Source organism: Colias eurytheme, chromosome 7 (genome assembly GCF_061535395.1).
Source record: "Colias eurytheme isolate Ceu_HAF_F1 chromosome 7, ilColEury1 Martin Lab GWU primary, whole genome shotgun sequence".
Taxonomy (NCBI): domain Eukaryota; kingdom Metazoa; phylum Arthropoda; class Insecta; order Lepidoptera; family Pieridae; genus Colias; species Colias eurytheme.
In genome coordinates this window covers 2,880,811-2,952,899 of record NC_142986.1, presented here as the reverse complement: position 1 = coordinate 2,952,899, position 72,089 = coordinate 2,880,811, and the positions used below count along the sequence as shown (strand labels likewise).

Sequence of the window (72,089 nt, the reverse complement as noted above, 5' to 3'; positions counted from 1 at the left end):
CAGCACAAAATTTTTAAACATGAATTCATTTGGCTTGTTGAATATTTTCTTATTGTAGTAGGTATTTCTTAGAATTTTGACCTTCACCAACACAATATACAGAAATCTTTTTGTTAACATTTTTTATTCACGTTTCAAAACTTGTATTCTTGATCTAGACTCTAGATTCTTGAGTGTTAAAATAATATATTCATGCTCTGAACTGTACATTCTTCTCGGAATATTCATATTCTATAATATAGATAGTGCAATTATTTTTTGGAGTGACGCTTCTTAAAGCGCGTTGAGAGTATAATTTCAAGGTCATGGCAATACCGTCACGACATGGAGTAAGGCGACAATATTGGTCTCGTCCGACGATGTTTGACGAGTTTGAATCTTTGAATCTCGCCAAAGAAGTTTCATTTCTGTGCTGGTCACACACGCTCTAGAATGTAGTTATAAATGATAGATGTTTTAATTGCAATATTATGTGGCTAATACATTCTACCCATCGATTGGGTGTGCAAATATTAAAAAAAGAAAGAAATAAGAGGAAGAATATGCACTAATCCCTCAAACGTGTAAATCCCTAATTCCGTATTCCATAGCTGCGTAATACATATCCAAATACAGTAACTAGTCGTGCAATGTATAGCGTAGTCTATGGCCCATAAAGAGAGTAACATAGTGTTACTGTAGGTGGCAATTCGATGACCACACCGCTATAAGGTCTATATAATAAATGTTCATGGCTGCACGCGGCACTTGCACCAATATTGTCAGCTTTGAAGGATACTTAAGCGTGAAATATTATTTAATTCAACGGTATTTGGCAGTTTTGTAATGAACTGTGACTCGATACTGTTTTACTGGATATAAGATGCAATTTGAAAAGCTTTTTAGTCGTCCCTAGGCGATAATGCAGTATATGTATTGGGATAATAGCTATTTATTATGTAAACTGAGTAAGATTCCTTAGGAATTTAAAGTTATATGTAATGCACTTCTTATATAAACATATATGAAACCTATGGTGTCATGCATGAATGATCGTTTAGATCAAGGATTGAAATGAATGACATGCAAACTACTTGCTGGCAGCTGATTCATGAAGCTTTCTATTTTTCCATCCTGCAAGTATGACTGAAATACATCATCATCGTTTGGATTGGTGTATGTCATGCAAAAGCTTAGAGATTTACTGCAGAAAGACACAAAGTCTATAAAATGCATGATAAACCTCTAAAGAAGACCCTAGACGGTAATATTAAATCAGATCGCATTATTGGTCTACCTTCTCGGTATTAATTAGCTCGGTATCATTAGCGCTCAAATATTACAACCAATAGATACTAAATTCATTTCGCAGAAAAAACTGAAGAACCAACTGAGCATGTTAACATTATAATACATTATAGGGTAAATGACTTTTATGTGATAATGAGAAAAAATATTTTTTTCTATTAGAGATCGGATAAGTAAAAGTACAAAGTTATTAGCAAACATTGGCTTTGTAAATTAGGCTGTAGGAATAAATGTATGTAATTAATAGGTAATTGTAATTTGTAATACTAACACTAGGATAAGATTTTACTAATACTATATGGGCTATGTGGCCTGAAATAAATGAATTTTATTATTATTTTTATTATTTATTTTATTTATTATAAACACACAAATTTTACGTAATATGTAATTATTATGTATACCCTAGATTCTAGAAGATACATGACTTTCGTACCTTAGAGCCCTTAGCTTCTAATGTAGATCTATAGTAAACCTTTGTATAAATTCTACCAACCATATAACCGAGTCCGAGTAATTCATACACTAATACTTACTGTTAATTTAATACACGTTAATTGCTCAATTATAATAAATCTAGACTTAAATTAATTCTTACACATTTCAATAATTCTTTATATGAGATACTTGATATCGCTGAAACTCAACTTTTATTGAGTAAACTACACCGCAAATTTCACTTGAAACATTATACACTACATATCAGAATCTGAATTAACACACAAGATACTTCAAATAGTATGGATATCTAGTAATATTTCATAATATTCGCTAGATTTAGAGCACGTAGCTAGCGTGTTGGATATTGGTATGGATTATTAATAGAGTCAAAATGGAAAGCCACGCATACCTCATATTACCTCATATTCCTGTTATGCTACATGCATTATTAAGTTCGACTAATCCGCTTATTTCATTTAATTTTATAAGTATCATAGTATTTTAGAATAATTATATAAACCTTAGCTATATTTCAATAATGTACCAATGTATGTTTCATTAAGCTTCATTTAAATCGTACAATATATACAAAAAGTTAACAAGATTCATCCCTTCGCGGAACTACAATTTAACCCTACACTCCCACTGCACCAATTTCGTATTAGCTTACAAATTGTCCACAATGCAATACCTTATTGGTGGCATAAAATTTTATACTGATTACCAAATCGCGTAAATATTTTCCTAGCTCGGATATTTTACATGTATCCGCCTATACGTCATAAACCGAAGTATTTTACGTAGTCGTATATCAAGTATTTTGAATATATTTCCCTCCATTTGCTTAAACCCCAACATTGGATGGTTTTCAATTTCCGTTACGGCATAAAGTCCGGAGACTGAAGTAGTAACATCATTTATACAACAGTAACTATGTAGGCTAACTATTGGGCCACGCTGGAAGTAGGACGCTTAGAATCTATTTATTATTTATTTAGCAGAACAGCTATATAAAACCTAAGATAAATACAAGTGCAAGGCGAATAACTTACCTATCCTTTAGTGGTTATAATTTTCCCCAATATACTCAATTCGTACAATAAAATTCAATCAAACATTATTATTATCCATTAAATCTGCTCCTCCTTTAAACACTTTTTTAGTTGTCACATTAAAATGTCACATTTCATTATTGCAATAGAGCTACGAAGATTACATACAAGTATAATTAAATCAATGGTTTCTTGCAAAATATTATTCCTCGAATATCGAGCTCTCTAAGAGCTCTAAACAAAGCATGAATTAAAAAATACTCTGTTAACGGGACGTTAAAGAAATATTATGTCCCAAAGCATTTTCTATAAAATTAAAAGCCAGCTTACCGTTGAGCTTAGTCAAGGCGGACAACGGTAGAAGAAAACGGCTAATAAGACCGTCTTTGAGAATATTAATACCATAACTTTACCTTAGGATGCAGGCACTTCAAACTAGAGCAATATCCCACTTTAATAAACACAGAATGCTTTAAACCTATATAAGTTTTAATTAAATTTGATAGCTGTATTAATTAACAGTTCATTCGATTTTGTATCATTCTCTCATACAGACTTCACGATATATGATGACTTTTAGACATGGTAAAATTATTAGTTAATTAGGTACCATTAGGAAGTATTAAGAGAAGAAATTTTGAAGAACATTATATTAATAAAATACAAATCAAGTATAGAAATAAATTTATTAAAGTACGTGAACTTACGTTTTAAATATACAGTTTACTGCAAAAATAGCTGCCATTTTAAATACAAAAAAAATAAATTAGTTTTAAAGTCATCATAGTGTTTCGTACTTTTATTATAAGTTACTACTAACTTTTATTATGCCTAAGTAAATTAAAACCATTTCATAACAAATGGCCCAGAAAACTTCTATTTCAGGAAAACTTTTTAAATGTCTAATCAAATATAACCAGTGTATAACTTTAATTATGGGTTAAGAAATGAATGTGAACAACATTAATTGGACTTTTATTTGTTCGAGTTATGACATGACTTTCAATATAAGCTTCATATTAATCCAGTAGCGGCTTCAGAATAAAAATGGAACAAAAACATCGTTGTTCTTCAACAACGCTCACAACAAAGAAAGCGAATTTTTCTATGCAAATATGTTATTTTACTGTTTCCACAATACATAGAAAAAAATACTTGAAGCGAAATTTTTCCGGTCGTTGTGTATCCATAAAGATATTTGGCAAGGAAGATACACGTAAGTATAACAATAAATAGAAACCTTCATGCATCGCTAAGAATTTTATTGAGCGCAACTCCCAGGAGCCATTTTCAGTCAGAATACCTTCTCTGGAAAATCGATTGATAACCTTGCGTTTCAAGTTCTATTGCTTACGATACTATTTCTTAAACTTTTGTAAGTTTAGTCAGTATTTATAAAATTATCCCAAGTTTGTGATAAACATTTCTTTTTTTTCCAAAAAAATTGACTTTTGATTTTGAAAATTTGATTTCGTTTGACTTTCGCTATTTTTCCGACGAGTTCGACTAACGCCCACGCAACTAAGCCGCCGGTACCAGCGTTCACACCATCGTTTTTCTTTTTGTCATTGCGTACTAAGAACCCTGTAGAACCGCCATCCTGTTACTAATGACTCGAAATTTTGTGTCAGTATCTCCCGGTCTATATCGAACTCTCTTTTTTATTTATACATAGGTGTAAGATAATAAAAGTAAGTTATAGAAACAAAACTAACTAGATTTTCATGTCCATCTATATCTAACACGTTATGCATATAATTGGATAATTGGCTGCCATTTCAACCATGATCGGTTTGGAACGAAAGATGATCTGCGTCAGTCATTTGGCGAGTATTGCCCGTTATGGTCACCGTGGCTCCACGCACTGTCTCCATTTAGGATTATATAGCTCTAGTTGCCAATTACTGATGGGTGTATTAGTTACTCATTATTGGGTATGGTTACGTCTATGGATTACTTATAAACAATAGTAACTGCGCTGCGTGGATTCACGTAAAACGTGCGGGTAAATCATGTATTTCAATTGTCTATATCTTATGTAATGTACATCATTGCATAGTGATAGTTAGGATATAGTAGGGATATTGTACTTTGTACATTGTAACTTTTATTATCATATTGTTAGTTAAACGACCTATATGCTATATTGTAAAATCTAATACAATATAGCATATAGGTCGTTTAATGGTAACAACAGCGTCTTTCTCTTGCTTAAAACATATTGATCAAAACCTATAAAATACAAAGATCAAAACCCAATACTCAAATTAACGTCACCATAAATACAAAAAATAAGCAGCTATGACGTGATTTAAACTACAATAAATGAAAACGACAAAATAACGTCCACATGAATGAAGAACACGCAAACATAAGAAAATGCCGCCTCAGTGTTACTTCACCCCCAACATATTATAACACTAATGACTAAGTACATGTTCAACAACTGCAAAGCCACAATGCACGCTCCAATCTAAGCCCGCACAAATCCACGTCACTATAAACATTTTCTCATTTAATTAAAGGGATTCCGTAAGCGACGGACGAACTTATTTGGAATCGCGCTAAGAATCTGCTGCCGTGTGCTTAAGGTTCTGGCCACAAAATACGATGTGATTATAACCTCAGTGTGGTTAGCAATTTTGGTTAGCGTTATAAAATACAAGCGTTTATTGTGGTTTTATTATTGAGATATTTGTGTTAAAATATTAGATTTTCTAGAAAATAATAGTCCTTTTCATCAGGTCACAAAATTGTCGTCTGTCATGGACTATGCGATTTTGTGCATTATCTGGTTCTTTAATATGAAGTACAGGTAACTGGTAACAGGTACGCTAATTAAAAAAATATGAAACTATATATATATTTTTTTAATTGAGGCTATAATATCATCTTCACAAACTTCACTTAACTAATTTACATTCTAGACCAATCTTGCGACTTAATAAAGAACACGTTAAATATACTTAAACTTACTTATCCTTACTTTAAAAATAACATCTTAATTTAAAAATTGTTACCGAAAATAAACTTGCACAACCTATCAAAATACCTGATTAAACCTAATATAGATACAGTTAAAATTAAATATCAGAATTATTATCAAGAGCCGGGTACGTTATAGCCGCCATTTCCCTGGCTTCTATTTAAAGAGAACTAATAGTAACCGCAAGCACATTGTTCTGAATTCCTGCGCTAAGCTCGGAACACGTAACAAGCTTCGTAACAAGAATTAAGACTATGTAAAGCCTATGATATTTCACAATTAATAAAACTTGGTTGGGTTTTGATTATTCGGTGTTACTGGAGATTCATCGATTACACAATAAATCTATATATATACTAGCGGTCCGCCCCGGCTTCGCCCGTGGTACATATTTACGTTTTCTATACATAAAAACCATCCTCGTACTTCAAGGAATATAATAAAAAAAGAATTATCGAAATCGGTTCAGCCGTTCTCGAGTTATGTGCTTACCAACATATTTTGCGATTCATTTTTATATATAAGAAAGAAGAAGATAAAACTCAAAGGTGACTGATATAGTGATCTATCAACGCACAGCCCAAACCACTGGACGTATCGGGCTGAAATTTGGCATGCAGGTAGACGTCATAACGTAGGCGTCCCCTAAGAAAGGATTTCAGAAAATTCATCCCCCAAGGGGATCAAATAGGGGATGAAAGTTTGTACCATGAAAATTTATCTTTTCCACGCAGGCGAAGCTGCGGGCAACAGCTAGTATCAATATAAATATTTTTCAGTATTCTATGTAGATTTTAAAAATGAAAATTTAATAAACTTTAAAAATTGAATTAAATGGAAATGAGTATTATTTTAAATACGTAAAAATCTGTATTTTTTTTAAACAGAAAACCTTTTTCCTGTTTTTAAATGCGCAAAAAATTCCCATTATTTTTAAGAACTCCCCGCAACTAACCAGCTACATTTGATAAACCTTAAAACCCACATCACAGCGTAATTTAATTAACCTGTCGTATCTCGAAATAAATTAAAAATAACAAAGACCAAACTGAAAACCCATTAAATTTGCCGAGGTTATATTTGACGTGTCCAAATTGAGGCACGGAATTTGTCTTCCTCAACGTTTTTTATTCGACAAATTAAATCTGTCGTATTCATCTTTTAATCTATTGTTAGACCCATGAATGTATTTCCATTAGGGACAATCTCTTTTATATAAATTTTTATCACAAATTGACTCCGTGACGGCTTTACATTCATGGACTTTGTACTGTCTATTGTTGTACTTGCTTTAATGTATTCAGATAATGTAATGATGTGAAAATAGTTAGAATATTAGATATAATGTGTGGTCTTTCAATCCTAGGAGTAGTGACAGGTCCAATAGGTCAGCTTGTGGTTATTTTTTGAGGTTGATTTTTTTTTATGTGGAGACGTGCTAGCTTACTCAAGAAACTATTTTAATGTTTTTTTTTTTAATATTAAACTCTTGTAATATTTATCATTTTTACAGCTTTACTGCAACGCTAGTAAATATCGTTTATTCAAATAGTAATAAACATAATGTTTAAAAGAAATTCTGTTCATCCTCGTTGCATTTTATAACAAGAAAGAAAGAATTAGGAAAAAAGTCAAATCTCCCTCACATTTAACAAGTGTCACTCGTGATCGTTTGCCATGGCTAAACAGGTCTGTAATACTATTATTATCTTGATTATTATCATAGCAGAATTGAAAGGAAAATATACCGGATAACACATAAAATATTCCTATCCGCTAGAAATAGGTACGAACATTCTAGACCGACATCGGATTCTAATTAGCACAAGTCTAGAGTGACGTGCTATAAACGATATCACTATTAAACAAGTTACCTCATTACTGTGCGGAAACTTCAAAAGTTGTATATTAAAAGTTCAGAGTGTTGAAATTGTGCATAGTTTTCACCACGAAACCGTTTAACTCAAACTATGAACTTTCATCCCACTTCTGCGTGCATTCCGTTAAAATTAAAACCCAGAACATAATGCAAGAATTATGATATTAATAAAGTTGTTCGATTGAATCGTAGCTGACTTTTAAATGTATGGGAAATACTGCGATGGTAATACAATTTCAGTATTGCCGCGAATTTTAATCAGTGACTGTCGGTACTGTACGAACATTTATCAATTTATTTTATAATTGTATCATCATATAATATTATATTTTGCTTTAATTTGTTTATAATAATTTATTAATAATATGAAATATCACTTTGATTTCATATTGGATTTAATTTTTGAAATGTAAGGTTTTGATGAACAAATCGATTACAAAATTTGATTAGTAGGTAATAGGACCTTGCTGCTTCTGCTGGTAATCAGATGTCGTGGTCATATCGTAGATTTGATCATTTCATGATATGAGTGGCCATTTCACGAAATGGTCGCATATCGTGAAATGGCCAACATAGTTTGATCAGATCGTTAAATCGTCAACGTTTCACGATTTGGTCATCCACATTTGGCCAGATCGTATAAAATATAAAGAGTCCATAAAATATTAAAAAAATTCAGAATAACTATATTCTAAAAACTTGTTTAATGTCATTAAAGTTAGTGCCGCGGCAGCGGCCGGCGAATCCCAGAAGCGAATCATTTTTGCAATAGAAAACAGTTAGGTTAGGTTAGGTTAGACTTTGATAAACAACGCACGAGCCGAGTGAGCAAAGCGAGCGTGCCGCGGCAGCGGCCGGCGAGTGCCAGAAGCGGATCGCTTTTTAAAAAACAAACAATTATAATAATATAGTAGTAGTTTTTTAAATTACATATTTTATTTAAGTCGCATTTTTTCTTAAATACATATAAGATATCCACATTTTCCATAGTACTCGTACCTCTTCGTCTTAAATTCTTTGCTATGACTTTCTTCATAATATTGTTATTAAACGAATTATGAAGTTTTTAACTGCGAATAATTTAATTTTCGCCAGCGGCCGCCATCTTATCACATAATCACAGAGCTTGCAGCGCCTCTACCAACGATTAATGTAACTATTTTACGATATGATCAAATAATTTTGATAATTTCATGAAAAAACCGTGCGTTAATTGGCCATATCGTGAAGCGATTTCTTATCATTGATCTGCCCAAACCACATCATGATGTGGCCAAACTAAATTGGCCATTTCACGATATGCGACCATTTCGTGAAATGGCCACTCATATCATGAAATGACCAAATCTACGATATGACCACGACACAGATACTATCAAGGTACACCTATAGATGATATGAGAGAAAATGATACACAAAGAAACAAACCACAATAATGGTTATAATCCTAAAGTCATAGGGCATAGTTATTAGTTATTACTTATTACACTATAAGCAGCATCCACCATCTCAGCCCATAGTCGTCCCATTTGACCGTTCCCGCGAGTGATGTTTTTAATAAAATGGTGAAGCACCCCTGAGCCGGGTGTTTCATACCCACGCTGCATATTTATGGCTTAATCAGGCTACAGCTGTTCGCATTGTTTACACTTACACCGCGACCTTTGTGAATCAAATGATTGCTTCGAATGCAGCGCTGTTGTCGGAATATGATTGCAGTTTATTGCTCAGTTCGTTTGGTTTATAGGTTACTGTTTATAAACATTATATGGTTTCCTGGGTTATATGTGTTTACTTCATGCAAGTGTATTTCTGTGGATGATTATTTCGTGCTGTTATGGTTGGCAAACTAAATCTATACTTATTAAAGTAATAGTATAAAGCTGAAGAGCTTGATTGTTTGAACGCGCTAATCTCAGGAACTACTGGTCCGATTTGAAAAATTCTTTCGGTGTTAGATAGCCCATTTATCGAGGAAGGCTATATATCATCACTAACAGGAGCGGAGCCACGCGGGTGAAACCACGCAGCTAGTATTAAATAATAGCGTTATTATGAATACGTATGACTGATTACTACAAGGTTAGAAAGAGTACAGAATCCATTATTAATTCGAGAAAGCTTCTCATCATCATTAGTGTATTGAATATTCAATTATCATCTGAGTCTTACCCGCATTTTAATTGCTCGTAACAAATGAAGGTATTTGTGGAAATAAAAAACAATTTATATTTTCTTATCATACTTTTATTATATTAATTTTTCCATGAAATTCATCTAATCTAATACAATATTATAAGTATCCTATATATTTTCGCAATTATCCTAGCAGAGCACGAAACAATTACTCTACATTTGAAAGCAGTTTAAAAAGAAAAAACTTTTATATCAAAATGAGTGTCCCAGAAACTATTAGTCACACTTGCAATCGAGAACAGAGGCTGTCTCGACTATTGCACAAGATTTATGATCAGAGACTTAGTCTCTAATAATTTATGTGAGTAAACTCTTAGCCATGATAACTTGAGCTCTCAACGACTTGTTAATACTTGGAAAAGCCGGCCTCTTGTAGTTCTTCCTTGTGTATAGGTAGATCACTTTGCTTTTGTTTGTATTAATTTCTTTGTTAAATATTCAGCAACATTTCTGTATAATAAGTATGCTTTCAAAAGACAAAAAAACATCTGCATTCATTGACCTTCCATATAAAATCATTTTGAACGATATATAAATGCTTTGAAAATCGTTTTATTATTTTTTGTTCATATTTCTTGAATATAATTATGTAATATTTCTTGAGTTCATATTTTGTGAAGAAACACAATACTTCCGATAAATTAGAATTAAGATAAATAAATTTGAGGCAAAGGAATACTTGTTGTGACGAGTGTGAGAGTTGAACTTGCTACCATATGCTACGAATCAAGCTTACGCTACGATGTGCTACGAACAATTCTATTCCGTTCATCCACGCCACAGTCATAAATTATAATTTCCAACCCATATGAGATTTGCTACGCACAGCTTTGTAGAGGCTTAGCACTTACTAATGCATTGTATATTGTTTCTCCTTCTATATACGAAATCTAAATAAATAAACCTCGAAATTTATGTACCCATATAGATCCGAAATCCTAAAAATTGGTCATTTTTTGTTTTGTTTGATATTTTCAGGACAAAGTTTTTTTAAGGGCAAACAACTAACAGTTGCATGAGGCAGTAAAAATATAATGGCACTTCTTAAAAACTAAAAGACATATTTCCAAGTTGTTACAAATCACAATAAAAAATCCACAATTGGTAATAGATTGTAAATGATCCCTACTGTAAATGGTCCAACAATTCACAACATGGTTTAAAAATACCCTATTCATTCTATTTTGTAGCGACGCAAAAAGAGTTCACATTTATTGTAAACGCATAGTTACTATTGTTAAGGTTCTGTTAAAATAGACAAATAAAAATATCATTCATTTAGTTTTTGAATCTCCATTACTTTTCATTCTTATTCTTTGAGTGAACCTCCATTAGTTAATTGTTGCTAATAATATAATGATAATACAATGCAATTTTTAATTCATAAGACTAATCCTATCCAAACGTTGCCTGGCAGAGATCGCTTAGAAGCGAAAAGCTCGTCTATTTAACATTTTATAATGTTTTTCTCTCTTTGAATTTTCTTTTTTTTTCTCGTCTCTATGTGTGTGTTAAATAAAGGATTTTGTATTGTATAAATATAATGTTTCTTGTCAGGAACATCACAATTACAACTTATGTTATATTTAATAAACAGGAATAGCCAGGAATATAATATACATATAACTTGGTCTGGATAATTCATAATTAAGTTCTATTTTAAAAAATAGGTCAGCGTATTGATAATTTAATATCGAACATTTCATCGATAAGAAATTAATTTAATATTTTGTTTTAACCAGGTTAATTAATATTTTATACCTCCTTTTACGTATTTATAATGAGAAATATTAACGGAAGGATTTATTCACGTTCTGAGCTTTCGTGTTTGGTAGTTTAAATCTCCGAAATCTAAAATAACTTAATTATGCAAATATGGAAGTAAAATAGTAGTCGAATAAACGAATATACATATCCTTATAAATGTGTCATTTTTTGGGTTAATACGTTAGTCTAAATAGTTTGTACTAGGTAGGTACAAGAGCACAATACCGTACTGAATCATATGCAAATTAGATACGATATTCATATTTGTATGTAAATGATATGATTACATTTAGCCCATTAAGTGGAAACCTCAAGCCTGTTAGAACGTTATTACCATCGAAATAAATTAAAATAGTGTGTTAATAGAGCTATATGCGGTGTGGAACTATTTGTAATACATCTACATAACAGCGTAGTAATTAGTAGTGAAAACAATAGAACACTTTAATTTTAAAATTCTTCACTAAAATCTACGCAAACCACAAAGTTTATTTTAACGAATTATTTGTGAAAATTACAACCTCTAAACGATTATATCGATATATTTTCTTTATAATCGAATTAAGAAAAAATGATTCACATTAGTGTCACGGCTTTTGTAGAGACTATTTTCATCTACAACATCTGTTTCCCTAATCGATCTTGAAATAGTCGAATAAGTATTCTGTAAGAATACTATAACTTTCTTTGACCTTCTAGAATTCTCGTTACCCTTACTATCTCCCCCAGGATTCGAACTAAGCACTCAGGATACCTCAGAACTGAAGTCAAAGAAAAGATTGAAGACAAACGAATAATACTTCCATTCATGTTTAACCGGTTGATAGTTTCCAAACATGAAACAATGGGCATCTTAACGCAAGATCTCTTTATGAAATCTCAGATTTCCGTATCAATGCACTGTATGTAACTCAAGTGAGCAGAGATACGCTTGTTAATCCTTTGAGAACGATTCTGATTTAACAATTTGCTTCGTTGAGTATAAACAACGGTGCACAAAGGCTCTGCCTAGATCGAGTGTTTGATTGCATCAATAGCTCCTTGTCTTTTACTTAGCATATTGGTTGTATGTTGTTTTAAACTAACTGTTAGATAAAGGTATGTAGCATGGTCTGTGCTTTAAATAAGATTCATTATAACGTTCTTCATTAGCTTTATTTTTTATAGACAATGGTTTTGTAAATGCTCAAACATTCAAATTTGCATGATTACGGAAATTTTGGAAAACGTTAAGCCTACCACATTCTTGTACAAATTTTCTCATGCGTAATACAGAGTTTCTTTGAAGAGTTTAAGATGTTTAACCGAATACCTACCTACCCTTAAGCTGTTTAATTCATGGAAAAATGAAAACAGCGTTGTCTAATGTTTCTTGTATTTCCACCCAACTGTATGATTACAATAGATAATATAATTTCAACCTTCCCTTCGAAGATGAATGTAGAATTTAGAATATTTGCATCAAAATATGTAGTTATCTTTGATCAAAGTGCTCTGTAATCTTTTGACTATTATATTATATTATTTAAGACTCTCTCTAATACCATTAATAGACATATAATAATTATGACACTTTTGATCTTTACATGAGAAATGAATTAATATGTTTTTGGGAAAAACAAATTTCACAGGGGCCGGGCGTTAACAAAACTCAATATTAAAAGTTTAACACTTGGGTTACAGTACGTTACAGGTTAATGCATCGTCCATATAATTTCATATTGGAGTGAAGCGGCTTTTGTGGTATTATAATTAATTTATATTTTTATTCAATTATTTTGCATTTCAGTTTATTTCAACGAATTCTAGATGACTAATTATGGACTGGATTAATTTTGTTATTAAGTGGGATTGAGTTATATTGATAAACGACAAACACTATTTTTACATGATTTTTTTACTGATGTTTATTACATTTCAAATATTACGCAAAATTACAGATTTTAAATTAAAAACACGAATTATTGTTTAAAGTACCTATATTCATGATCATTAATTATTCTTATGCACAAGTCTACGTCCTTAAATTATAAGCACATATCCATATACCAGATTGACACATTGTAATTTAGATATGTTATAGGAAGGGTTGGGAGGCCTATTCTGTTTGTATTGCCCCCCTAAGCGGTGAACCACCGATCCTACCTTTCTGAAATGCTTGCTCGTAATACATAATAACATAACTCTGTTTACATGCTACTCAAAAGAATATTAGGACTTCAAAGCTTTTTAGCTTTTCGAGAATTAGGATTGGAATTGAAAATTGATTTGTTTTAATAATATAGGTAAATAAAATCTTTAAAAAACATGTCACGAATGATGATTGATAACAAGTATGTTGAATGAAAGTTAGGAAAGAGGTAACTAAGTAGATATAGGTATTATATTTTCTTTAATGTTAGCTAAGAATACAAAAGTTGTTTTTGTTGTACCACAGTCTACAGGCTAGATAGGTACATAATCTTATATTATTAAGACATTTAGTTAATTATCGGTAATGATTGCGGTCATCAATGTATTAATTAGCTCCGGTTAGGCTAATTGGCAGCTGTCAGCAAATATCATGCCATCTGTGGACGATGGATTCGCGAACAATAACTCAGATGTTACTGTATTATTGGTGAATTGTCTTCAGAATGTGTAGATACTCTTCAATACTATACATATACATATATGTAAGACGTTATTATAGTAGAATGAAGTATTATACTGTTAGAAGACTAGATTATAGGCTACACTCTACATCATTTAGGTAGTTATTATGTAAAAGAGAACTAATTTCATATACTATTTTACAAAAAAGATTTCAACGTGTTTTAAACAATCTAAGTTCTCTTTGATAAATAATGTTATTTCGTTAAATCAAATAGACCTTAACACGAAAACATTCCATTATAGATATGAAAGAATTTCCAAATCAAATTCGTTGTTTCAATTATCATATTACCAGGGGCGTAGCTACCGCCGTATCTGCCGTATCAATTATACGGGGCCCCCGCGCCAAGGGGGCCCCCAACGTGCGCTTTTGTGAGAAATCTTTACTTCCTAAGGGCCCCCAAACAAATTTTTTACGGGGCCCCGCCAAGGCACGCTACGATTCTGCATATTACATACTAATGCTAGCATCAAAATATTGTATCTTTCTCGTTTGAAAGCGTACGAAAGTTTTCTTTCGATAAAGCGGAGCTTTTCTGAAAAAGATGCTGGTGAATAAATTACTTTGCAAGTAACGCTTGCTCTTAAATTATTTGTATTTTCGCTAAACATGGAACTAATTAAATTCCAGTCTTCGTGCTAACGCCGTAACCACTAGATTGGTAATCCAATGAACTTAAAAATATAAATATTTACTTATCACTACATAGTATAAAGCAAAGTCGATTTCCCTGTCCCTATGTCCCTATGTCCTTATGTCCCTATGTCCCTTTGTACGCTTAAATCTTTGAAACTACGCAACGGATTTTGATGCGGTTTTTTTTAATAGATAGAGTGATTCAAGAGGAAGGTTTATATGTATAATAACATCCATTAAATAGTGGAGAAGTACTGTTATTTTTGAGGTTTCTAAAGTGATGTCGTAAAAAATTACATTTTTTCCGCTTACATTGCAAACGCAGGCTGAACCCTACGAGTTTTATCAAAATAATGTACTAAGTATTATACACATTGAAAAGGTCTATAGAAAAGTCCGCGATGGTATATGTCTATCTCTTATGGATAACCCACAATAACATTTTTTTGTCATTTACTTTTTACGAAAAATAATGGCTAATTTTCGATGCGATTTTAACCAATACAGCATTAATCCTTAACCAATTAAATACCTTGAATACATTGTTCGTTTAATATAGATCTATATGGCCCTTTACACCGTATGATTTAAGTGAATATTTTCGAAGATATTACAGATTTAAAAATTGCGGGACGTAGCGTTTGCGGCGGTACCGGCCGGCCGCCAGGCTATCTATACGAAGTCGGAGCGGGCCGCTATGTTTTTATATACAACGTTCACAGTTTTTCTGTAGTGTATTTAGTATCAGCATTGCACCCGTGCGAAGCCGGGGCGGGTCGCTAGTAGCTTATAAAGCTTGAACTCTATTGCAAAACATTACCAAGTTTTAATCCCACCGTATTTCTAGTAAATTTATTCAACAGTTTAAATTTAATTGGCCAATACATTTTCTAATCTAGTCTGTAAAATATTCCAGAGCTTAAGAGCTAAACCCCAGTCTCACATTTTATTTTAAACTATTTATTTAGTGTGGTTGCCACTACGTACTAAAATAATGTATGTAAAATAGTGAGAGAATAATATACTTGGGTACTTTAAAAATGAAGTTGATCTACAAACAATAAGATAGTAGAGATAAACTACGATAACATGGCGCGCCCCTCCAAATTACTGTTTCAATGTGTGTAGTGACATCCTTACGAAGGAGTTTGTATGTAGGTAGTTGTACGTATTCGTCTTTAGTACTTTACGTCCAGATTTGTTGGTCAACTAATCATAAGTTGCCGAGCGCCCAAGACAACGCACGTGTCGTTTTCATAGAATACGTCAGTGCAGCGCCATTACTAATAATAATGAGCGATTAGAGCGTGACTAGTCGAGCAACAAATCCGTGGATTTGTTTTTGTTTGACGGCCGTCTCATTACGCACACATGCGTTGTGAATCTTGGTGGTGCATTGTAAATACTTTCACAAATACTTTCAAACGTTTTGAATTTTGGAGGGGCGCGCCATGTTATCGTAGTTTATCTCTACTTTTTTCAGGGGCAAGATTTTAAATACCTACAGTTTTTTTGAACAGGAGTAAGAGACATCACTGCGTAAACTAATCCCTGCCAAAGTATCGTATGACAATAATATTTCAATTCTTTCGATATTTATCTCTAATTTACCTGTCCCTAAGCTACAAATCCCAATAGAGCGGTACATCAAAATTAATTTAGTTCAAATGAGTCCTCAATCTTTGTCTCCTGTCGGACACCTGGAGCGGCGCCGATTTGGCAGAACGCCATACAATCCTACGGCTACAATCCCACGAAGAATTGTTCGACAGCTAGATATTAATCGCCTATTATATTATCCTTGTACCTAATTACCCAATAAATTGGAGGGTATAATAAAACACATTTATTATTATAATTATTTATTTCATCGTGTATAGTTTGTATATAGGTAATAAAAGACATTTGTTATTGTAATCGTTTATTTTACTGTATATAATATAGTGTATGCAGTTTGTAGGTAAGACGTTAGCAAGTATTTACTGATGTGATTCAATGTAAACATCGGTAGATTGCAACTAAGCGATGAATGATGATATGTGCGAGTTAATGAACCAGATTTCGCTTATTCTTGGAGAGAAATTGAATTTTTTTTTAAATGTGATTAATAAAAAAAATCTTTATAATATCTAGCGTTTATGTGGACTGAAGAAGAATAACTAAAAATATCAATTATGTAGTCACTTTTACACACATATTGCGTCTTTATATGTACACGTATATTAGTAATCCATTATTTTTTAAACTAAAATGCCAATAAATTTAATAATATTAAGTACCATCTGCTAGTTGTAAAGCAAAAGATTTAGTCTAAACATGAATTATGAAAAAAAAATCACATTTTATTTACGAAAAACCTGCAAAATATCCAAAAATACATTGAATACAGTAAACAATGAGTTAGTAAATACGTACTTATCGTTCAGTAATGTATTCCAAACTTATTACGTCATTCAAGGAATTCATGGAAACTTTTTCTATAGACTCCCGATAACTTTTATTGAGAATATCGAGTTGGAATTTCACTTGGTAACGCCTCGAATACATTTCAGTGTAATAGATTTAAAAATGAGTTCTCTCATTTTGTTTTAATGAGTTTCCAAGTTATCACAGAATTATATTAAATACGATTTTTATGTCTGTTTTTTGTATTCGTTTTATTATAAGAAGTCAGTATATATTAAGTATATATTATTTTAAAATAATTTTAAAGTGTTGAAAAATAATAACATTTCACAATTTCATTCAATCAAGTTGAAAACTCTTGATATCGTATCGAAATGAATACTCCACCCCTTGTATTAAAATCTATACAGTTCAAGCTTTTTTCAGTAGGAATAGTTACTTAGCTATACTTTATTCATAATCATAGTTAATTTACTTTAATATACTCAACACCTCAGGTACTTATATAACTTATAAGTTGAAATCTGACGGTACCTATTATCCTCTTTATATTTACTATGTTAAATTTAATTGTCGAAGTAATAAATTATCAATATTAATCAATATCAATATTATCAATAATAAGTAATATAAATACAAAAATCATATTTCAACTTATTTTGTTCAAAATAATAAAACACATCAGTCTGTAGTATTTTTTAATACACGTATATTGTATAATGTTACTTTTTCAAAGTATACAAAATTGCATTGACAAAATATTGTTAAGTCCATTTAAGTGATTCTCTTAACAAACTAAATTTAATTTAGTCGAGTCGTAGTCCTAAAAAATCAAAATTTGAAAGTTAAAATGAAATGAAATATTTTAGCTCTTTTTGTATTGAAATTCAAATAGTCTTTATTAAATAACTTTAAAAGTCTAAATGAATGACTACTTTTACTTAGTTGGAATACCATAAATTCTTTTTGTAAAAACTTTTTAATCAATCTTTTACTAATCACTTTGTTTTTCAGGTCAAATAAATAAATCTAAAGTGAGCAAAACAGACCAAAACTAATTTATTGGTAAATGTCATTAGTGCCTTATTAATTATTTTAAAGTATTAAGATATCTCGTTCGCATAAATTCCTTAAATCTGATGAATTTTTACGAAACTTTTACCCGCGAATTTTATACTTCATTCCTTCCGTATTTATATGTAAAATGAACTCAATTAACACATTAAATGCGTACCAGATAAACGAGTTTTAATAAAATTAATAGTGAATTTTTATTAAGTTTTATCCAGGCATTCACGACTAAATTAAATTTAGTGTAAAAGAAACACATTACAAATATGTTTTTATAAAAATCCTCGTCACAACCGTTTATTTTCATTGTCCAAAGCATTCATGAAAACACAAATAAATGCAACAAAACGGCATCGGCCATTTTTATTAAGTACCCTGCCAACTTAATCTAATTGCATTAACTTAAAGTAAAAATGAAGTTCAAGCAAACGAAAGCTTTCATACAAATTTTGAGCACTGTTAAATGCATTTTGACTATTTAGTAATTATATATAAATGATACTTTTTACACGAGAACATTAGCCGATATGATGAACTACATCGGAGCCATGACAAGCGGAGTTAAAAATGTTGTGGTTAACAAAAATTCGCTTGGTGAATGGTGCTTTTATATTCCCGATTCATATTGACATTCTTGATAAATGTGATGCTAATAGTAATTGTGAAGCTGAACATAATATCGAATAAAACAAAGAAACCGGAGCCCGAGGCAGCAATGCAACAATCATTGGTATGACGTAGCAAATCCCTCCTCTGAATCGCGCAAGCGAAATTTTTTCGCTACAGGGCATATATACAACGTTCCGACATCTTCCATCGGGGCCTTACCGGCCGGCCAGTCGAATAACTCCTCGACCAGTCAACACTGGTCAAGGAGTTATTCGAAGGAGGAATTCTACCTTCCTCCAACACCAATACTAGAGAAGTAGATGACAACATAAAGCAGGAATAAAGCACCATCACCTTAACCACGAGCACTCTGCCAAGACTGCACGACTTACGGTACGTTCACACGGTGTCGAGTGTTTCTCTACCGTATAGGTTTTTGCAGGATTCGGTTTAGTTGTATCAGTATTTATATGAATGAGTTCACACGTGTATTCAGTTTCAAGACACGGCAAAAAAAATCTTGCTGAAGTCGACATCCGATTTTAAACTACAAACCGATCCGACCGTACTGCAAAATGTAAGATTCGGTGCAGTGGTATAGTGCATTCGATAAATGCGTTCAAACATTCTTGCTAAAAAAATGGTTGTCTGTAAAGTCGGTTTACTGACGATAGTTGAACGTGACAACGTCTTAAGGCCGATTGTGCTACTTTATCGCTCGTTCCGCGCTCTCGCTTGCACTTCAAGCCTTACATGGAACGCCTCAGAGCGAGGTAACGCCGCATGAGTCATGTTTTTTCGTGCGTGCAGCCGGCTCTATCGAATTATAAGACGTTGTTACGTCAAAAAAGAATCTTGCTGAAGTTAACATCTGATTTTGCGACAAACCGATCCGACCATACTTCAAAATGTAAGATTCGGTGCAGTGGTATAGTGCATTCGATAAATGCGTTCATACATTCTTGCTAAAAAAGAAGTGGATGGTGTTTACATCAGGGATCTCAATACGAGGCCGTGGGAAACGACAATGCAAGATGTGCTGTGTGAATACAACATTCGGTTTTTCCAGATCCGATGAAAATAAGATTCGGCAAATTGTGGCTTCGTGTGAACGTCGGGTAATAAAATCGGATGTCAACTTCAGCAACATTCGTTTTTTTTACCGTGTCTTACTAAATACTGATACCACTAAACAGAGTCCTGCAAAAAACTGATACGGTAGGGAAACACTCGACACTGTGTGAACGTACCGTTAGAGAATATATTTTCCAATACATTTTTCTTGAATCTAAATCACCAACAATTATTTTTATATGAAAAATTTTAAAGTTTCCATATAATTTGCGTCGACCGCAGCTGTCGAGAATGCGCTATGAAATGAGCATCGATAAATCACATTCTACCATTTACTACCATTTTTATATTTAAACTGGGAATGTAGCTTAAAACTAAATTCAGATCTAAGCATTTACAATATAAATAAACGACTTAGCTTAACAAATACAGTTAAATAGCCTGGCACTTACACTTCAGTTAGAAATTAGGGTATTTTGAAATTTTTTAAAAAGCCTGTAAATGTCATACACTCTTAGGTATTTTTCGGTTAATTTTGGATATAAAGTTATAAAACATATTATTTATGTCAGGCTTGATTTCTTAATACTAGTCAGAACATAAAATTATCTAAAACTAAATAAATGCTACTCCACATCCACACTAACTAGAAATAAATATATTTTTATTTTTGTACTGTCAAAATCCGTGCACTATCACATATACACTCGAAAACTACTATAACTACCAAAATGGTAGATTTTTTATTGCAGTCTTGTTCGATTGGAATTTATACTCTATACGTATTGTCGTGAAGGTCCATTTTTCCTTGAATGCGGTAATGTGTCGTCACTGCTCGTGTTGTTGCCGCAGTTGTTGTTGTGAAGGAACGACATTTCCACTCCTGCGTCTCCACCCTGTAAATAATGTTAAATGTATATTCATTTATAACAAACTGTGCCCCGCGGTTTTACCCGCATAGCTCTTCTATTATTTTTAACGTGGTGTTAAACATGTGTTCTGTTGATTTGTCGGTCTTAGCGTTGGTTGCAGTTATTTGCAAGATAGGTGTGAAATAGATACTTTTGCACTGTATCATTCCTATCTTGCAATGCTAAATATTATTAAATTCAAAAACTTAGTTTAATAAGTGTAATTTTTAAGTATAAATAACATAATCCATACTAATATTATAAATGCGAAAGTAACTCTGTCTGTCTGTCTGTTACTCAATCACGCCTTAACTACTGATCCAATTTGCATGAAATTTGGTATAGAGATATTTTGATACCCGAGAATGGACATAGACTACTTTTTACCCCGGGACATAGGATAGGTTTTATCCCGGAAATCCCACGGGAACGGGAACTATGCGGGTTTTTCTTTGACTGCACGGGCGAAGCCGCGGGTGGAAAGCTAGTATTATATAAAACAATTACTATGTATAACGACAAAGGAATACCTACCTCTGGTTATAACTCTAAAATATGGCAATGTCTTCTATAATATGTTTCATATAATAAAAAGTGTCTAAAATTGAAATGTTTCTTTCAGTAAGTTTTCCCACCCCAAGTAAGTTAACCTATTGAGATTGTATTTGAAAAGGACAACCCTTCAATTTAACCCAACGTTGCATATTAGGAAATATATTACTCGTTTATCCTTAACTAAACTACAACCCCCTACAACGTTGAATATTTCTTGTAAACATTGAAACGAAATTTGAATGAATGCAAAATGCTACATTGTTTCCAAAATAAACCAAAAAATTAAAACCAGTAGATATTATCTGTTTATAGTGGTTATATACAGATAGATATTATAAACCACTATAAACAGATATATTTAATAGATTATCCGCATGTTTTCAATTAATAATTAGCAAAACTCAATTAACATAAACCCATACATAAAACCATATAATAAACGTTTTAAAATCGGCAAACATGTATCTCACAACAAATCACATTCACAACCAATAATACGTAATCCCTAATTACGTAGTCTGTATAAATACACGCCCGTATGTAACTTTAGCATATTTCATCGATATATTTGGAAGTAAAAAGTAATTATTATATGGCAACATTGTTTCCCTTAAAACTAAAGCAAACTTTATAAATCACTACATAGTATAATAACAAAGTCGCTTTCTCTGTCCCTATGTCCCTGTGTATTCCTATATGTCTATTAAACTACGCAACGGATTTTGATGCGTTTTTAATAGATAGAGTAATTCAAGAGGAAGGTTTTTGTTTATAATTTATTAGGTTGAAGAGAAAGCGGGCGAAGCCGCGGGCGGAAAGCTAGTATACTTATATAAAGAAAATGTAAGATAAGTGCTTTCACCTCGGAGCTACATTGCTTGATGCATAAAATAGCGCAGCATTATTAAATATTAAAAACCATTAAGCAAATGCTAGTTTTATAGTAAACTAAATTTAATAAACAAGTTAAAGTATTTATGAGTAGTACCACTTTGAAATAAGATCACTTAGCAACATGAAGGTTAAAGTTATTTATATTAATATTAAAACAGTTGGCAACCCTTTAAACTTTCAAAATTTATGAATGAATTCAGAAATAACATAATTGAATAGTTTGAATAATTAAAATTATTCCACTTTAAAGTTGGCAGCCCTAAGTTTAGTTTGCTCACATATTGAAATCAGAAATAAATAATTATTCTATCTCATTTTGTAACATATCATACAAGGAATTAATAACACAAATCAGAATAAAGTCGACATATTAAAACTACACTGCGTGATCAATTTTGAGGTTTTCGTTTTCATAGTATATGCGTATTGGCTTGCTTAAAATTTTGCGCCAAAAGCCTAAGTTAAGCTGATTCTAATTACTTCTCTATATTAATTTTGAAGTGAAAACTTCTTTAGCGGCGTTGAGCACTTTTTTTGTAATGGGTATAAAATCTTAAACTCACGTCAGGACACATGACCTGATCGAAAAAGCGTAAGACGGATACCATTCCAAAATATCAAACATGTTCAACGTTAATAATCAAGTTTTCACTTCTGCCGGCACTCCCGGAGTGCAACCCGTCTTTTTTTTTTCAAATGAAGTTAAAACGTCCTACATACAAAACATCACAGTTCGATATTCCCAACAAAAGGTCTTAGAAATACCAAAAATGAAATTTTATTTTTTACTTTTAATAAAAACTCCAACAACATTTTTAATCAATTGACAACCCTAAGTATAATTTATTTAAAATTGTCCACTACATAATACATTGGTCTCACCTCAGAGTGCATCGGGTTGGCCGTAATGGTGATGGGCACTTTGGCCGCGATGTACCCGCCCTCGCCGGATCCCTTCTCCTCTGTAAATAACATGAGCTTTCAATTTTTGCCGGATTTTGTTATTTTTCTTTGGGTTTTTTTAAGGGAAGATGTCGAATTATGGTAATTGGCCAATAAATAAATAGATTTTTGTATCCGTAAGATTGGGTATGTAAAACTAATTCTAATTATGTGCCTTTGTTTTCACGACTTAATGACACTGATTCAAATTTCTGAGCATTTAATATAAGGACACATATGGAATTAATTTTTGCTTATGGTAGACTTCGTTGCAGCATGATTAAATATGTTAATTAGTGTGTTAGTGAAAAAAATACGTATCAAAGCATAGCTTGAATAAAAGATGTAACTGTAACGTCGCGACTAACCTACTTCCATTACACAAAAAGAACGAACTGCTAAAAGAAACACTGCATTACTATGTTGTGTGCTCTGGAGCAAAACTAAAGATCGCAGTTTTCTTATCAGATTTTAGAGTATAAAGCGCTTCCGAGGCTCGCACATAAAACTTAGAATGATAATGAAATGTTATTGCCACGTGGTGGTCGTTAAGCACACAATCTCGGGCTCGAATAAAACGGCCAGAGGGAAGAAGACGGATAGTGGCAACCTCGAATAAAACTTAACCTTATTACCGTCGAGTTGACACTTTATAGCATCTATTTTTGTTAGCTTTACGAGCGATAAGCATACTCAATACGAGTGCTTGTTTACTTTATAGCCCATTGTATCCGAATAATATAAAAATAACGCAACGGGAAATGAGAATCTGTATCGTCGGTCATAACATTCGTTCTGGAATACTCTCATTCGTTTATTATTCGTTCAATCGTTCAGTTATCGGCGCGCATTTTTTACAGCTGGCATTTATTACACTTTATTCCGTTCCTTTATCCATTCATTTACTAAGCGAGTTAATATTTTACATAAACAAATAGCGGCGTTCAGGTAATTTATAAGCCCAGACAGGGTTTATTAGCGCTGTATTAGATGAATAGAGTAAATGCATAGTTTGTTAGAATAATGTTGTTTCTTATATTTTTCAGTAAACCACGGTACGAAGTAAAGCTGATGTATTTTCATTAGAACAAGCTCCTTGAATTAATAACGGGATAATAATACACAAACATTAGCTTTTTGGATAAATGAACACTACCTGTAAAGCCCAAAGCTCTTCAGCTTATGTACGAGTACTACTTAATAATATTATTTTTAAAAGTATAGCATGAAAATTAGTTCGAACGCGCGGCACAAAGTAGACCCCCTTAATTTTAACGTTCTATTACGACAATTGTTAGCTCAGCTACACAGTACAGAGAGAGTAATAACGTAAAAACATAAACATAACTACAACGACTATTGTATTAAAAGTTTCGTATATTTCCCTAATCTAGAACATTTTGATCCATAACTGTTTAAGAACAAACGAATTCATCCAAACCAAATATAAAATGGGTGTTAATTAACCTAAACAGTACACGAAGAAACCTTTTCTCTTAAAACAAAACTCTTTTGACTTGATGAAACTTTAGCAGTTGAGCATTTCGCAAAAGATTTCACAGGCACAACACAGACGATTACTGTCGATGCCGAATTAAAACGAAAATGCAATGTGGAACGCCGAGCGGGGTTAACAAACAAAATGTTTCAGTTAAAACCGCAGCTAACATTTTGTGGGCTCATTTTTAGACGTTTCAAAGGAAATGTGCACAATTTGTAAATAACAGTCGTGCTGTAGTTGTATTGTAGTTCGGGCAGTTATCAAATGTGGCGGCGGTTAGCGTAACGACACTTTGTACGTTTGCACGAATGTAATTATATCGTTGGCAAGATAAAGGATAATTTTAAGACGGGCTCGTGTAGTTTTGATAAAGCGCGTTTGTGAAGTTTTAAGTTGAATGTGTTTATGGTGCTCATTAGCTATATTAGTTCTGTAGAAGTAGACGAGACTGAGTATTGTTCGTGTTGATTTTAGACATTATGCTTTTAAAGTTTCTGCCGCCTATCGATCAGTTCGTGATATTGGCATTGTAAAATATTACATATGCTTCATATTCTACATTTATCCTATTTTTTTGCAAAAGGAATAGCCGAAATTAGTAATGTATGTAGTGTAAACAATGTAATAGGTACCCATGTGGTACCTTGGATTGGAAAATAATTACTCACTCCATTTAACAAGTATAATTACTAAATAAATACTTTTTATTACACAATGAACAATAAACTGTGTATATCAGTAGGCGCATAAAATGACGAAGATAGAATGATTTCAGTTTTAAATGTAAATTATTTTAAAAAGATTTCTAACTACCCGCTCGGTAACTATTTTAGCCGCGGTACGCATACTAAGCTTATACCGCGATAATGGCCGAAATTTGGCATGCAGGTAGATGTTAGGACGTAGGCATCCGCTAAGAAAGGATTTCCCGAAATTCTTGCGGGAACGGGGAAAAACGGGGATGCACAATGCACATACAAAGTCGTGGGCGGAAGCTAGTGCTACATATGCAAGAAGCTTATATCTAATACTAACCTAACTTGCAGAGTTAGGTGTGAAAGGGATAAAAAAATATACAGGCGTCATTCAACGTCATATTTTCTTGTTACAAGTTAATGTTCATACTGAAATCTCCAGTGTATTAGATATAAGCTTCTTGTACATATGTATAGAGCAATACTCACTAGCAGGGTGCCTCCGACTCCGCTTGCACAGCAGCAGCGTAGCAGCGAGCACGAGCAGCAAAGCAGCAGCCCCTAGGGCTCCGCCCGCGGTCACCAGTGTGCGGCTCTCGGGCTTCGCGTCCGCGGGGGCTGGGGTGCTGCTGCTGCTGTTCTCAGATGACGCGGAACGTTGGGTTTTGGCCACCTGGTTTGTGGATAAAATTTAAAGTATTGAAAAAAAATATTGGCCACGACGTATGTAAAGAGGAGGAAATTTTAAGGCATAAAAAAATATTCCATCGTTTATTGACAAAAGAACACAGTTTTGTATAGAAATTAAAAGCTTTCATATTTATCCCGGCATTTCTCCCCCTGACCACACTGTAAAGTATTCGAAACGTCGAGGTAAATAATAATAAATCGAATAAATCGCATTTAAAATCCATAAAAAAGTATTCACTAAATTTAATGTAGTAATAATTACTCCCGTAACATCAAACAAGAAAATACATTCTTTATGTATTTTTTTTTCGGGAATTGCCATACAAGAAAGAGAAGAAGATTATCTTTTAATACACCATATAAAATTATACTCACAAGTATAGCACTAAAGTCAGACGGTGCTTGCGCAGAATACGCCTGCAGTTTCAACTCGTACGCCGTATCGGGCGCCAAATGCGCTAATGACACGCTACGCGCCGAACCAGCTACTGTCACCTGGGAATTGTGAATCTTATTGTATTGCGATAGGGTGTGTTTTTGATTGTGTTTTTTTACAATTTTATTAGTGTCAGATGATAGTGAAGTTGAGCTTGAAGAATATTTGGGTATCATTGCATTTTTTAACACTATCCCTATAATAAGATGATAGTGAAATTGAAATTAATTGTATTATTAAAATAATATAAATTTTGTTCCAATGTGGCAAGCTTGTGTCATCTGATAGAGAACTTTAACCTTATTGTTTTTATACTAGGGTGTGTTTTTGATTGTATTTGGTTAGAATATAAGTAACAACAACAACTATTGATATACATACATAATATGTTTAAACTTTAACAAGGTACATTATTAGGTGGTAGCCGCATTATAAAAGGCAACTACTACGTAATAAAACAAATCATCATCCCTAATACACGTTCAACTTCATTCCTCCACGAAACCCGCTCATTATTCTCTATCAAGTAAATCGAGTTAACAATAAAAAGGGCCAACATTTATATTACCTTCTCGTATGCTCCGGCGGAGGAAACAGCTCGGAAGTACACGTAGAAGCCTTCCGCCTCCACGCCGCCCTCACTCGACCACTGGACAAAGGAACTTGCTCATTTTGGACAAATCTAATCTTTATTTTGCTCGTATATGGTAAGTATTAGATACAAACGTTTTTATCACATATACTGACATTTTAAATTGCAAATCAACGAAATAAATAAACTTATCTACAGAATTAAAACAGATGATGAAAAATTAAAAAAATAATCACCAGTATTATCATACTCATTTTTCGAAAGCCGATGCTTTGCAATAATGATCTGAGAGAAAATGGTACTGGATTTCTTGACATATTTTACCTAAATCCAAGATTTAACCTTTTGACTGTATATTTAATCTACAATGTAATCGAGATTTGAAATACATAATATAGTACTACTATAATATTAATTATTTACAAATATCCGGAATACGGATATTAGCTGAAAACTCAATTTCCTGCTTCTTAAAGTACCCCCTTGTCGGGAAGTACTTATGAAATAAAACTATGCATTTAGTGTTATACTTAATTAATTAACTTTATAAAAAAATGGACAAAGAAAAAAAATTAATTATCTAAATTCCGAAGAATTATAAAATACGGAGAAATTTTATAAAATAGAAAGATAAACAATAAGGTTTCTTTCCGAACAACTTTTAAAAGAAGCTGGGTTGGACAGTCTTCTCTAACTGATATTATAATAGTTTGTAAGCCTCGATGAATAGGGGACTTTAAGAATTATTGATCTGATTTAAATTGTGCCATTTTATATGCTAGCCTAAGTTATTTAAAAATATATTTCTTTAAAAAAATTGTTTATGAGTTGACTGTGACTATTATTTGTGTATTTTTACGACGTTTCACCGAAACATGTAATTTACCAGAATTATTAAAAACAATTTTTCAAAATTTTTAGATATGATGTTATTGGCTCACACTTTATTTATTCAGGTATTACCTAAATATTTCGTATTATATAATTGTAATACAAACATCGTTTTAGAATTAACGAGTCCCTTTCCCTCTGCTTATTATTCCCTTGTTTGTAGTTAAGTTTAAATAAATTTAGATTAAACCTGTATAATTGTTCAAGATCATACGACCCACTTTAACTAGAAACTGTGAATCACTTAACCTAACTACGGATTCCCTTGTTGCCATGTATTTATAGATTAAACCAGACTGTTAGCTTGTAGCAATAGCAGCAAAATGTACCTTAAATTTTAACGAATAAGGTCGAATATAGCATGCAAATAATTTAAATAATCTCAGAATTTCAGAAAACTACGGTTTAACTACATTATTGGACACTCGATTCTTAATATGAATAAGCTTATTGTGTTTGAAAATGGACTTTATTATTATGCATATAAGGTTATGGTTATGCAATAATATGAGAATTTTAATGACTTTTCCTTTTTCTGTAGCAACGTACTCTTCTAGTGATTTAAAGATTTAAAAGAACTCCAAATGACCGAATTCATATTCGAATATCAAAAGGGCAATATAAATCGGTACTTTTAAATGGACTGTCCAGTATCATTTGGCATATAAAAGCTGTTTATTCAATAAATTGGATTTAATTAATCTCAAAGCCGGATTGTCTAAACATTTTGCACTCCCAGGGCATATTATGACGGCTAACACTATCCAATTAGGTTATTTGCTGCGCTGCTACAAACTTATCAAAGTCTTATCAGAGTGTTAGTGGAACTTGGCGCTAAGCTTCGTATTAGTTTTAATCTAATATATAAGTTTTTACTACATATTTAACGATACTGGCCACTGTTTGCACGTGTGTGATGGTTTTGTTTAGGAGGAACGTGATGTTTATTTTTTTAAAGAACACTTAAATAGGTTTTTAAATCGGTATAATTGCAAAAATGAAAGATTGCATATTATTTATTATTTTCAACCTACTGGCGTTTTTTTCCAACTCACTGACTCACTGACCCACACGTGTGTGGAGTTATGCGTCAAAACCGTCGTGAGTTGGTAGGTACAGATGTTTTCCCATTTTTACCCACCATCTCGAGCCATCTCGAGTGTTATTTCACATGTGAGGTTGGTGGTTTAAATATAGTGTAATTCATTTTCATTGCTGCACCACCTATTGTTTTTCACCATTTTCTTATAATTAAAAATCCTACCCATAGGTTGCCTGGTAGAAATCGCTTAGTAGCGATAAGGCCGCCTTTTTAGCTTTATAACATATTGTCTGTTTCTTTTTTTTACATGTATTTACTTGGTGCTGAATAAAGTGTATTTATTATTATTTATTATGTGAGTATGTTAGTGTGTTTTTACCACTCACCGTCCAATTCAACTGTATAGAGTGAGGTGACAATGCAGTCGCTTTATCCAAAGCGGGAGCTCGAGGGCCGCGACTCGCACCGCGCTGTAAGTAGAACTTGCTGCTACTGCGACCGAGTTTGTTGTCTTGGTTCGAGTATACTGCCGCTATACGGAACCTGTGAGTTAGTTAATAATTCTTATATATAAAAATGAATCGCAAAATGTGTTGGTAAGCGCATAACGCATAACTTTTTTTATTATATTCCTTGAAGTACGAGGATGGTTCTTATGTAGAGAAAACGTAAACATGTACCACGGGCGAAGCCGGGGCGGACCGCTAGTAAATAAATAAATAAATATTTCGGGACAATTTTCACACACGGCACGATCTGATCCCATACTAAGCTTTCGCTTGTGTTATGGAAACCAGATGACTGATAAACATACATATTATATAAATAAATACTTATATAGATAATTACACCCAGACACAGAGACATCTATGTTCATCACACAAATATTTGCCCCGAGTGGGAATCGAAACCTGGACCAGTGGCTTGGAAGGCAGGGTCACTACCAACAAAGCCAACCGGCCAGTCAAGTTGACCACATTTGTATTTAATGAATAGTATATATAAGCAAATATGTAGGTGAAATAATGGTTGTTTTGATTGAAAGCGGTGGTTGAATAGATAATACGGTAGAAGAAGTTAGGAGAGTAAGTTGAATAGTACAGCGTAAGTAGAACTTGGTACCATAGCGATCAAATTTCTTATTTTGCGTGGTATATTCACCAGTGACCAGGTCCGGTTCGATACCTACACCGCGGCATAGAACCTATGAATTTTTTTGGCAACTGTTGAATAAGCTGTTGTAAAATGTAAAAAATAACAATTTTCAAGCAAAGTTTATCGACTATTGCTTAAAATTTAAACATAAGAGCCAATTTAAAATACAAACAAACAAAACAGACATGCGTGATTAATATCGCAATTTTAATGAGATGAAAAGTTTAAAGCATATTAATTCATGACATCGTATCATTCAAAATTATTCACAACGAAAAATACGATGCATTATAATCCTTATTGTATCATCGTTATTCATATGAAAGCGCTTACATTAAACGATTTAATAATGCAACGGATAGGCCTCCCCCACATTGGGCGTAGGCCGAGCGTACGCGTTTCCTGAGCGTGCTGCCGGCGTCGGCGCGGCGCGGACGTCGCGTCAGCGCGCCGTCTGTGGGGCGCGGGCTACGCGTTGTCCAGCGCCGCGCGGGCGCTGCGTGAACGCCGCGCAGACGCCGCGCTTACGTCGCGTTCCATGGGCGTTCGGGCGACGACGAGGGCAATGAGTGCGAGGGGCACGGCGCGGGCGGCCGAGTGCTTTAGACGCGACGTCGCGTCCGCGCGGCGCTTGCGCAGCGCTTGCATAGCGTTCGATGGCGCGACGCCCGCGCCCCACAGACGGCGCGCTGACGCGACGTCCGCGCCGCGCCGACGCCGGCAGCACGCTCAGGAAACGCGTACGCTCGGCCTACGCCCAATGTGGGGGAGGCCATAAATTAAATAAATTCAATCAACACAAGTTTTAAACAAACACAAATCAGTTATTACATTTTCGGCAACCATAATCGGGTTAAAATCAATAATATCATTTAAATTATTCATAGGCCAGTGCGCTAAATATATTACCTACTTACAATTTGTAACTGATCGACATCTGTATATATTTACGTATCAAGTATCAATAATGGAAATCGATATCGACTAGAAAAAATAATGTGAAGAATCAAGGAGCGTGTTAAATCTTATACACAACTTATTATTTATCAAATTCACTACTAATAACTTCACTAAACTTTATGATTATATAGTATTATGTATTGAAGTTCCGAAGTTCTGTTCGTTACCCGTTTTAACTCGATTTATAGGCAAAATATTATAAAAGTTTGTAAACTGAACTGATTAAATTGTTATTTCGCGCAAACAACTCCATTAACCAGTGAAATTAGTGAATTAAATTGAAGCTTAAGTATATTATTTAGAGACGTCGTTACTAATATAAAGTACATCCTGAGTTTATTAGGTACATCTTAATTCATACAATGTTTCCATATAGGTACATGTTTATTTTTCTAAACAAAACCTCGGCAACTCACTAGTGTTATAAAACTATTTGTATCGTGCTTACGAAACAGAGTTAGTTTGGTCAATACATCAGTTTGATATAATGTGCGACCGCGGAACAAATAACCGGTGCATACAATAGAATTAAATTTGCCCAAAATGTTGCAATATGCGTCTAAATTTAATGTACAAATTCTAGATAATAATTTAATTTGTATCATAAAACATTTGAACGGCTGCGGTGTAGTTTAGTTTTGTGTGAATAAATATTAGTGTTGGTTTTGGTTATAAATTTTGCGATTGAAGATGTCATTATTCTAATTGAATTTGAATGTATGGATGTTTGGTACTCTTTCACAAAAAAAAAGACGTGTGGCACTCGGGGACTGCCGCGGTTAGCTATTGCATGCCTTCAAGCCACACCTCCGAGCCCGTCGGAGTGGGGAGCGTGAGGTTTTTCGTTACGGAATTTCTAGATTCGGTCCCCGCGCCCAAGGCCCGCGATAGAAGCTATGCAATAGCTTAAAACTACTGGAAGCATTTGGATTACACTTTACAGCAATACATAATAAAAATAAGACATGTGCTATACAAATACTTAATTTTAAACTGGGTGAAACTGCGCGGCAAAGCTAGTACATAATATTTTATAGGCTATCAAATCCAGACCAATTAATCAAAACACAAAACTAATTAAACAAATAACATTAAATTAAATATTCTTAACTTTAAGGGTGCTTTTCTACCAATAATGTGCGAGGATGTGTAGCGAAGAATGTTTGTAAAAAAATTTCATATCGCTTCATTTAGTTTGAAGTTTGAAGCGTTTATCATTTGAAGCGATATTATTGGTTTTTAACAAACACGTTCCCCTCTACACATTCTCGAACATTATTGGTGGAAAAGCTCCCTAATAACCATATTAAAGTTCCCTAATAAAAATTAAATATCTACTTACTATGATATATAAAAAAGCTAGATACGTTACCCGCTCTCTATTTTGGCAAGAAAAAACTCAGGTAAGTGCCCGAGTTTCACTTAGTCACGCACCATTCAGCGTCGTGGCTGGACGTTTTTTTTATATTTTAATCGGCAGTTGTTATTACGAAGTACATGAGTGAGACATGTATTATGTCTCGTGTGTGAGAGTGAAAGAGAGAACAACTGTATTGGTGATAATGCGTTAGTAAGTAGGTATGCCGCGTCTACTAGTATAATAGGTCATTGTCTACTTACTTATAATATCTATCGGGTAGTAAACCATCGATTTCATACGAATGTATGTAAGCAGGAATATCGTAGTTAGCTGTGTGCCACTGCGCTCCAGAGGAATTACTTGCTTCACGATATTGGACCTGGTAATAAAAATAAATTATTAAAGGTATAGTAATATTAGTAAACAGGTATTTAATTGTTTAAAAGAAAATTGGTGTCATTATATTTAGGTGAAATACAATCAGTATAATACCATCTTTATACAATTTTTCAAGTAGGTGGAAGGTCAAATTGTAAACTAGAAGAAATATCAAAGAATACTTACTCAAAGAAATTAAAAAAAAATATCAAATTAGGTATGATTTTCCAAAAAAAGGAAAGCAACAGCAGACGCGTTTTTCTCGGCACATCCACACAGATCAAACTGATTCGCAAGTGATCTGTGTGGATCTGCCTATTAAGTTATTAACTCATTAAAAAAAAAACCTTATATTAATGGTAATTTTTGAATGCCCCAGAATGTCAAAATGACTCGGGTTCGAATTCGTGATAGAAATTTTTCTATTCTTTGCAAATGTATTATTTATAACAGCATTTTAATAATACAAAAATTGGTTGTCTGTAAAGTCGGTTGACTGACGATAGTTGAACATGACAACGTCCGATTGTGCTTCTTTGTCGCTCGTTCCGTGCTCTCGCTTGCACTTCAAGCCTTACATGGAACGCCTCAGAGCGAGGTAACGCCGCATGAGTCATGTTTTTTCGTGCGTGCAGCCGGCTCTATCGAATTATAAGACGTTGTCACGTCAAAACCTTATACATATTATTAATGATAATTTTTTGAATGCCCCAGAATGTCAAAATGACTCGGGTTCGAATTCGTGATAGAAATTTTTCTATTCTTTGCAAATGTATTATTTATAACAGCATTTTAATAATACAAAAACTATTATTCCAAATGATTACCTTATAGAACTGTATGGGCAGGCCGTGGTTGGAGTGCGACCACGACACCATGACACTTTCGTCCGACAAGCGCGTCACGTTCGGACGGGATGGCGCTATTAGCACCGCTGTAGGAATAATTATTCATTTTATAAATTTTTATTTTATTTCCTTTACACAGACATAATATAATATAATAAAACTAGCTGCTCCGCGCGGTTTCACCCCCGTGACTCCACTCCTGTTGGTCGTAGCGTGATGATATTATAGCCTATAACCTTCCTCGATAAATGGGCTATCTAACTCCGAAATAATTTTTCAAATCGGACCAGTAGTTCCCGAGATTAGCGCGTTCAAACAAACTCTTAAGCTTTATAATATTATTAGTATAGATAAAACAAGAAATCTTATTAACTAAAAATTCATTAACTAAAATTTCATTCAGTAAAACTGTAAAATTTCATACAACTGTGTTATCAATTTTTGATACGAATTTTACAGATTTAGAAGAGATTTAATCTATGTTGAATTTAGATTTTAACAAAGCAACTATCACATTCGTTTAGAGATTAAAATCTTTCCAAACGTATTAAAATATTATGTTCAGTTTCCATTTTAAATATTTTATATTTAACATATTTTAAAAGATACAGACTATGTAAGTATACGATAAAGATATTTTAGTCCTAGTCGTGTTATACAAATTTCCATTATAACAATTTTCTATACTCTGTATTTCCTTATTATCTTCTCTGATATATAAAAATGAATCGCAAAATGTGTTGGTAAGCGAGAACGGCTGAACCGATTTCGATAATTCTTTTTTTCATTATATTCCTTGAAGTACGAGGATGGTTCTTATGTAGAGAAAACGTAAGCATGTACCACGGGCGAAGCCGGGGCGGTCCGCTAGTGTACTATAAAATCTAGTTTCTGGTATAATTTTATTGTGATCGTATTTATGTATTTACCTTTATGTTTCCGCAAGTTCTTACGGCTGTGTCGTTTCGGAGGTTGCGATGGTATGTGCATTGTTTTGGGCATTTCCGCTGAATAGTCCTGTAACAATAGATATAGGTTTAGGTACAGTTCATTCATACATACTCAATAAAGTATTATTTTAAGTGGTTTCAAATATTGTTCAACAATATTACTATTACTAGTTGAATGATCTATTAAATATTTTAAGAAATAAAAATTAAAAATATAATTAGTGTGATAACAAAAAGTGTAATGGACGACGCGGACGGACGCTATCAAATATGTCGTTTTATGTATGTTCTATAGCACATTTGTGAAACTCTACCACATGCTACTTAAATATATTAACGAGCTAGCTATATACTAAAAACCAATCCAATACATCTATTAAAAATACGAATATTCAACCGCTGCGTAGTTTTACAGATCTAAGCAAACAGACAGATACACAGATAATGATGATACGGTAAATAAAAAATAAATACGGTAAAAGTTATACATATATATATTTTTATTGAATAGTAACTCATAATAATAATTACTTATAATATAGTTATTCATTATAATAAGTTTCCTAACTTTAATTTTAGAACATGTTTCTCGGGAATACTTTTAGCTAAATGACTGCGCCCAACGGCAACATAATGTTAAACGACATTCCATTTTTGTCGAAATAAACCATTTTCTTTTGTTAAATTTCAGAAAAATAACATTCAAAGACTAGACATGTAATTAATTGTATGTATTAGTCAGTAATCTTTTCGTTTCTTAAAATAATTCTCTTAAGGGCCGATTTTTCAATGCTTGGATAAAAACTTATTCGTCGAATAATGTATAAAACTACAATTTTAAAAACGTATTCTAATTGCCCGTACTTGACAGTTTACGTGACATTTTAATATTATCGTGTAATACTTTATTGGACAGATAAGTTTTATCCAAGCAGACAAAAATCGGCCCTAAAAAGAATGCCGTAATGAAGTGAGTAAATGTAGAAATAAGAATTAGAGCTACAATTTCAGACAAGTCTTACGCTAAAAATAAAAAATGATTGAATTCAAGTATTGTAATAAAATATTTTCAATAATGGAAAAATATATTATTATAATATTCTGAAATTTGTCTTAAAAGTGAAAAGCTATAAACTTTTAGAGCATATAAAACTCACCTTGCCACATTATTTTAAATGTACCTGGTTGTAACAGTGACATTTTAACGGCGGTTGCTTCCATACACAAGAGATTGTCTTCCACTCCGTAGAATGATTATAATAAATAAAAATAAATACGTAATGTCGTGGGCTGAATAGTAGTCTACGTGTTTTGAGTATGTTGATGAAAGTTTAAATGTTAGATTAATGGTAAATGATGTAGATGTTCTCTATATGTGTATAATGTCCTACTAATATTATAAATGCGAAAGTTTGTGAGGATGTGTGTGTGTTTGTTACTCTTTCACGCAAATACTACTGAACCGATTACAATGAAATTAAGCACACATATAGAGGGTAACTTGGATTAACACATAGAAATCCCACGGGAACGGGAACTATGGGGGTTTTTCTTTGAAAACGCGGGCGGAGCCGCGGGCGGAAAGATAGTATAATATAATAATGTGTATAATATGTGAGTAAATTTAACTGTGACCGTGACCGTGATAATTGGAATTAAAAGTGAGTTATAATGTGGGTGTTAGATCAATGTGGTTGTGAACATTAAGCAGAATATTGAGTGTGAGTATTTTATTGGAATTGTTATGTGTGTGTGCGAGTTAGTGCATGGTAACATCGCGTCCAATATCGGCACGGGAAGTGTGAGTGTTGGTGTGCGTGAGTACTTTAAGCAAGTATGAATGTGAATAATACTGCATATGCAAGTGTGAGTGTGAGTAATATTGCAAGTGCGTGTGTGAGTTTTATTGTAAGTGTGAGTACTGACCCCGTGTGAGTATTATCTATAGTCTATACTAATATTATAAAGCTGAAGAGTTTGTTTATTTGAACGCACTAATCTCAGGAACTACTGGTAAGATTAAAAAAATTATTTCAGTGTTAGATAGCCCGTTTACGAGGAAGGAGCAACGCGGGTAAAACCGCGGGGCACAGCTAGTATATTATAATACAATAATACACACTTATTGCAAGTGTATTATTTCAAGTGTAAGTACAAGTGTGAGTAATATTGCAATTGTGCGTGTGTTTGAGTATTATAACTCACAATATAAACTTGTAGTTTGTATTGTGAGTTGGTATCACTTACCGCATCAGATATTTGCACAGGTACGACAGTAAGCATGGCGGCGTCATACGCACAACCGAGCGCGTTACAAGCGATACATTGCACGATGCCCGCGTGACGCTTTTCAGCACGCTCCATGTATAATTCTGAATCTGTATGGAAGATTTAAATATAAGGGATTATTGGAAATACAAAGAAAATTTAATATTACTTGAATACAGATAAAAAAAACAAACATAACAAAACAAACATAAATAATTCAAATATATAGTGCACTAGTTCAAAAGTGGGGCAATTTTGAAAACTTGTAAATAACCACTTGAGAGTATCGTTTTATTGTATGTAGGTATTGTATGAAATTCATTCAAAGTCTGATCAATCACTAATTACGTATTAATTTCACATTATTGTGTTTTCCAAACTGATAAGTACTATTTCACCAGAATGATCAAAAATATTAATATTTTTGCCATTAGGCAACAAAGCAACATACTAATTTCACATAAACATACAACCACTTCGTGTATTCAGCAGTATACAGGGTGTAATCGTTAAGTGTGCACAAGCGATTATTCCGTAACTATTGCAAATATCAAAAAACTTTAAACTGATATCGAAAGTACTTAACCTAATGTGTAAAATGGCCATAAATGCCATAATACATTTTTAAAAATAAAACGAGAAAAATCCAAAAATGTTACATTAAACGCTATTAATTATTATCTATTAATATTTTTAGTAGTATGCAGTTTTTTGATATCTGTAATAGTTACGGAATAATCGCCTGTGCACACAACGATTACACCCTGTATAATCCGTTCCCTGTAACCCACTCCTTACTTACCAGTAGTATGAACTCCTTTCCCACTCACAATCTGCGCGTTCAACAACCAATGCACAATCGGTGCTGGCTGTCCATACAACCTCCCACACGCCACTCTAGCACTGGCCCCTTCAGACGCGTTCACACTGCCCACAGAACCCTCCCAGTGTGGTGGCTGGAGGGCTATCGCTTTCCATGATCGGCGGATGCCGTTCGCTGAACAGGAGTATATACCCTAAATATAAGAGAAAAATTAGGTGAAATTTTTAGAAATGCTTAAAATATGGTCGACAAAATATGGCACAATTGATATATATTGGTTATAAGGCACATCCATAATATTATAAATCCCGCCTGTACACACATTGTACAACACCTACTTAAAAAGTGTTAACGTAGAGGTTACCTCAAACTTCTTATCTCAAAATGCAAAAAATAAAGAAGATAATAGAATACAAATATTTCATATGGATTCTATCGTCAAATCAAATTCAATTCTATATCAAATTCTTTTGACTCATAGAAAGCTACTAAAATTCAAAAGTGTTAATAAATATAGCTTATACGAATATACATCCAGTCGTCTCTATTTTATGTTCACATTTTCTATGACATAAATCAAGTACGACGAAATTTTATACACTAAGTATTGCTACAATTTCATTGAATATCCTTGAGGAAAAATCTCGTGTTCGTATTTGCCAACATTTTAACTATATTACATAGAAGATACGAACTACTCCACATAATAAATAAATTACAGTTATCCGGCAGTAACTACTACTTCCATTTTATCGAAAGCATAAGTTAATCTAATCTAGTCTGTATTGAAAATGATGGCCTAACTTCTGAGGAGTTCAAGCGAAATATGAGCTGATCTGTGATTCCGCATCGAATCAATACTAAACAGAACTTCAAGACCTCTTCGGTATAATGGTTACTGAACTTTTACAAGGACGTGACTATAGATAAGAAAACATTAATTTTAGTACCTAAGATATTTGCCTTACAACTTATTGTTAAAAGACGAAAGACAATTAATTAGTATTTAGAAATAATTTTAAAGCAAATTCATAGTCCAATTTCACGTAAACATGCTATTACACATTCCCAAAAGGGACCTTTAAAAATATTTGTTAAATAAGCACAAATAATTACAGCATGGAAATATACGCGCATAAATCACAGCTTAAAAGGTATAAGCCATTTACGCATCCCATTATAAGAAAGTCCCTCCATCCTTAAATTAATTACAGTCACAACGTTTCAAATCCCTGAAATAATGTCATCAAATGTGGAACGTTGCAATCGTTTAAATCCGCTTAGAACGAAATGTCAAGTGCTCGCAATACGAGTAAATAAAGACATGCTCCGAAATCGGCTTAAATCTTCCACGCGCTGAGAAATCTTGAGTTTCCTTATGAGGAAGTTATTATTGGGATTAGGAAATATCGTCGAAAACTTGTTTAGTGCCTGCTACAGTGCGCATCGGATGAGGTACATCGAGTAAGTAATACCACAGTATGCTAGAGGTCATACCGTAGCAAATGGCTCTCATCTCCTAGATCGACCACTTATTAGAAAAGAACTTTTCCTGTACCAATGCACTTTCTAGAAGTTTATTTTGTTGAATATTAGAGAAAAAATTTGTCTAATAGAATTTTGCAACAACCATTTTTGTTCAAGTTTTACGACCAACAAACTTTCGTTTACAGACAAATTAGTATTAAATTATTCCTACAGGATCTTTCAATATCGATCCCTTTAAGTGACACATGCATATGCATAATTTCAATATAAGTTCGACAAAGTAAGTGTTCAAATTGTACATAACTTACAAATAATATTATGAAATCGTTCGTACAAACACAACTAAAACTAAAATCTAGAGAGGCTTTTAAAACTCTTGTTATTGAAAATAAAAATAACGAAATAACATTTCTAAGGTTTATAAAATCATTCGCGCAAAGCAAAGTATAAAAGTACCCAAAAATTTCACAAGAAATATTTAAGACGGTTTTATTCCTGTCAGTAAAACACGTGTCTTGACATTTTGCCTTAATATCGCATGCGATTTCTTCTGTTACCTATGTGATAAATGGAGTAATATATATTTCATCACTGGGCCTCGTGATTTGGTCCACGTGCTTTACAATTTCGAAAAGAGTTGGATTACGGCTGCCCTAATAAAGAGAAAATAAAAGGGAAAAGTCTTACCTCGTTTTCTGAGGTAAAAGGAGAAATAGTAAGGGCATGTTCATGTCTTTTCGGTAAGCTTGGAGAGCCTTCTTTAGTCCAGGTGACTTTAGGAGGAGGTGTTCCAACTACTCCGCACCATAATCGTAGAGCTTCGTCCGGTCGAACTGGCATTGTTAATACATCATTTTCCTTTGTACCAACGTAGTCTTCAGTTTCTAGAAACCTGTGGAATATTGCATTATTGGATAATCCGTATAAATGTAGAAATCTATTAGTCCAAAAAGGATATAAATTTTTTTCTCATACTTATTGACCAACTAAAACTCAAATAGTTATTTATTCAATAAGACTTCTTCTAGAAGCACTTTTGAATCGCCATAACATAGTTTTATCATTTACCACCGATTCTTAAAGCTGCATTTTACCAGTTTTTACAAGAAGGGAGTCTGTAGTCAATTTGTATAATATAAAATTGGACAAATCACGATAGCAGCACCTTTTAACACGATTAATTAATTATATAAATCGATACCGAACAATATATTTTACAAATACAAAAAGATTCACTTATTCCTTGATGCCCTGTTTATTGTTAGGTCATACTAAAGTCCAGGAGGAAAACTATGTTTTTGGATAAACATAAGCAAAGTTCCCATTACGTGTTCCAATTTCCCGTAAGCTTATTTCGCAATAGAATCCTTTCAGGAAGATCAACAGATTCAACACTTTATGTTTAATTTATTAGATGGTCACTAAGCTAGCGTAAATGAAAACAAACATAATTGGACCCTCAATTTTTGGAGATGAAGTCTTTATAAAGAATATGACACGGAATTCTCTAAGTTGGTTATACGTATTATTACATAAGTACCGAAATTTACCTGTTTCCTTCCTAATATAGCCGTTAGTCTGTCAGTCTGTCTGTTTTTGGTCTGTTTTAATTAACAGCTGTCATATCATTTAAATATCTAAAGAATTATTTAACTATTCTCCTACCTTATCAGATATTAACTCATGCTAATAAAAATATTAATAAAAAAACTCTCTGAGATCGTCTTGACCTTGACGTGGAATTCTTAGAAAAATTCTACAACTTGCCAACAAGAAATAACTTTTGCTGAAATATATTTTACCGACGCAATTTGCAGGTGCTTTGATGTATGGCGACAAAATTCTAAAAGATCGAGCATAAAGTTGATATTTTTATATGAAATACTGATCATCCCTAAGAAAACACGTCACAATAATCTTTTTAGGCAAATTAGTATGCAGGTCACCTCGGGTAAAGCTATTACCGTCGCTCATAAACACTTACAATCCCGCAGTTCACGGGGTTTGCGAAACATAACATTTAGATAAAATAAGTGATAATAATAAAAACGTTATTGAATGTCCTGTAAATTACCCCAATGTATGACAATTGGGAATGAATTTCATAACCAGGGCATCATGGTTTTCACTTTTCATATACCTACAGATAGATTTCCAGTATACTGATAGTTTTGGAGTATAACAGTTGATTCCCTTAAATAATACCTATCTAATCCATTCACAAAGTTGAATCAAGTTTCAAATAGATCTTTATTAAAACGAAAGGAATTCACATACTGTATATTTTTACTGGGGATATCTACTACCTACCTACCCCAGTAAAAATATACAGTATGTGAATTCCTGTAGTGAGTGGCGTGTGAGTTGACTTGTGTATATTTGGGTATAAGTGCATGTGTGCGTATGAGTGTATGTGAGTTATGACTTGCGTCTTGTCGTTTGTATGTGTGTGCGGGTAGGTATTTTATTACTTGTTAATTATAATTTTTATCACTTGTTCCCTTTCCACAACTCACCTAATCCCACCATTGCCCTCATGCTGCACTCTCAAGTAGGTCCTCTCAGGCAGGTCCACACTTTGCCCACTCAACTCATTTGTGGCAGTACATCCGTATGTACCATCGTCAGCTGCTGTTGCGTTTTGGATTACGAGTACTCCATAAGGAGTGTCTAATTGTTTCCTTGAACCCTAAGAAAATCATTTTGGATTTAGTTCTAACTCTAGTTGTCAATAATAATGATAATATGTATGTTTGATAATATCTAACAGTGAGTCGGTAGATGTACATTGTACAATTTTATTTTGCTCAAATATAAAGTATCTAATAAGATGGTATAAAATAAACACTTCGTTTTCGTGTTTTTCTATGTCATATAGAAAAACGATAAATAAAATTAAAATTAAATAAGGAAATGTATCCACTTATAAATATTAAACGTAAGTACTGAAAGAACAAAATTGTATGGATCTATTCAGAAAATAAGTACAAACGTTAATGTTGAGCAATTCTTGACAAAATAGATACAAATGAATTATTAACACATCAAACAAAAACAATTGCACAATTAAATTGCAGTTCATGAAGAATCATTACATAATGAATTATTAATACCTTTCCATTTTCTTTCCACCAGCTCAGAACAGCGGGGGGTTCGGATATCGGCTCCTTACAATGCAACACAACCGTGTTGTAAAGAGGTGCTGTTATCACTCGCTTTTCTGCTGTATTCTGGCTCAAATCTATCCTGGCTATTGAAAGCTTCGCAGGTATTGAGACCAGACTTATCGCGCCGTACCACACCACGCACTAAAAATAATTTATATCATTAATGAGGGAATTAAATCGTATCTACTGGTTATTCTGATCGTAATAATTTTTAAATTTGGGAATGTTCAATTATGCCTCAGTCATAAACTAGACGAAAATCATAACGTGAAAAAAACACAGCTGTTATGTGCTAAACAGTAAAGTGATTTATTTTTCAGCTACAAAATTTCACGAAATCAAAAAAAAATTAACGCTCACAAAATTTATGTGTAGATAACTAGATAGCAGAAATAGATAGAACAGAATAGCAAAACTTTTTATTAATTGGATAGAATTCAAGAACGCAGCAACACAACGAAAATATTCCGGAAATATCTGGAAGCGTCAGCTTTTAAATTAGAAAAAGGAAAAGTGTATATCTAGCAAAAAGTTTGCACATAATTGGAACTATAAGCGAACCCGTTGCTAGACTATATAAAATGAATATCGTGTTCGGGAAAAATTGGAAAATTCTACCTACATCCCGACTTAAAAGGATTCTTTATTGGAACCAGTAACCTGAGTTCGGTTTCAATTCGGACATTCCTGTCATCGTTCTGGCGGACAATCGATCGAATGGACATCACAAGCAATCGGTGGCTTCGGTCAATAACTTACACAGACGCTTATATTGGCTACACATTTAATATCTCAGCTGAGACAAAGTTTGGAATGCATAGCTTCGATGTGCTTCTATCTAAAATTACGAAATTGCTCGTTGTGATCACAATACCATTTAATCATATTCTATATCAAAACTATGAACTTATAATAAACTAGCGGTCCGCCCCGGCTTCGCCCGTGGTACATATTTTCGTTTTCTCTACATAAAAACCATCCTCGTACTTCAAGGAATATAATAAAAGAATTATCGAAATCGGTTCAGCCGTTCTCGAGTTATGCGCTTACCAACACATTTTGCGATTCATTTTTATATATAAGATAACCTGACATATAACAGTCCTTAAATTAATAAAAAAAATAATTTGGAAAATCCAAAAGTGCACGCCTCATAATTTTTTTTTAATAAATATTTATTAATTATTATTTTTGTTTATTTAATAACAATTAAACCACATCGAATCAGACCCTGAAAAATGAAAGGGTTCTATTCCTGAGCATACTCAAGCGTAAGAGAAAAAAAAAGACTCGATTAGTAAAGTATTTCGGTCGCTATCGTGTTAACAAGAAAAAGGATCCGCACATACAGACACACGGACGTCCAAGACAGAACTTTTTTAAACTGTTTTTTAACTAGTTTAAATAACAAAAATGACATCAAAAATATCATGAACGTTAAAAATAGTGTTTTTTCTTAATATGTGTGTGTATGTATTATCTTACAAGTGCAATGTATGATACATAAAGACATTTTAAGTTGGAAAAATCAGATGTTTTGCGCGAAGTGACAGTAGTACCCACCTCAACGCTTCGCTTATGAGGCGTGCAATAACAGAAAATTATTAAATAGTTTGTCACTAGTTCCTAATTAGCCTGGTTTGAATCAAAAGAGTATTATTTAGCTGGCGTCTATTTTCAACTAAGCATTTATATTTCGACGCCAATGATCTCATATGAAATATGTGACCTAGATAAATTGTAAGGGTCTTTAATGAAAAGGATTACATGATAAACTATTCATTATGAAGCTTACTTATCAAACGAAAATAGCACAAGCTATAATACTTATATTACTTGGTTTTATAATTTACTGTCCAAACATTTTTCAGGAGCTCGGAAAAATTCATCAATATATAGGAAAATGCAATCAAACTAACCTGATAAAACCCATCTGGTGTATCGTCCTTAACTTCGACCACTAGTTTAGTAGCTATACTGTCCTTATCACTGGTGCCAGCGACCTCCTTCCAATGGTTCCAGTCGCTATCGCTAGCTGGCCTCCACCTCCACTGCAGCCGTTCACCAGGAACTCGCACTGCACATTCGAAGGTCACCTCGTCTCCAACGGGAGCTGTTACCGACTCTGGGTATTTCGTGAATTCCATTTCGATTTCTGAAATGGTTGAAAATATGGTGTAAATTGTGTATGAAATAAAATAGCATGGTCTATTCTAGGTGGTCTTTAGCTTATCTATGAATTTGCATTATTTATACAAATAACTTTCGGTAGAGTTTTTTTTAGCAATAAGATTAAGAATAGATAGAATTAGATCAGAGAATGTAATACAGAATAAAAATAGACCAGATTATGGATGAGGATGGATCAGAAATAAGGAAATATAAACCCTTATTTCCTTATTTCTGATGATTACTTATAATTCTACGAACGTATCGAATATATTTTAACTATGCTACCTAATAATGGATTTCTATTAATATTTAAGTAGATAGGTTAATTCCTCTGTGCTTAATATACTTAAGCTCCATAAGATATATCTTTTTTCGTAAATAATTTCGCATCTAACATCATCTAATATTGGTTTGAATAAGAAAAAAACAAAGATTATTCATAAAGCGAAACCACCGTTTAGGAGTACTAAAATAAAACCAAAATCATCGTGCCATTAAATCACATCTCTGCAATAAACATGATAAAAAATGAAATCGAAACAACCACTGCAACGATGAAGACATTATTGTTTTCTAAAAAACATCCCGCCAAGTATGCGCCTGTACGCGAGCTAAAAGCGCTTGCTTTTTATTTGCATTCCTTTGCACAGCCTAAAATAAGAAACAATCCAGCCGGCCTTGAAACGCTATTACCTTCATGTTTTAATCTCCAATTGTTGAATGACGCATCCTTGCCAGTTAATACCAGAAATCGAGCCTTATATCAAGATCGCAGACGTACCTGCCAACTTATTACCTTCTCAAATAAAGCGTGTATCAGATTTTTCTCACGTGGCAATGACCGTTTGGAGAATTTTAAATATCAATTTTTATTCGTTGTTGAGTCATTCGTTACAAACATTAATCGTGGGCTCGTAATGGTTAGTCATTATAGATTTATACCATGCATGGATTTCTCAAAAGTAACCGCCGGATTTTTTGTAGAACATAGCACGATAATTAAATTCAAACCGGCTCGTATTCAAATGTTGTAATCGCAATTCTTTTATATAAACAAAACGATTTTAACTCTAAAGCTTTTATGAATAATGCAATTTTTACGATTATTTTTATACTTGAGTATAAGTAATCCAATTAAGACTATATTTTTATACAATATCATCCCAACGAAATTGTTTTTGTACTTCGTTAATATGATCTTTTTCAAGGACCGCCATTTAATCAAACATAGTAATTACTTTGTTTTATTTTCTTGTTAGATATAATGTTCAGCTTCATTGCTCTCGAGAGATTTAAATATAAGTAGGTTTCATCCCTTGTTTCATTTATATAGAGACTATTATGTCACTTAATTATTTACCATTTCATTACAAATGTAATATTCTACGCTGAAAACCGTTGCGCCATAAAATTCTATAGAATCTCAAGTTAATCTATTAATATATTCACAGCTAACATAAACTTCGTCTGTTATGTTCTTAACGATGTGGAATTGTTAAATTATGTGAAAATTGAAGATAAAATTTACATTTGTCGTTAAATGATACGCCGTTTATGCTAAAATATTGGTGTTACTTTGACTCCTTATAATGTAAAATGAGTAATGGTAGATATGGAAGTAGGTGAAATTCCGTGATATTATAATTTATTTTATAGGACTATTTAAATTGAAAGCTATTCTTAGTACTTAACTATATGTATGTGAGCTGTAACGAAACACGAAATAAACCGACCTTGATTGTATGATCATGTTACACGATAACACGACTTCTTATTAAGTAATTAAAATAAATAACTGTTATAAAATAAAACTAAATTATACCGTATCGATAATTTCGTTGGACAAAGTTTTCTGAAGCAAAACAATTTGAGGTGACAAACAGGAGTGAAACAAACAATTCATAATGCACAAATTCAAATCTATTTATACTTGAACTAATCCTCTTCCGTAAGGGCGCTCTATTATTCTTACATAATACACTGTGATAATACGTTGATTCAACAATAACCATTCGTTTCAAAGAAACCACAAAGCCGGTAGTCGGCAACTAATCGCGCCACTAATGGGAAAGACAACATAATGAGAAGTAACCGTGAAATTACTCGTGCTATGGGGATCGCTTTGTCGGGCTTTATACAAAATATTTACTATAAAAAATCAATTCTCCTTTAATTACCGTATCATAAGTATTTTCGACCCTTACGTGCGTAAAAATAATTGTTGATAGTAGAAGTGTTTCTTCAAATTAATATTCACAGTACTTATTATCCTATAGTCGAGTTTGTACAATGTAGTCAATATTTAATTTATTGGTGTAAACATTTTGCTAAGAAATCTTATAATCATATTGTGTTTAGTTAGCGATATAATAATTTAGAAAATAAACTTACTCAAATTACTTTATAGTAGAAAATTTGCTGAAAGATTTATTGAAGGAATAATATATTAACTTTATGAATATTTGATTTACAAATGTTATAATACTAATTTCGTAGTACCTAAGTATTATTTTCTTTAAACTTTTAATGGGCTGTGAATTTTGTTACAAAAAATATATAAAGCGCTTTACTATAGAGCTAAATCATTGCAAAGATTTTAATAAAGGTGCATGACATTCAATTTTTAATACCATCTTACGGCGATAGTATATGGTTGAATTTTTTTGCCTCAAAACTGTCACGGTAACACATTACCCAAACCCGCTACCGGATTATTTACTAACAATAAACTCCTGTCAATGTGTGAGTGACTACCTGCTGCATCCGCCGAGACTCGAGACCGAAACAAAAAAAAACAATTCTGATCTAATACATCGCTACTTCAGTCCGTAACAAATGATAAATCACTCCTCTTGAACCGCCGATGGATATTTGACATGGAATTTCAAACAAGATACTTATCGTTTAAACGGCACGATGTACGTTTGACTGGCCCCATCAATTTGTACGGGATTAAAAAGTAGATAATTGTGTAGGCAATTTATTTTAATGAGTAAACAAATCGAAGTTTGGGTAGGTAGTCATTCGGAGAATATCTAAAAGGGCACTATTGTACCTACAGTATTAGTTTAACGAAAAAATAAAAGTTACCTTAGGAGAAATTCAAGATGAAAATATCGAATATCGTCATTCGCACGCTCATCACGGAATCTCCGGCAGTGGTCATTTTGAAACTTGGCACAAGTTCCGTCATTTTAAATTGACTTTAAGCTTGCATAAAGATATAGAGATTTTATTTATTTTGGAAAAAGTTGTACAAATGATAGATAGGACTTATTCATTAGAAATTTTAGGGTATTTTTCTTTTATAGCTTTGCTATATGGATACAAAATAGAACAAAGTGCATCTATGTGCATAGCAAATTCGGCAAATCGTGTCTCTTCACTTTTGTTCGAAACATAAACCTATTTCTATCCACTGTCTGATTTATGACATTAGCAGGATTATCCCCGTAGTTCGGAACCTCGTTTCAATTTTTGTCAGCATGCATAGAGATTAAAACTTTACACAAGTTAAGTACTCGTTAGTGCGGTGGCCTATATGCGACGCTAGTTAGAACAAAGCCACCCAGTTTCTAAGTGTAACGCTTAAAAATCATGACCCTTTTGTTGAATTGTGTGCTGTTTGCCTGTTTGTGACTGGTATTGATCTTGTCAGGCAAAATGTTAAAGGGATGATTGTAAATATCAAATGTATTGTTTGCAAAATTAAGTACTTAAAAAAATACTTTTTAAATGCTACATAAATAAAATAAAAATTTTGTATGGTTTGTCATATAATTATTAATTTTGTAGATACCTTAGATATAATATTATTATTATCACCTATCGGCTATCACACATACGTTCAAATAATTATAAATAATTGAATTAAGTATATTAATTAAATGTTAAATAAATTTAATAATAAGTAAAATGAATAAAATCTAAACTCACCACCAAGTACTGGTACGATCACTGCCACCAGCAAATGAATAACCCGTCGAAGTCCCATTTTAGGAAAAGGCCCTGCAAAAAAAACAAAAACCTAAATAAAATGATAAAAAACACATATTTAGGTACTTAATATCTCAAATTATAATACTTAACAATAATTTACGAAATGAAACAGATTAGAATAATTTCGCGCCAAAACATAGAAAACCATAAACAAGTCACAGATTATACAGATAATAACAGATATTTACGATTAGCCATCACAGATAATGCAAATCAAAAAATATTCAAAATATTCAGTTTGAATATGACATAGTAATGCGAAAATTAATGTTTAATAATTATAAACATGACAGGACTTATCACTTATCACAGAAAATCTAAATATTATCCGAATATAATATTATATTTGTAGAAATCTGTAAATAATTGATTTAACGATTTATCTAAACAAGAAATACGTTTAAGGTAGTTTCTTTGTTAGCATCAAATAATTTTATCTTGTAAGTATATTACCTATCACCTAGGTACAAAACAAGCGAAGCCTACGCCTTATAAGCGCTTTCATTAAAAAGTTTATTGACCGGTTTCAGGTAATTGATTTTATGTGTTAGATTCCACAATCTGTTCAAAATGGGAACCAATAAATAATTTACTTCATTCCAGATACCTATATAACCGTTAGAAAGTATCTGTCGTTCGAGACATCAAATTGCCTTTAAATTGTTACATTGGGAATCAATAATATAAGTCAGGTTATATTTACATTTAAATCTACATTATAAATGGTTTTATCGGGTTGAGGTTCAGCATATTTTAAATTCATGAACACGGCGGTTTTAGAATGCCTAACATTTTCTCTTTGTATCGTTTGAGTAGCGAGTTACCTACTCAGTTTACATACAAACAAAAAAGATTTTGTGCCACCTACCGCTATAGCTATTTAAAAAAAAAGATATTTAATATTATTTAATTTTTAAGATTATATGTATTTTGATGAACACTTTACTAACGGGGCGGAACAAATTTTATTTAATTGACGCATTAAAAGATTATTTCATTATACATTGCACCGACTTCTGCAAATCTGGAACAAATTTCGATCTTTGGCAATAGCAAAATTAAAAAAAAGCACTCGGGTACTGCTAAAGCTATTGCATGCTATGCCTTCAAGCCACACCTCCGTGCCCGTCGGAGTGGGGAGCGTGAGGTTTTTTCGTTACGGAATTTCTGGATTTGGTCCCCGCGCTCAAGACCCCCGATAGAAGCTATGCAATAGCTTAAAAACTTTGAGGATTCTTTACACTTCCCAACAGCTCAAAATGTGGATATAACATTATCGATCCGTACAACTTTAAGCAGACAAGAAATTGGCAATCTCATTAAATCATTGGTAACAGTGAACAGCGTTAATAGATGCTATCTACGCAGTGGCAACACTACATCAGTTTGTTTATGGTCGATACGTCCATTTGTATTTAAATGAGCGCTCAACTGGCCTGTAACTTGATATTCTCATCAGATAACCATAAGGTCAGTACTTAGTAATTGTACACGAATGACATAACCAAATCGGAATATATTTTGGGTCGATAACTTGTGCCTGAAATGAGTTTAGCAGTGGTATCTACAAAAACCAACCATGTGGAGAAATTGTTGCAGTCTATGAACTATGACGGTTAATTTATCTAATAATCTTGGGTTAGTGACAAGGTATTCTCTAGTATATTATAATTTTCCTCTTTAAATGAATACACAACAATAATTATTGTGGTTCATTCAATTTCGATTTAACAAAGCGATATTATAAAATTGCCAATTATAATATTATTTTGCAAAAATTACACGCTTCATTATGATAATTTTCATTTGATTCGTATGGATAATAATTTATCATTATTCAATGTCATAACAGGAATTTATACAGTATAAGTTAAGCGATTGGGATAAGTTTTATTAATAATTAATAAATTATTAAAATAGACGAGATAGGTAGATGTTATAACTTATAATCCACATTTTTATATTTAGAACGTAGGTACCTATGCCATTCAAATTACGAACATAATATATAGAAATAAGATTTTTTTCCAATTTCCAAGTTACCAAAAGGTATCGAGTAATACATGTAAAATTCAAATACATAATTAACTACTTGTATAATGACCAAAATAAAAGCCAATAACGATACAAGCAATTTAAACTTCTCCTAAAAACTTGCGAATTTAAAACGGAAGTATACAGACGGGCATAGAAAAGTAATTAGCAATTTTAAAATGCAATGGCGAATAAGCAAATTGTATTTTAAAAGAATCCTTCAAGCTCAGAAGAAATGGGAGGAACGAGTAAACAGTGGATTCTTATACAGTATTATAGTATAGGTTTTAATTGCAAACTCCTCAGTCCTCAGTAAACTTTTATATTGTTGCCTCGAATCTATTTAAATGCAGTCTTAAAAGTATCGCTTTTCGCACATTACCGGAATAGCATCTATGAAATTTGTTTCATGGAAATGTAATACGTTATAAACACTTTTACATTTCAGTCTAATAAACTTCATAGTCTGTAACGTTGTTATTTTGTACTTACGTATGCATGGACTTATATTAACACACAAAAAGAATCCTTTATTATGTATGATCACATAGAATACCTAATATTATACACATTACTGATAAAACCTTTAAAGATAATTTCCTAACAAGAATGTAATTCTTGACTGTACCACAACTTAAAACTACACAATTAAAACGTTGCTTTGTTTTCATTCACAACCTCAAATCTGATCGTATGTAAAATTAAACGGGACACGTCATTCATAATTCAAACGCTATCAAAAACATTTTGTTATTCACGGCGCGGACACAGGACATATCCACTATATTATTGACATATCCTCGCTAATCCTGTCCCATTGGCGCGATTCTGTTTTATGCATCCTTGAAGGTGACAGCGGACGCATTCTGTATAAGGAACGCGTGTGTCAATGCCGCGATTGACAAGTGTTGGCCTAATATTGATACGACCGTTATTTCTAGAAAATAATCAATTATATATTTATTAGCTGCGTATGGCTTTCTTACCGTAGACGACATAGCTACACGTTCTTTACTTTTTAAATTACTTCCATTTTAATAATTGACATTAAGTACAATACTGATGTGACTTATAAAATTGTGGACAGGGAAAGAACAGCTCCTAACAATATTTCCTCCTGAGATAAATGATCAGCGTCTTCTCTTAATATGATTGCATATATGTCAGAGTGTAGACTGTTCTACGTTCTCCATACTACATCGTTACTTAAGTTACATGCACATATGAACCGTTATTGGACAATAGGCCGATATTCCCGTAATTGGCTGAGAATTGGGACACGAACGTGATTAATTAGTGAAATAGGCGAAGTTATTACTATCTAAACGGCTTGTTATTGCCCATAAAAGTTTTCTGTGGCAGCTTGTTTAAAGACGTTTGCACGTATTTTGTTTCAGGCAATAATTTCATTTTAATGTTTATGGTATTATATTTCTAATTATTATCAGTGATTCATTCGTAACACGATACGGATGATGTTTCTTTATGGTGCTTTGAAGAACGTACATTTGTAATTTATTGTTTAAAAGACGTGCATTTAAGATATACGATATTAAAGTCTTAGTTTATAAAAACCATTAAAATATTAATGGTGATCAATTATACCCTTAAGTTAATAATAGTAAAATATTATTGAGAACTATTCATAAACAACAACAATAACTTTTATTAACCTACCTACATAGAAACTAGAAAGTATAAAGTCTAAAAGCTTTCACTGCATCATTACTGAAATTAAAGCCAGTGCTGCACAATAGAAATTATATCTGCTATAAAAACAGCTATAAACTCACATAAACTTTCAATACATTACTGGACCTCCAAGAATGCGTAACAATTCATAAAGAATTATTTTTTACGACAGCTTTATATGCGCCCGCATGCGTTTACATTCAATATTATGCTTGCTCATAAAAACCACGCAATGCAAATGAAAAGAATTGCCTTTGTATGTCAAAGATTTTTATTCGACACTTATTTAACTGGTTACCCGAGATATAAGTGAAATTGGGAATTTTAACTGTTTATTTATGTTTTATTTATAGGTACAAGTACTGATGCGTTTCTGCGGTAATTCAGTAAAATAGTACAAAAAATCCTATTTCATCAGATTTTATACAGGTAAGTCTTAAGATTTGAAATATCATCCATGTAATTTAAAAATACATTTAACGGTTTATGCTAAATTCAAATGTTTAATTTAATATAAATAATCCATACTATAATATTATAAATGCGAAAGTAACTCTGTCTGTCTGTCTGTTACTCAATCACGCCTTAACTACTGAACCAATTTGCATGAAATTTGGTATAGAGACATTTTGATACCCGAGAAAGGACATAGGATAGGTTTTATCCCGGAAATCCTACGGGAACGGGTTTTTCTTTGAAAACGCGGGCGAAGCCGCGGGCGGAAAGCTAGTTTGTTATATAATAATTGTACCATTGCTCGTATAATAGTTGTCTGATGCTATATCGTGCTTTTTGCCCACTTTTCCACCAATACACATACACAAAGCACATACTAAATACAGTGAACAAAATTCCCAGGGTAAAAAGTACATTCAAGTTTAACAACATGACCCAATAAAACCGCGTCAAATTAACGTCGCGATTCAACCTCTATGAATACAAACATGATAGGTATTTCTCAAACAGCTCGCGAGCATTTTTCAGCGCGTTCCTCTATTCAATTGAAAGAGCAATTGATTTGATTGCGAGTGCATTGTGAGTTGTAAACAATTTATTCAAATGAACTCCGTCAATATTGACCGCCTGTAAACGATAGCGGTTTGAGAATATTTAGCAAATATTTGAAGCTGCAAGCACGAGCTACGTTCCTTATTAAATTCCGTTTTACACAGTCTATTTGATAGTTTGGACTTTGATAAACTTTAATATTTGTTGCGGAACAGACGGCGCTCGGAAGGCTGGTTGTTTCTTGGTATTGTATATTTTGAATAGTCTAGTTTATGGATGATCTATATTGTGTGTTAATTCATAATTATTATTGTTCTCTTTAATAAACAATATCTTTGAAAATTAATTGGTTACTAAGTCTATCTTTTGTTTTAAGTTCCCGTCAACATTTCACAAGGAAGACAAAACAATGAACTGGATTTATCCAACTGAACTCATTCAACTCACGTGTCTTTGACTCTGTAGAGAAGAGAATTCTGGAAGTTAAAGTACTTCGTTTAATTTGTAACTTTCATACGTACAGCTCCTGGACACTGGGAGAATCTAATTTGTAAAGAAGAGTTAGCTAATACTAGTTTTACATTATACTAGTCACTTGCCACGGCTCTTCCGGTTATAGACAAATAATTATTAAGAATAAAGATTTCTGTTATTAACTTGTAGGTATGCAAAAGTAGAGTTCAAATCAAATAAATTTCATTTCTCAAACGCTGCCAATCCTTTAATTTATAAACATAAAATATTCAGATAAAATTTTAGAAAAATCAATACCAAGTATCTATTTGACAAAATGTTATACTTAAATCCAATAGTGTTTGTTCGCTCGACATGATATCCCACAGCGAATATTTAATATTCCTGTCAATAAAGCGAGTTGGAAATAAAATTATTCTCATTATCCATTTCAAATCCGAGCTCACGATGCAAGCTGGATTCAATAAAGTATAGAAGCAAGCCAAGCCCCACACAATCCCTAACCTAAATACGTTATTACTAAAGCCAACTACGTTTTGTTCCAGGCCTTAGCCCAAGAATACAGTTATTTAGAACAATGTACAAAGAAACGTGTCTACATATTACTTTGTTCTCTAATTAGGGCGCGGTGAAAACAATGGGCTATTTTAAACTTTTATGAGAAATATTAAATACAGCTTACATATTACAATGTTGATAACATTTTCCGAACCATTTGTTTACAGAATCTTTAATTTACTGAATGTTTTCATTTCTTGGTATAAAGTACTATCGAAATAAATCTGACCAGAAAAATGTAATTGCTACAAGTTTAATATGTAAAGCGTAACTTCGATATTTTTAAAGATACTGAATACTGATGATATATTACAATTTATGGACTGGCCATGTCAAGCATGCCTACTTTTTGTGACGTCAAATCTGGCTTATTGTGCTGGCTTTACTAACACAATAGAATAGGCTTACTAACATACGGAGATATGACGAGCTAAGTTTGCACTAAGTAGATACTTGTACTTCAATTGCATTCAATCTTACTCGATTGCAAACACACCTACGGCCATTTGTTAAGGTATTTGTCATACATACTTAGAAATATATATATACATAATAAATAATATTTCTATATATGTTTGAAGATGCAATAAATCGATAACACAAAATACACTTCGTTTATATTTAAGTCAAAAAGTGTAATACTATGAAAAGATTATAATAATTCATAGGGAGCACTGAAAAGTTGAACTATGATATAGTGACATTTCAGCTGAACGCCCTTTGCTATAGAGGGCACCTAAAACTTACTCCCAATTGTTATGAGACAGTAAACGATAAACAATTTCAAATGCCCTTCAGACAATATCAATTTCGAAAAGTGGTTCGCCACAGCCCACAAACAAAATATTAACAATGGCGAGATAAAGTTGGTATATACTATTTTTAAAACAATAAAAAGGCTCAAAATTCTCACACAGTGTAAACATTCCCTAAATTTGTATGCAAACCCATGCTTGTTAGCAGATGCAGAGCGCAAACACCGTAAATTGCATAATTAAATCGCAAAACTCGATTGCGAATCGATTGAATCGAGTAAATAGTGTCAGGGTAACTCGAACTAACCCGGAAATGCCGGTGTGTGGTCCCAACGATCGATGACACGATCGAGTTTCAAAATAACCTGCACTTGAGAACCGATTATCGATTTGTTGCAATCGGGGGCGTGCATAAGTTGCAATTCGTTTACAGGATATCTTCATATTGAGAGCTGATAACGGATTAGTCCCTGCAGCTTGTTAGGAAACTCTTGTGTATTTATTTTTGAAGATACACTATCTTTTCAACCATCGCTGTTTCAGTCACTGCACTTTGCTGCATTTCAGGGTTTTTATAAAAAGGTTTATTCGATAAATATCGCAAGAACTACTTTTTGAATTCGTAGAAAATTTTGTACGGTAGATATTAGTCCAGCTTTCGTATTATTTTAACATTGTTCCTACAAACCCCTTTCTAAATGGCAACCAAACATAAATTTATTGTTATTCGTGGTCCAAGGTTAAAAAATCGGAGACAATACAACACACCCATAGCTGATATATCTTATTAATGCCAACCGTTTAAAAAACGTTAAATACCAAATTATGTTTCTAAATGTCACGCCCAATAATGTATTATTTTATTATTAATAGATCATTGAATAATCAACCGAATCCTGTTATAATATTTTGTTAATAGATACATATACTTCATTATAATTATTTTTGTTTAAGGTGTGCATTATTTGTGAATAAATTCTTACAATATTTTTATAGTTAATGATGATGATTTCAATTATTTCCTCTTTCGATTCCTATCTCACTCCCTTCAATATTTATATTTCTTCAGAGACTTTGTTTTCCAAATGTCTATCAAAATATCAAAACTAATTCAAATTAGTTTAGCGGTTCAGGTATGTCAAACACAAACAACAAACAAGTTTGTTAAACTTCAAATGTAATATTAATAATAATTTATATGAATTTAATGAAGGAAAGGCGTTTAGCAAATTATGATTTTATCATAATTTGCTATACATTGTATATAATATAAGGTAAAGTTAATCCATATTATAAACCATAATCAATATATCTAATTAATAATTATAAGTTACATATTAGCTATCCGTATCCACATGTTCCCATATTAACTAATATAATGTAATTACATTGCTTACAAAGCAATCTCCTGATAACATCTATAAATAACACTATTATTAATTACATGTAGTCTGTAACGATCAAGAATTAACAGAAGATTACACTCTAATTTATCTAAGTTTCAATTAAGTAATTGAATTAGGGATTGTCGTAGATAAATTCTATATTACATTTATATGTCGTGTGTAATTCGATTTTTTTCGGTACTACCCCTAAACCCAACTCTCACTGAAACTTTCAAATAATAAAATGTAATCACAATTTGTTGAATTGTTTCTAAATCCTCTCAAAATGATTGAGATAAACGAACGCACAAAACTTCTAAGCGGAAAAACAAATTTGCTCCGTATTTAAACATAATCATCAGAACGATCCCTTGAACTTTTCATTCACATAATGATAGCATTCACGAAAGTTTTAACAGCCCTTACTTTAACGAGTTTTAAGATATCTCAATAAATTCAAATGGGAGCAATTTTTGATCACGTTATCCCGCATTTACCACGATATTAAGCAAAGTAAAACTTGGAGCAACAATAAGAGAAGCAAACAAAAGCCTGAAATCCTCTAGTTTCGCATAACAATAGCGACTACTACTCACGTATTTTCTATTAACCTTTTTTGAGGCAACTGTTGTTAAAATGGGTTTGTTGGACAATATTTGTTGTAAAAATATTTAATTGAATATTAATAATTAGTTGATACTTACCATATAACTTTTTTTGTATTTTCAGGTTTACTAAATCTACGGATTGACTTGTTTAATAAATATACATGCATAATCAATATAATATCATGTATGTACATTAAAACTATTTTCCATAAAGTGTGAGGAGCCAAATTGATAGAGTTCTTGCAACCGTAAACAAAGTGTACTCCCGATAGAACAACAATACCCTGAATACACTTGTCTAGCTTACATGCTGCACCCAACTATGTCATCACGTTACATATTTATAAGAACCAAATTCCCATACAAATATTTCCCTTGAATCGAGCCTTCGCATACCGTACAATATGTAGAAGCTTTCAGCGTCGCTTGAACGCTCTCTTCCAAACAATAGTTAATCTGATTCTGTGAAGACCTTAATGCAGTTTTGAACGTGTCCTATACAGCCTTCGTCTTGGCACAGTTTCGTTTATTCTTATAGTTATGTATTTCATATCTTATGTATTTTGGCTTATGTATTATTAAAATAAATATGTTGTTCTACATTTGATATAATAACCGTTATAAAAATAGAAATCTTTTTAAAGAATCTCTTCTGTAAAAAATTGGCATAGTTGAGAAAATTTCAATCTGTTAGATAGGATTTTAAACAGTTACAGCAAACAACAAAAGGCCTCTTTCCCATTTTACGCAAATAAATTTCACTATAAATCGCGAAGCTCTTAAAAAGCAAGTTCAAACTCTACACACAACAGAATAATTAATGAATGTATCCTATTCTTATGGAGTGGGGAAAAATCCGAACGGAGTTCTTGTTTGGAACATTTACCCGGGCAAACTTTCTCAATATTTCCTCAAAAGACCTTTACAGTAATCCCTCTCAGCCGGCACGCCAAATTAGGCACAAAATACGACGTATAAATATTCTCGAAAATCAACTGCGCAAAATAATTTGTTCCCATGTTTACCATTTAGTCGGGCGATGTTTTATCTACTATCTCTTGGATATTTTAACGGAGCGTAACCCAGTGATAATTAAGCATACTTCATTTAGTCCGGGATCTACGATGTTCGGACGGCACTCCGTTTAAAAGCTCTCGTTCCATTTATAAAATTCACCCTTTCGACTTTCCTCTTTCAAAGACCACCAAGAATCGAGATTTTTTTCCGGCCAGAATAGAACGATAGGGTTCAAAATCCGCTGAAGGGCTAGATTGTCTGTAGCTCGTGCCTTAAGTACTATCCACACGTGCAGGCTTTTTAAGGCGTGCTCGCCCTATATTGTGTTTAGAGTGACACGGTGCAGTGTAGCATCGGCTTTATCTCGCATATTGTGATGCTTGGCTTTGTGAAAATTTTAGGCTAAAAGCTGTAACGAATTAGCCATGTTACAGCGAGTTCAACTTCGTAAATATAATTGGATAGGCGGAGTACTTTTGCCAAATACTAAGCTGAATTTGACATTTTATTATTTTTATGTAGGATAAAAGCCGCTTTGAAATGCAGATCACATTTTTTTTCGTATAGTCCGATATAATTTTAAGATAGGCGAACGTGCTTCGAACTGACTTGATTTTTTTATATTTCCTTGAATGGTTATTTTATTTTAAAAATTATTAGAACATCGAATTAAATAACTCGATTAAGATAGAAGATATTATGCTTTTTTAAATAATACCTATAATATTAAAAAGCGTTGTTCTTTATGAGTCACTGCTGAGCAATTTAAAAGTTTTTGAGCTAATTTTCTGAATCAACCTTTCGATGTAATTTCCTTTACTATATTAAATAAACGGTTGCATTAGCAGATGAAAAAACTAATTACGTCCAAGCAATAATAATTTACATTAGCTTTAATAATAAATTATTGAAATCATACAAAAACATCAATTTATATACAGGACAAACTTGTTACTAAAATTAATTTCTTCAAATCGTCGTTATATCGCTTATAGGATAATAAATAATAATAGTTGTTTGACAATATTTTGTTCATAAATATCTAATATTAATATTGTAGAGACGCACAAATATAATAGACATTATTTTTATTAATTTATTTATTAGCAATAATTCTTATTAATCTAATTCTAAAATTATAATAATAGATAAAGTATACATTTAACATAACTATTGAACCTCTAGACATTATGCTTAACAGATTCAAGGTTTGGTATACCTAACGGAATGCGATTACTGTTGCAAAGAAAGAAACTTTTGCTAATTTAAGTATGTACCTATGTTCTATTTTTGCGATGCTCAATTTCTATTAAAACTATGATTCTACTAAATATATTACATAATTTCTACTAAAATATGCGAAGGAGATAAAAATATTATATATAGCCTGAATATGCACCCAAATAAGGACTATATACTCCATCATTCTCAGTTTAATGAAAAAGACATATTTTCAACTGACCTGCTACAAAAACGTGAGAAGTTATCATGCATTTCAATCCATAAAATTTAAATATAATAAAACCTAAAACATATTCGCTAGATTTCACATTTCGTGGCATCCAAACATCACAAGCGGTAATTATATTAATTAATCTTTCTCATAGATAAACGGGTTATATGATAGTCTCTGAGATCCATCTTATGTGGCGCGTCAGATTAATTATGGCTATGAAGATTGTACAGGCGTCCTGTTAGGTTATCTTGATGGAATTCCAGCCCATTGCTTATGTGAGCTATTATGTATGTGAGTTGTGGCGAATGTGTGCAAATGAGCCCGTAATAATTATATTAGTATGACTGAATCAGGTAATACACTTTGAACTATTTGTATACTCAGTAATGAAATTCGTGTGCAGTATACAAGCTCGTTTACACTTTACTTGTATTATCATCAGGTCATTTTTTTACGATCCTGAATTCACCGAATTCTTATACTCTCTCAAATAAAACTACACATTTTTTATTATTTTACAATATATGTATAAGTAGTAAAAGTAATCGTATTAGCATGAAAGGTTTGATTATATTTTCATGGAAGCAACAAAATGCACAGCAGAATTTAAATAATAGGATAAAACTTGGACCTTTTCATATGAATTTCATCTTATATACGGCAAAAAGAGGCTGCCCTCTTTTTCGTCGAATTAAACGCAATGTCATTTCGTACTACAATATGTCGACCTTTCAAGGGAAGCTGGCTGTCACTTCTAGGAAAATTAATACAATACGATATATTACTAAAACAAAGACTTCGTAACAATCATGCAATCCATTGTATGCCCTATTTAATATATACTAGAGATAAAAGTCAATCGCAACAAAGAGATGAAGTCTCTTTTAAACTCAAAACAAGAGCTCTACATCGTTATTTGTCCCAGCTTAATATGTCCATTACAACGCCTCAAAAGGCAAACGTAAAGTAACAGTCCATTACGACCTATGGACAAAAGCTCTTTTAATGAGTGACTCTGAAGCACAATTCCGTGGATTCAATGCGTTTTTACGTTCTTACAAGCTTTTTCCATAAAGCTTCGTATAAGCGTCGTATGAAGCATGGCATAAGGCCAATGTTACACTTTTAATGCTCGGCAGTTTCAAATTTGATGCTGGAAAATTTTAAGACGCTTTTGTTGCGCTGCAATCGGTTTTTATAGTTTTGGACAATGTATAGTTGGTAAATATTGCACAGCTCTTTTCAATGGTGATAGTGTTAAATTTTTACAGGAAATAAGTAGGTAATTCTGGGTGTTAATTATCTATATAAGTATTTATTTAAAAATTATATATGTATGTTTATCAGCCATCTGGTTTCCATAACACAAGCGAAAGCTTAGAGTATCAGATTGTGCCGTGTGTGAAAATTGTCCTGAAATATTTATTTATTTATTTATTTATTATTATTTATTTAATTAACTGGAATTTTCATCATCATCTCCCTTGCCTTATCCCATTTATTTGGGGTCGGCACATCCAACACTCCTTCTCCACAATGATCTGTCCTTTGCGGCTTCAGGCGTCAGGCCCTTCGTCATTAAATCTTTTTTGATGGTCGTTTTAATTAACTGGAATTTTATTTTAAAGTATTACATCATGCGAGAAAAAATGCTAATGTATTTGTTACCTACTTTGCATAATAATAGGGTACATTGAATGAAATTAAGCATGAACCTAGGTCATAAAAATAGAACCTTTATAATAAATCTATCAAATAATAGATTTATTTAGGTTTTATTACTACTATAAATACTAATAAAATAAGCAAAAAACCTTAACCATAACACAACTTCTATACCATAAATTATTATAGGTAACCGTAGTCGTTAGCAAAACGTACCAATTTGCAAATTACACACACATTATACAACTTAAAACCCAAAACAAACATCACGCGTTATAAGAAAATAGATCATATCGCAGGGCATTTAATAAGATAAAACAATAAACAAGTCTACATGATAAGAACATGGCTACGTGATTTCTAACATGCTGTACGTTCATAAAAAATGTCATATTATGCTAATTATTGCTTCCCACGCATATTATACATTTTACATATATAATATGTTTGCGGATACAGAGAACTCAAATAAATAGGAAGAGAAATATAATATTGTTTGTAGACGCTAAACAAATCAGCAGAAAATTACTCGGATCCTTGCTCGGAACAGTTGATTGAAATGTAGTATAGGGTGTTTCTAAATAACTACCAATATCAATATTGTATATCCCATTTATTGCGATAAACCGCTTCTGCATTATACAGGCATTGTCGATAAGAATTGTTTAACTTTTAAATAATATTACGATGAGCAATTTTTACAACTGTTTTTGTTAGTTAACTTAGTTGAAAGATTCTTTCCTGTCATTCCATTTCATGTTGTAATTCCAGGAACTACATTTAGTTTTTAAAATATTTGCGTACGTCAAAGGCTAGTTTTTTTTTATTCTGGGACATACGATTGCTCGTATCATTTACAGGAAATGTTTAAGAAGATTTAGCGTACGACAAAAATTTAAGTCGATGCTAATGAGGGCATGGGCAGTATTTTTAACTCTAACTCCACTTTAATTTGTTTTCTGGTACAATTATTACCAAAATTCGTATTTGCAATCGACAAACGTTTCGTACCATTAAGTGAGCGATATTTTAATATAAATCGACCCTTTTATGACCGCGAAGCTAATTTATGACAGACATTTCTTTATTTCAGCGCGTAGAGTAATCAAAATAATGTCCTGAAGGTCAATTTCTTTAATCAGAGGCGTCATCGTAAAAGTTGACGATGATGAATGTTAAAATTAATGGAGAAACTTTACGACCGTCGAAAATAATAAAAGCTTTTGGGAAGATGGTTTCGAGAAATACTGATTGCGCAAAAATTATCTGCTACCTATTATCTTACTGGTTCGTGTATTAAATGGAGTTCAGGCTTGAGTATTTGCCATACATTTTCTACATGAACATTAACATAGCTTTTATTATACACGCGTAGGTAGTATTGTGTGTGAAACGTAAGAGCGTCGTTTAAAAAGATTGCTTGCTAAGAGTTTCTGCTACGATTGTGTAAATATGCAAATACATTAAATTAAAACCAACGAAGTATTACTTACGATGGGTTTCAAATGGTATAAAAGGGAAGACAGTTAATACATTTAATAACAATATTATCAATATTTTGGTATAAGTAATGCTTTGCGTGGTAACTGTTATCATGTATTACCTACATAGGTACAACTTCTATCAAATTAACAATTTAAACCTAGCTATTATGTTCTAACTTCTAATTAATTGTAGGTATCTATGGTATTGAATACATCCCAACATCTAACGTCATCTTCATTGTTCATTTCATATACCTACCTAATCTAAGTAATGGAAGTTTTTCTAAGCGCATCCAGAATTCAAGAAAAGCCTCGAAAATTCCATTTCCTTTCCATTGGGTATAATAAAAATGTACCGCGGTAGGCGCAGTGTCCTCCTACGTAATAAATATAAGAGGTGTATTATTTCGCGTCTTACGAGAATTGTTACATTTTCATATGATTACATGTAAACGGCTTCCGCTCGCAGAGAAATGTTTCATTTTCTACAGGAGAGTTAAATCATAGTATTTATACTATGGTTAAATGCAGTAGGTAGTCAGTTCTGAGTATTTGTATGTATTTGTAGATTATGTATAGATATTCAATATTATTTTAAATAGGTAAAAACCTACCTATACAAATTGCTTTTCCAACCCATTAATCATTAGTCTTGATGTGAATAAATAAAACTTTTAAATACCTACTACCTCAATTAAGTATTTTTTTTAATAAAAAGCTCATTGGACAGGTGTTAATGATATAGGACGTAGATTATATAAAACATTGAACGGAGTAAAGCTATACGAATTACCTACGAACTACGAAGGTAAACGTGATACCTACCTACCTAAAAACATTGAGATAATATTAATATGGAGTCGATACCGCCTACACCACTTATGTTCCACTCAACATACGTCATGTGGCGTAACTGCACTCAGTCGCTTGCTCGCTCATTGGCGCGAACGTCACGCTCATTTTTTATTTGTTTTAAAGTGAAACGCATCAAATATGCCTACGTGTGTGTTACGATATTGCACAAATAATACAAATAATACGGAAAAGTGCAAAGGAATAACTTTTCAATCAGTAAGTAACTAGATAATAATTTTTAAAACTTAGTTAGAACAAAATTTTTGGCGGGCGACATTTTGCGTCATTTGTCATAGATTAAAAATTTAAGATATGACATTGGGCATGAAATAAGTGTTGTTAGTAATATTTGCTGGCGTATATTTTTATAGTATAAAATAATAATTTTACATATTTAGAAAAGCATAGACTGGTTGTTAATTGAAAAAAGGTGAAATCATGAAATATGAAAATCAATTACTTAATCACCAATTTTTTTTTGTTAATTGATTTTAATCAATTTTAATTGATATTGTATAAGCTACTGACTTGAACGTATAATTGAATTATTATTTATTTATCTGCACTAATATTATAAAGAGGAAAACTTTGTTTGTTTGTTTGATTGTAATAAATAGGCTCATAAACTATTGGACCGATTTTGATGAAATTTGGCACAGACAATCTTTAGAACCTGAGAAAAAACATAGGCTACTTTTTATTGCGAAATATGTACCACGGGCGAAGCCGGGGCGGACCGCTAGTTCAGAGATTAATATTTTTTCTATTCAAGGTTTCCATGTCTGGGCCGTGAGGAAAAGGGAAAAATGGGTAAAATTTGTCCAAAACAACCGCAGTGAAGAAACCTGGTTACCATCCGATAGAACTTGCGTCTGTTCATTGCATTTTCGCGATGAGGATAAATATACCACAAAAGCGGGAAGGCGTATTCTAAAGAAGTCTGCTGTTACTTGTATTGATGTTAGTAATAATAATAAAATTTTACGGATTTGTATAACAAATAAAATATTATTTTAGCCATCACTAACATTATTATTATTATATTTATTTTAGCCGAAGGTGTGCTACAATAGTACTGGAACAATACAAGCAATTTCTGAGCCGGGAACATGTTCTGAGGATGATGAACTAAATATAAATAAACACAATTTTTACACGGCTTTTATTTTTTTTCTAAAAAAGGCTCAATTTGTAAGGAATGAAACTTCCCATAGCCCTGACTGAACCTCCTCATCCTATATTATATGCCAGATATTGTTAGCCCCGCGTAGTAAAGTCAGTTTATATCTAAAATAAATATTAAGTAAGTACAAAGAAAATTTCAAGTCAACGTGCATGTAAGGAGTGGCACCCAATAAAATAGACAGAAAGAAACAAAGTGTCGCCTCTATAGCGGTGAGTCAGTGACATCGCATAATCTATGACTGTCTAGGACTAGCCGTCATTCGCGCGCCCCGCGCCGCCATCTTGGCGCACAGATTTTGTTCGTGGTGTCTGCTCCATAATAGTATTATCTCAATGCCTAAAAACGTAATTTTCCAAATCTCGAAATATGAAGAACCAATAAATAGAAACAATTTTGCTAAATACGAATATAAGTCGACATCCTAAATTCAAACTTAATAAAGACATCATCCCTACTCAAACAAGAAAAAATACGTATCCTAAGAAAATATTCCATATCACAGTTCCCAAAACATACATTCAATAATGCACTCTATTTCAAGTATATATAGAGTCTAAATACACAATCACATGGTGACAATATTTGCACGATGTCTCATAATCACATGGATGCTTTCCAAAAATGGTTTGCAAAAATGGCCGGACGATCGCAATGGTCATTCCATCTGCATTCCGCATTCCGTAAACAATGTTCTTACAAAAAGATTATGAAGAAATTAATCTCCGCGTAACTACGGTGGACATTAATTATATTTTAAAGAGTCGAATTTTATAAGTGGTTAGCATTTGTTTTTAAAGTGAAACTTTTATTACATCGTCTCAAACTTTTTGGTCTGTGTAGCGCATGTCGCGTGTATCGCGACCGTCACGCGACATGCGCTTTATTTTATCTATATATTTTATTGCTTTAAATTTTCTTAGTTGCCAACTTGCCATTAAATTAATTACTTAGATGGATTTTACTTCTTTGTTTTTTCTTGAGTTGAGTTTTTGTGCCAATTGATTAATTAAAATAGCAATAATAAAATAGACCAATTCGCATATAGGTATTAAATTTAACATTAATCGAACTATATTATTATTATCGTCAATCTCGTGCATTATTAAGGTCACTTACATCCGAGATAACAATAAGAATGCTTCGTTTTAAAACATGACCTATCTCAGCTATACATACCAATAAACCCACAAAATTATATTTAAATTTGGGTTTTTAAAGCTTCCTTTTTTGTATACTATGGTCACGCATTGCATTGACTACCCGCATTACTGGTTATAAAATAAAGTAAACAACAGCAAATCTTTCACTAAGAATACCAATTTTTAGACTATTTTTTCTTCGATTGAAGTCAATCGAAGAAAAAATAGTCTAAAAATGTTATATAGATACTACCTACCTACGCTATATTAAATCACAAAACAGTCTCTTGAGTAACATTTTTGTTTGTCAATAAAATTATGAATGAACTTCCTAATATTATATAACAAATTAAGATTCACATTGATATTCGATAACTCTTTGTTTGATATTCGAGGAAGTTGAGGTATCTGACCCAACAGCTAGTTCCACAACAATCGATTACGATGTAATTGTATTGATTCAAGTTTTCGTGAACGCAAGGTGCGCTCGAGTCGTTGCATTCTTGAGACGGGAGAGGGTGTAAGGCGTAAGCCTGCATTCTTGTCCTTACCTTCCCTCGGGACACTCAACACAGAAGTCACCTAACACATATCCGTTTGTCACCTCGTCAAACTGTTTTTAAACACACACGTTAATTAAGCTTTTGTTTAACATCACTTCCTAATTGTCGCGTGGGTACCAAAATACACAACCGAATAACCGGCGTATAACAAGCAAACTGGATTCATTCGGACCGACCGTCCGGCGTGGAATGCTTTTGTTTTGTCTCTTTTCTGCACGCGGGAATCGTATAGCCGTCTCGTTTTAGGAAAGAAAGGCGCCAATGCACAGCGCGGGCGCCGACTTCTTCCTTCGGGATGGTTGGAACAAAACAAAAGCTCTTTTAAAACAAGTTGTTGGTAATGGGCCTTTGAGCCCTCAGGTGTCTGTAGCTGTGGTGTAATGGACAGTGTGACTTAAACGTTTTAAAGACGAGCCTGTTGCTAAGTGCTAATGAAGATATTGAATTGCACCTAATCTTTTAAGTTATTATGTCTTTACAATCACAAAACAAGTTTGACATCTTCACATTCAAAACAAATAAATTTATCGAAGTCCATTTGATTCAAGTTCATATTATTATCATAAAATAATCCCGCTGCTATACCCACCACGTTGGATGTTTATAACTCCATTATTTTTAATTTAAAATATTTACCTACAATGTAAGAAATTATTCCATATAGGTAACTACGACCTAGAAGTGAAATACAAGAAAATACCTTTAGAATAAATACTGTAATTATACAACAAGCTTAAAAAGTTGCGCGTTCAGAGAAATGAAAAGCAGCGGAAATATTTTTTAAATTTTAAACAATGATGATGAAGCAACAATCGTAAAAAGAGATTCATAATAATTTTCGAGAAGTCACGGATGAAATTTTTGTTTCTGAGTAATATTCCAGCAAAACTGCCGCAAAATGATTAAAAAATATGTACTTTTGGAAACAATACAGAACAGCGCAATATTATAAGCAATTCAACACAATGTTTTTGAATTTAACTTTAATTACACTACATTAAGGTAAAATTTCATTAAATAATACAAGTGAAACGTTCATATACAATGATACATTTTCGAATATAATTATAAAAGGGAAATAATATTGAAACCCAGCTTTTATCTAGACCTTTAGTACCTGTTTTCATTCATTATTTATATTTTATAACCATTTCCTGGCAAATATAATTGCAATTACTTTATACCTACGCAAGTAGGTTACCTACCTACAATTTATCCAAAATATTTTATGTATCTAATTAAATTTAGGTAATTGCTAATTGAAGTGAAACTTCTTTATCGGGGTTGGAAAAAAATTTAGTGTAACATTTTTTCGTTACGCGTGACATTTTTCCGTTACGCGCCATCTTTTTCTTATCCCTACCACGCGTGATTCGACGTATTTCTGTAAAGTTGCATATACATAGTTAGTAAATTATGTTTGAAAAATAAGGTCATAAAGAAGTTTCACTTCTTACGTGTGTACACTAGTACACGCACACATTTTTTTTAACATTCAAACAATCTTCACTTATATTATACTTAACATATAATCTTTAACATTACAGTTTACACGATACTTGTGATAGGTAACTAGCTCGTATTCAGCATGGATATGAATTCCAAATAGAAAACCATATTCAAGTCCCGAAATAACACAATTACCTACACTAATAATACTTTTTATAGCTTCTCGTTTTAGTCTAAACTAAATATTATCTTTTGCACACCAAGAAGTAGGAATATATGAATTATAGTTAACTACTTACATACTTACATAAATAATTTTATCTTAGTTAATATTTTCCCAAGCATCATAAAATACGATAAGCATAGTTCAGATACAATCAGCAACTTTGATATACTTAATACTTATGGTTATAAAACCATTGCTGTAAAAACTGCATGAGCCATTCATTAAACGAGTACAAACATTCCTGTGGTAATAAATTCATAAAATATCTATTAATCTTGGCTATTATTTTTCAATAGTTTCCTCAGTAAGTTTTTACCTCTGTGATGTACGAGAGTGACAAATACAGTCGAGCTGAAAAGTGTTGATTTTTAAAAATTCTCTGTTTGTAAAAATATTTGAATATCCGCTCTTTTAAGAATTAGTAGAATGTACCTTCTCGATTTTCTCGATATTGTCTTTTATGTCTTGATTCTGCTTACACGCCAAGAGCAAACTTGGCAATAATATTATGATAAACTAAACAAAATATCAAAGAACCACCACATGAAAGAAGTTGAACTAAATACATATTTATTAAACTTTTCGCGGTCAGCAACTGAACTTCGGAAGCAACTTCATTTACACACAACTTTTATAGTGTTACAGTTATAATCAGTTTTCTTATGTAGTGTTTTGAAACTAATATTACGGCGCATCGTGACATCGGCCATGATCAAAATATCCAAAGATAGATATCTATCCTAAAGCTAAAACACCGCATACCTACGGAGGAAAACCTCATAGTGTTTTTGTAAGTCATTAGCAACGTCTAAATTGTTAATGATTTCTCTAATACGTAAGTCAATCGCGTCCTTTTTAACCGACTTCAAAAAAAGGAGGAGGTTATCAATTCGGTCGGGGTTTTTTTTTTATTTATTAAACTAACTGATCTTGGCAACGTGTACTCTCAAAAAAATAATAGCTTGCCCTTATTTTTTTGATAGTACACGTTGCATTTTATGCATTAGAACTTAGAAGCATCATAATATTGGTATAGGTAGGTACGATATAAGATAAATTTAAAGTGAAGAAAATGACTTTAATGATGTTTTCTTTGTGACTGTACAACTTGTAAACGTTGGGAACGGAAGGACATACCACGACTTCAGATGTCGACTTCAATCCCTTTACATTAATTATGTTAAGCCTTTAGCAACTGAGTGACACTGATATACCACTCTGATTGCAGATAAGCGAGGCACTTAAGTCGTATGGGCCATTATTGTTAATGCTGTTCGAAATTTAACCACGAATATTTCACTAACTTTGATATAAGTAATGAAGTTAGGAATTAAATAAGCGACATTAAGTACCTATAAAGAAATTGCTTACGACTACGAAAATTTCAGAACGAGATTTAAGTAATTATTGTGAAGAAAATAAAGTCTCTCTCTCCAAATTATCCCGCCCTGGGCGCTAGGCTGTCAAGAGTGCCTTTGGTTTAAATCCGGCACGGAGTCGGAATCATACATTTTTGCACTTAGTTACCTATGAGAAATATTTCTAAGAGTACTTAGTACTTACGTAAGAAGCTTATGGATATATTATGTGACAAGAAATTTCTGTAACATATTGTTAACATTACATACCTTATATGTACTAAATAGCACTTAATCTGTGATTAATTACTTACGCTAAAAAAATATTGTTAACAACAGTGATATCTAAAAGTGCCCATTACTTTAGAGTTTAAATAAACTCGATAGAAAATAGTTCATGTCGCAGTGTTTACTGCAGTTACATATTATACAATAAGAGACAAGAGTAAACATTAAAAACTGAGACTCGTTCATAGCGACAATTCGAACGGTAATTGAATTAAATTGTTCGTGGGAAGGTAGAAAATTTTATAGTCTATCTCGCGACCACATTATTATATTACACACTAGTTTTCCGCCCGCGGCTTCGCCCGCGCAGTCAAAGAAAAAACCGCATCATTTTTTCCCGTTCCCGTGGGATTTCCGGGATTGCGTCATTTTCCCGGGATAAAAAGTAGCCTATGTCCTTTCTCGGGTATCAAAATATCTCCATACCAAATTTCATGAAAATTGGTTCAGTAGTTTAGGCGTGATTGAGTAACAGACAGACAGACAGAGTTACTTTCGCATTTATAATATTAGTATGGATTACACATTAGTATCTAATAAACAAATATAACAACTTAAATTCCCGCTTCTCTATATTCTGGTTATATAGCCAATAAGCCTAGTTGGACATTTGCCCTGGTTCTAACTTGCGAGTGTTCAGGAAGACTCACAATAATAAATTTACAAAACAGCATAATATATCAGAGTTGTTTATCAAATTGTTTTTCCCACTTCTTTGATTAATTAGGTACTTCTCTAGACTTAAACTTGCTTCATTGTAAACAAAGCCTTATTTTAAGCTCATGGGTTGCTACCACAAAACGTTATCTATAAGAATAAACAATACATATTTACATAGCTGCTTTATAGAATCTAATTTATCAGTATGTAACCGTGTTCCCTGCGATCGGTTTATGTTTGTTATGTAAACCTTTCCTTATGTCACATTAAATTAAATACCGAGATTACAAAAACGTTAAAACAAACTTGAATCAAAGGGCGTTGAACTTTCAGTTCATAAAGTAGTTTATTTTACCATAAATATTGTAGGCTGTGCCTGTAGCATGTTTTTAAAAGATAGGGTGTTTATAAAATAGATAATTAATTCATGTTTCTTGCACTCCCTTGATTTCACAAGTGCTGCAAAACAGGATCCGATTGAATTTTTTTGATTGCCTTTGAAATTGAAACTTCTAAACATAGTGTTAAGGTTAATCAGGTTAACTTATATATATATATATATATATATATATTCTTTTTAATTGTTCCTCTGTAATATTAACCTTTAAGTATGGACGTCATTTTTTCTTAACACTACTGCGGACGTGGAGTCTCACAGGCTCCTATATGTACATACTTTTTTTTTTGAGAATTTGATATAAGGTTGCTTTAACCTCCTGAGACCCAGGATTTTTTTCTCTTTCTTTTTTAATAAAAATTAGCTGTATCTGTTCTAATGCAATTATAGATATTAAAAAAAATGGTAAAAAAAATCTTTCGTGGAAAACTTGGATTTTCTTTATGTCATGTATATATTACAGGGGGTCCCAGTTCCAAGTGTAATAAGTTTATGAAAATGAAGAAAAACTACATGTTTTTTTAGTTATTATATATTTTTAAACTTGAATCTAAATATTTATTATTCTATCCATTGTTCTGTGTCTATTTTTTGTACCTTGGTTCAAAGATAGGTATTTATAAGGGTGAGAAATGACCAGTTCAAGTATTTTGCACCGGCGCGGCGGTGTATTTATATTGTCACGTCCACCCCTAGGTCTTATTTCTTATCCATCCTCTCGGTCAGCCTCCTCTTATGCTTGGTCCACGTCATGTGCGTCCCCAAGATGGTCTGCCAACAACTGAAGATGGCATACATAGTGACGATTCTGTTCTGAAATGACTCATACTCATTGGACGAATGGAAGAAGAATCATTTTCTGGTATTTGGGCGGCTTCATCTGTATCATTTGGGGGATTATCTTCATCTCAAACATTTACTTATTCAATTAGACTTCTTCTAAAAGCAATTTGGAATCGTCACAACAGTATTAACATTTACCACTGATTCGGAAAGAAGTATCTATGGAGAAGTACCGGCAAGAAACTCCATAGGTCCATCATATAGGTCAATAT

The 72,089-nt window shown here is 32.7% G+C and overlaps 1 protein-coding gene across 1 annotated transcript; it reads right to left on the bottom strand.

The window, feature by feature from the left end:
* Positions 1-20,166: 20,166 nt before the first annotated feature.
* On the bottom strand, positions 20,167-66,795 carry LOC149906933 (interference hedgehog-like). Its single transcript, XM_090103985.1, has 17 exons — positions 66,645-66,795; positions 48,715-48,786; positions 44,526-44,761; positions 42,553-42,747; positions 41,956-42,128; positions 40,127-40,331; positions 37,931-38,144; positions 37,108-37,238; positions 34,840-34,927; positions 33,890-33,996; positions 32,945-33,063; positions 29,596-29,752; positions 27,253-27,333; positions 26,624-26,743; positions 26,048-26,231; positions 23,303-23,382; positions 20,167-20,956 (listed from the first exon to the last, which is right to left on the bottom strand). The coding sequence occupies exons 2-17, from the start codon at positions 48,770-48,772 to the stop codon at positions 20,837-20,839; spliced, it is 2,268 nt and encodes a 755-aa protein (XP_089960111.1). The 5' UTR covers positions 48,773-48,786; positions 66,645-66,795; the 3' UTR covers positions 20,167-20,836.
* Between the last annotated feature and the right edge of the window lie 5,294 nt (positions 66,796-72,089).

Bases quoted from the DNA above. Each gene is read 5' to 3' on its own strand.
- LOC149906933 (XM_090103985.1), bottom strand. From the start codon at position 48,772: ATGGGACTTCGACGGGTTATTCATTTGCTGGTGGCAGTGATCGTACCA. The intron at 33,997-34,839 runs GTAAATACATAA...TTATTCCTACAG, and splicing joins GAACTTGCGGAAACATAAAG to CGGTGCTAATAGCGCCATCC. The intron at 23,383-26,047 runs GTGAGTATTGCT...TGTTATTTACAG, and splicing joins GAGTCGGAGGCACCCTGCTA to AGGAGAAGGGATCCGGCGAG.